Genomic DNA, 72089 nt, shown 5'->3' on the forward strand with positions numbered 1-72089 from the left:
TCGGTTCGGTTAGTGCAGCACTGTGACTTCGAACGTGCGCAAGTCACTGGATGTCACATGAACAACAAATCCTTCAGGTACATTTCACCCCTCCAAATCGGACCATGTAGAGTGTTAGTAATGTGGTAGCAAAGTAGAGACGCGAAGGAACGAGCACAGCTTAACCAGTGCAAGCCAGACCTCGTTTACTGGCGGAGAGGGGCCGTCGAGCATTGCAGAAGGTGGTTATAAGAACTCATTTGAAATCAGCTGAAGAAATCACACGTGCGTTCCAAAGCGCTATCAGCACTCCAACTAGCACAATCACTGTGCTTGAGGAGTTAAAAGGAATTGGGTACAATGATTAAGCAGTTCCTCATAATCCACATGTTTCTGTCGTCTGTTCGAAAATGGCTCTAACAAGGGAACCTCCCCATCGCACCCCCCCCCCCCTCAGATTTAGTTATAAGTTGGCACAGTGGATAGGCCTTGAAAAACTGAACACAGATCAATCGAGAAAACAGGAAGAAGTTGTGTGGAACTATGAAAAAAATTAGCAAAATACACTCCTGGAAATGGAAAAAAGAACACATTGACACCGGTGTGTCAGACCCACCATACTTGCTCCGGACACTGCGAGAGGGCTGTACAAGCAATGATCACACGCACGGCACAGCGGACACACCAGGAACCGCGGTGTTGGCCGTCGAATGGCGCTAGCTGCGCAGCATTTGTGCACCGCCGCCGTCAGTGTCAGCCAGTTTGCCGTGGCATACGGAGCTCCATCGCAGTCTTTAACACTGGTAGCATGCCGCGACAGCGTGGACGTGAACCGTATGTGCAGTTGACGGACTTTGAGCGAGGGCGTATAGTGGGCATGCGGGAGGCCGGGTGGACGTACCGCCGAATTGCTCAACACGTGGGGCGTGAGGTCTCCACAGTACATCGATGTTGTCGCCAGTGGTCGGCGGAAGGTGCACGTGCCCGTCGACCTGGGACCGGACCGCAGCGACGCACGGATGCACGCCAAGACCGTAGGATCCTACGCAGTGCCGTAGGGGACCGCACCGCCACTTCCCAGCAAATTAGAGACACTGTTGCTCCTGGGGTATCGGCGAGGACCATTCGCAACCGTCTCCATGAAGCTGGGCTACGGTCCCGCACACCGTTAGGCCGTCTTCCGCTCACGCCCCAACATCGTGCAGCCCGCCTCCAGTGGTGTCGCGACAGGCGTGAATGGAGGGACGAATGGAGACGTGTCGTCTTCAGCGATGAGAGTCGCTTCTGCCTTGGTGCCAATGATGGTCGTATGCGTATTTGGCGCCGTGCAGGTGAGCGCCACAATCAGGACTGCATACGACCGAGGCACACAGGGCCAACACCCGGCATCATGGTGTGGGGAGCGATCTCCTACACTGGCCGTACACCACTGGTGATCGTCGAGGGGACACTGAATAGTGCACGGTACATCCAAACCGTCATCGAACCCATCGTTCTACCATTCCTAGACCGGCAAGGGAACTTGCTGTTCCAACAGGACAATGCACCTACGCATGTATCCCGTGCCACCCAACGTGCTCTAGAAGGTGTAAGTCAACTACCCTGGCCAGCAAGATCTCCGGATCTGTCCCCCATTGAGCATGTTTGGGACTGGATGAAGCGTCGTCTCACGCGGTCTGCACGTTCAGCACGAACGCTGGTCCAACTGAGGCGCCAGGTGGAAATGGCATGGCAAGCCGTTCCACAGGACTACATCCAGCATCTCTACGATCGTCTCCATGGGAGAATAGCAGCCTGCATTGCTGCGAAAGGTGGATATACACTGTACTAGTGCCGACATTGTGCATGCTCTGTTGCCTGTTTCTATGTGCCAGTGGTTCTGTCAGTGTGATCATGTGATGTATCTGACCCCAGGAATGTGTCAATAAAGTTTCCCCTTCCTGGGACAATGAATTCACGGTGTTCTTATTTCAATTTCCAGGAGTGTATACAAACTGAGTAGTCTATGCGGAAGATAAGGGACATAAGGAGCATATCAGCTGAGGAGCGCCGTGGTCCCGTGGTTAGAGAGAGTAGCTACGGAACGAGAGGTCCTAGGTTCAAGTCTTCCCTCGAGTGAAGAGTTTAGTTTTTTATTTTCAGTTTATGTGACAAACTCTTATGTTTTCATCACTTTTTTGGGAGTGATTATCACATCCACAAGAAAACATAAATCGGACAAGGTAGAACAATCTTTTTACCCATTCGCTAAGTGTACAAGTTAGGTGGGTCGACAACATATTCCTGTCATGTGATGCACATGCCGTCACCAGTGTCGTATAGAATATATCAGACGTGTTTTCCTGTGGAGGAATTGGTTTATCTACGACCTTGCGATCAAATGTTTTCGGTTCCCATTGGAGAGGCACGTCCTTTCGTCTACTAATCGCACGGTTTTGCGGTGCGGTCGCAAAACACAGACACTAAACTTATTACAGTGAACAGAGACATCAATGAACGAACGGACAGATCATAACTTTGCGAAAATAAAGAAAGTAAAACTTTCAGTGGAGGGAAGACTTGAACCAAGGACCTCTCGTTCCGTAGTTACTCACGCTAACCACGGGACCACGGCGCTCCGGAGCTAACAATCACCTAGATATTGCTTATCTTCGCATGGACTACTCAGTTTGTATATTTTACTAATTTTTCTCATAGTTCCACACAACTTCTTCCTGTTTTCTCGATTGATCTGTGTTCAGTTTTTCAAGGCGTATCCACTGTGCCAACTTATAACTAAATCTGAGAGGGGTGCGATGGGGAGATTCCCTTGTAAGCACTATGGGACTTTTGAATGATTATGGGGGAGACGAGGTACTGGCAGAATTGAAGCTGTGAGGACGGGTCGTGAGTAGTGCTTGGGTAGCTCAGATGGTAGGGCACTTGCCCGCGAAAGGCAAAGGTCCCGAGCTCTAATCTCGGTCCAGCACACAGTTTTAATCTTTCAGGAAGTTTCACCATTTGACTTAAAATCTCAGGTCATCAGTCCCCTAGACTTAGAACTACTTAAACCTAACTAACCTAAGGACATCACACACACCCATGCCCGAGGCAGGATTCGAACCTGCGACCGTAGCAGCAGCGCGGTTCCGGACTGAAGCGCCTAGAGCCGCTCGGCCACAGCGGCCGGCTATGTAGTTGGTGCTAAGCGACGCTTGAAGTGATGTAAGGTGCGACGGCACTTGACAATTGATGACTGAAACGAGTGATCTGAAATGATGAGAATCTCGCGGTACCCTGTATAAATCAGATGGAAGGCCTTGTGTCTCGAGAACATTATCTGCCATCATATGTAGTGACGACAGCGAAGTTCGGAGGTGGTAGTGTTACAGTATGGGGGTTGGTTTTCGTGGTTAAACGATAATACTGGAAGGCTACGAACACATTTCACAACATTGTCTACTACATAGATTAGAGGAACAGTTGGCAGACGATGATTGTATCAACATGACAGTGCACCCTGTCACTAAGCAACGTTTGTGGAGAATAACATTCCTGAAATGGCCTGGCGGTTCAGGAGTCGCGACCTGAACTCGGTGGGACAACTTTCGGATTTGCTAGAAACCGACTTCGCTCTAGAACACAGGTCGAACATCATCACATTCTCTATTTTCGGGTGTGGAGGAATAATGGACTGCCAGTGCTCCACAGACATTCACACACGTCACAAGCAGAGTTCAAGGCGTCATAAAGGTGAAGTCTGGCCCCACCCCCACATTAATGTCCACTGATATCCGTCCGGATACTTTTGTTCGGGTAGCTTACGTTCATCCTGTGATTGCAGCCCACTCTTTCTCCTTCTTTGCTTTCATAATACCGGATGATTATAATTGAACTTTCGCTATTTAAAACGTTATATCACGGAAAGTAATTACCGTACGAACACCACACCCGCTAGTATTAATGTCAAGGACATAGGGGAAGAGAAATAATACTGAATCAGTTTAGTTGAAACACTATTAATGTGCTGCTACAGTACATGACAGCAATGCATACCAGTACCCCTGCCCCTACTAAAGGGGCTCAATATGGCGTCCATCAGTGTTCATAAGAGTATGAAAGCGCAGGATTTCATTCTGCACAGCAGAACGAAGCATGTCCGTAGGTATACTGTCTGCCTCTCTTGATATGCTGCGCTTCAGATCAGCACATGCGTATATGTTCCCAAGGTAAACGCTGTCCTTCAGGTAGTCCCCCAACCAGAAATCACAAGGAGTGAAATCAGATGATCGTGCCGGCGCAGCATTTGGAAACCATCGGCTTGTAATTAGATGACTTCCAAATGTGCTTCGGAGAAGCAGGCGAACTTCACGAGCGATGTGCGGTGGGGTCCCATCTTGCGTGAAAACTGTTGAGTTCAATGCGTCTCTCTCCTAAAGGGCGGCTATCACACGCTAGCTCAGCGTATCGCAGTAACGCTGACCAGTAACACTGTACGTCTTTGATTCTTGAGCGCCAAACTTTTCAAAACAGAATGGGCCAATGATGAACTTAGCCGTGAAGCCACACCATACGGTGACACGTTCGCCATACAAAGGAACTTCACGCACAGTTACTGGAGGTGAAGATCCCGAACTCGGCAATTCTGTGCGGTCACCTCACCCGTCAGAGAAAAGTGAGCTTCTTTCGTCCATAGGATGGTCAACTTCAAGCCTTGCGAGAAAGTGGAGAGCGAAGTCAACCCGTCGTTGTGCACCCTCTGCAGCAAGCTGCTGTACAATATGGATCTAACACGGATACCATCTGAGTATGGTCCAAACCACCTTCCGTACTGTGGACCAATGAATGTTCAACTGTCGTGACACATTACGCAAACTGCCTGATGATCGGGAATTGCGCACAGCCTTATCCTCCATAGCAACAGCGATTTCATCAACGACCTGTGATGCAACCGGTTGTTGACTTCTTCTCGGAGCGTCACCGAGTTCTGCAGCTGATTCGAACTACTTCATCATGCTCCGCACAGCAGGGGAAGAGACAGGACCCTTCCGTAATTCTTTCAGCCGGCATTACTGTTGTTTTGATAATAGAGCTTCACCAATAATGCCCTGATCCTTTTTTGCAAGCTGATGTTGACACGACAACAAGTGCACTGCGACTGGTCAGTTGTGTGAGACTATGAACCACGATGACTGATCAAGGCACCTGGTGGCCATAGTTGGATCTGGACGGTGGCACTGTGACGCATGGAAATCATACACCCCATACTCTGGACGTTAATGCTAGCAAGTTTGGTACTCGTACTGTAAATAGCCTGCGTCTTATAACTTGTTTGGAAATTTTAAGTGTTACGAACCGGTATAATCGTAGAAATAATGTTATGCCTCCAGCGAACACAATTTTCTTCTTTAATGTCAACTACATTTTTCCGTGAAATTTCAGCATAGTCAGTGGGTTCAATTTATTTCGTGTAAAATAACAAGAACAAATTATAGGACAGTATACACAGCATCTGTATTATGGCATTTATATTCAGAATATTATTAACAAGGTATGCCGCTTAACATCACACACTGGTGTCTGTGTAGCTGTCTGTCGTATGTAGTGCAGCCAATATTTTGCTACAGTTCACAGACTTCTATAGACTTATTTACATCACTGTGTGATCCTCTGTTACGAAATAACTTGGAAGTTGATCAACTGTAGGAAAACATCAGCTGCTTTGCAGATGACAGACACCTGCACAAACATCAATATATGATGTTAAGGTACTTTTGTTAATATTTTGAACATGAGTACTAAAGTACCATAACTCTCTAAATTGTGATACAATTTTGTCCTTATTAGTCTAAGAAAAGTGAACTAAACCCACCGCAGGTGATAATTCACCGAGACATACAATGTTGATAAAGAAGGAAATTTTGTTTTCTCAAAGTAGTATGCTATTTTCATGTCTATAAATCTACCTATTTTACTTCCTACGTAGCCAAGATCATTCACTGGTTACGAAAATAAGAAAGGAGGGTAGCATATTAAAAATTCTGACGAAATTTTTAAGAGCTACCGAAGTACATAAGAGGACTTACATACTCATAAATTAGAAGACTTGGAAAGAACCACTAATTAGTAGTGTGTAAGGAAAGTTACAAGAAAACAGAAGGATATGGAATAAACATCTGCAGGAAATGGGTTTCAGAAAGACTGTTAACAAAATGAAAAAAATCAGGCCAAACACGCCCAAGCAAAAGCTGGGTTAAAGGGCTCAATATATCTTAACACGGTAAATAAAGAAGAAGAAATCAGTGATGTATATATCGGCTGCTGTAAGAGATACAGAATCTAAGCAGCTACTATCTCAATTTTTTGTGACACGAGGAATCCACCTACGCATTGTCGGATCATTAAGTGCCGGCGATTCGTGCAGATGGTCCACTGTGACACGGGATTTTAAAATATATGGTGGACAGGTATCACATTATTTAGTTACTCAGGCTGAGGCATTGTTGTAAATAAAGTCAACAGAGCAAGCGATCCGTACCAAAAAAAAAATCATGTTTGTAAACTTCAGCACTGCGTGAGTCGCCGTTCAGCAACTCAACTGCAACCAACAGCGATTAACAAACTGGTTATCAACCACGCACGCAGAGGCGGTAACATACGCACTGTGTGTTACACAAGTGAACGCCTGGCTACTTTCACTTTGCTAAGAAGTTACGGCCGCCAGACGGACGTAAATCTCTCTCCTGGACAGCAACGGCCTCGTGTAATAACAGACAGATCCTCGTTAAACTGTGCACAATTAAGAGCGATTGTAGACGTCCGTGCGTCGGTTCGACCGCAGTGCAGTTCGTCACACCTGTCGTGAGTTCGTGCTGACCTATCACAACCATTCTGCGCTTTTCGATACGATACCACATTACGGGAAGTGTTCGCCGAAAAAACCGAGAATCAAATTTTCTAAAACTTACGCTCCAGGACTTACCAGATAAAATATTACCCACTCCATTTCCAGAGAACACGGGTCACCATGGAGGGCTGTGAACGGTGTAGGACTGGTACCACGCTGGCGTATGACCCTCCATCGTCGACGTTAATCATAGTGAGGTAGTCTGTGTGTAACAGCCGGTTATGTGGAGCCAATATAGCAAGGTGTGTCGACGTGTCAGAATGTGACGAAGGAACTGCTGTGTGTGGACATGCCCACTACAACACCATGAATGAAGCTACCCTATTTGTTGGTGTATCACCGCGGACCGTCCATCTTGTCTAAACGGGCTAGTACTCCGTCGTGGCCACGCAACACGGCGTAACAGCAATATCTGAAACCCAAGAGTGACTGCTGCTGTCACTAAATACAGGTCCATCTCAACCAGTTGGCGAGCGAACACTGCGGAGGGAACTACGTGTAACGAGAGTTTGCGGTCGAGTATCTCGCAAAAGGGCATTGCCCACAGCAGCACATAAAGCTGCACGTCTGTAATGGACCAGACAACACAGAAACTGGACAGTAGCTCTCTGCATGCGGGTGTCTTTGTCAGTTTAGAGACGTTCAGAGACGATGATTGTATCAGGATGAGAATGCATCCTGACATAAAGCAGCATCTGTGAGGTTATACCTTGTGAACAATAGCATTCCTCAGATGGGCTGGTTTGTTCAGAGTCCCGACATGAACCCTACCGAATATCTCTGGCATGAGTTAGAACATCGGCTTCTTTCCAAACCCCAATGGCCAACATCACTAACCTCTCTGGTTTCAGATCTTGAGAGCGAATGGTCTATCATTCCTCCATAGGTATCCAGGCACCTCACGTAATGTGTGCTGAGTAGTATTAAAGCCGTCGTAATCGCGAAGGGAAGCGTACACATTATACTGATGTCCACTCACAGGTATCCGAACGCTCTTTATCAGATGTGTATGCAGTAGCCAATGGGAATCACTGAATTACTGATATCTTTCGGCGGAAGGCACGAATTGATCATTTGCAATTTCGGTGTGGAGAGCAGAAGATTAATTATTATTGATCTGGCTATTATAGATTTTTAGGTTGATTATTGGTTTTCTTATGTATTTGTTTTCTTCTCTGTTTCTTGAAAAATGACAGGATTGCTAGGGTCGTTGATATTGATTTGCGATGTTGTGGTTACGTCGGGATCTGATAGCATACTTTATATTGTTGTGAGTGAAACGAACAGCAATATTCGTAATTATTGGCTAGAATGCGATCCTCCCTTCCCACCCACCCCTCTCCTCTCCCCGCCCCCACTCTTCCTCCTATCCCACCGATCATCCAAGAAACCTTGGTGACAGATTGACCGGTAATATAACCCTACGTCTAAGCTAATCTGCAAGGTGGTAAAGTGGTTCTGAGTAGGCGAAGCCATCGAAAGGGCACAGCAGAAAATGGTTATGATAACAGAGTGATCTGCAGTGTAACCCTAGTACTAGGTTGGGTTGAAATGTGATTTCTTTGTTATACGTTGACGAAGGCAACGAAAGTGAACACAAAAAAATTATTTTGGTAAAAGGTTGATCTGTGGCGTACCTGAGGTCCGGGTTAGCCTCTGATGTGACAAATTCGTTGTGAGTTGGCGAATGACCCGAGGACTAGATTGGATTGGAATGTGGTTATTTTGTTGTGAGTTCACGAAGGCAACGAATGTGAACACCAAAACATTATTGCCGTAACAGGTTGATCTGTGGCGTACCTGATGTCCGCGTTAGACTCTAATGTGACAAATTCGTCGTGAGCTTGCGAAGCCAACGAACCGGAACACCAAAATATGATTGAAGTTACAGGTTGGTCTTCAGCTTAGTTCTACATATAGGCTACGTTGCAATGTAATAAACTGGTTACGAATTAGTATAGTCAACGAATGTGAACACCAGAAAATCTTGTGATAACAGACTGATCTGTAGCGCAGCCCAAGGTCTACGTTCGTTGTTGCAATCATCTACATCTGTGTCTTACATTCGAATTTTAGGAAGTTTTTGAGGATGTGGTTAACTTGAGATCTAATAACATAAAATACCAGCTAGTTTCATTTTCAAAACATAGAAAATTCCAAACGAGCAATGTGGTTAGTTATCTGCATCAGACGCATGATTCTTCGTGTTCATTTCCCATCATTCTTCTCGCGAACCGTTACCAACAGCAGCATGCAACTGAATATTCGCGGACAGCGTCAGTCCACTTTTACCGAGAAATGGATTCAGCTTCAGTTTTGTAGGCGTTATGTCTTTTGTTAATAGACCATAATTCTTGAAGCCAAATGATCATAACTACTTCTTGGAGTTCACTCGCACTTCATTGTTTGCCGTTCGAAGACTTCACAACAATCTAAAACTAACTGAAAGTCCATTTTCGGGTTGTTGGAGGCGATTTCTTCCCGCATCGTCGGAGCAGCAAATGCGGAGCATGCTTACAGTTTTGCAGTTGTGTTCAGCTCGACGTAGACGAAGTAGTGCAGTTCGGTCTTCACGTAAGTGATTGCTGGCAGCATCTCTACGGCCACCAGAAACAGACCGCATTATCCCGGTCACCATTGAATTCAGCATTGTCTGGTAGCAAACCATCTCACAATCTGTGAATACTGCTCAGGTTGCATAGTATTGCACGACTCCTTACCTTCTGATGATGCTACATAACATAGAAATCTCTCTACCAATTTAATTCAAAGTACTAAGACAGCATTTCGCTAAGAATAGTTGAGGCAGACTGTGCAATCAACCTCACAAGGGCAGGCCAGCTTCGACAATTATGCTAGAGCTCCGTCTCTAATAACCTCCATATCGATGGCGCGTTTATCTCTAATTCCCCTTTCCATTTTTAATTATTAGCATTTTGCTTCGTCCCTAGCATGCAGAATGTTTTGCTCTGATCCTATGATTCTTTTCCTGTGTTGAAATCTCCTAAAAATAATTGTTTATACAGGGGTTGGACAACACAGTAAGAGCACCTCGATACAAACATGTACTTTCCGGAACATCGTTTCTGATTAATTTTCAGCACCCTCACGTTGTACCTAATTTTGCCTCCTTCTGTAACATCCTGCGCAGTGTTCCTGTTACACAGACATTTGTCGTACTGGTGTTATGCTGACTTACCAATACGGACCTTGCAGACGGCAAGCAGTCGATGCTGGGTTAGGTGCCGCTTTATTTGCTATCATGCCAAAGTTCTCGCGATAAATACAGCAGTAAAAAGATATAAGCTTATCGATAGAGAGAAAATGTATCATACAGAACTGTTATTTCTAATACGAAGACCACCATCTCGCAAGTGAAATCTGAGTTTGGTATGCCTCCTGTCAAAACACTGCCAACGAAAATAGCACCAGAGGAACTGGTTAAATGAAACTTTCATGGTATCGATACAATTTATAAACAAACGCAGAACAGTTGCCCCAGTGGTATACATCGTACAAAGCCTGCACTATCAATTAAAAAATGCAAGCAAATCCGATGAATTTACGTGTGAATTGCTCCCCGACTACTGAAGATCCTTACTTATGGAGAACATCATGGCGATACGTACAGTCTAGGTTGTCTGTTATATTTCTCACTAGTCGTTTGTATATACTGATAAAACCAGACGAATGTAGAAGTGCATTAGTTTGCGTTATAAAGTCGATGATCATAATAGTCCGGATACTCACGTCGTGGCTTCCACCAGATCCTACATTCCAAAGGAAGGTAGTTGATAAGCTGTTGTCTTACATGACACCGAAAATTACCACGCATCTATTCACATGAATGGAGGTGAGCAACACTGGTTTGATAATCATGAGGATGAAATATAGACTACCCTTGCGAAACTGAACCGAAGAAGAGCGAAGCATCCTATTCGCACGTTTCGTGGAACAGACTCCACGAGACACGGGAGACGTTTCAACAGCCACCCTCAGTGCACAAAGATTGGTAAGAGCTGGGCTCACATCTCACTCAAAGACGTACCAGATGCACTCTGTAGTCTTGGAGAATCGGACGCACATGATCGGACAACAGTATCCTATATCATTTGGCAGTCAGAAACGAAGGTAGAATATCACGATTCGTCCCATGTAAATACAATTGGCTCGAAAATACCTCATCACCCTCTTGAAATGTGCCCCGCAGGGCGTGTTCTTAAAGTAATGCATGTATTGTAAAATATTTTTCATTCAGCGTATATAGTTACAAATAATTAGATATCTCCAGGGTGTACCAACCGCGCATTGACACTTTTCTCCAGCCATTTTCCCAGGCACGTTATGAATGCTGCAAGGCCTCGACGGGAACTTCGTTCAGGCATGTAGTCAAGGCAATCCATGTTGCCTAAATGAAGTCACAACGGTGTTCTTTGAGGGCGGGCTTAATCCTTGGACACGAAAATAAGTCTACCGAAGCCACGTCGGGATTGTAGAGGGACTGGGCAACGTCACCAAGTCTTCCGTCGCCAGAAACTCACAGCCCAGAACAGTGTGGCTGGGATTTTTGTCGTGATGGAGCACAGCGTCGCCTGTCTTTTCTGGAAGTACAAACTCTTTGTGGACGACAAAGGCAATGAGCACTATTTTCACTTTTGACTTGCTCATTCTTGCCTTCTGCAGTCTGTAAAATGGCAGGGTGTAACACTGGGCACTTAGGCGCTTTCTCTTCACGACATGGATGACTTACGTTACCCCGGATACCAGCACTGTGTGCTGGTCCAGGAGACTTAAAGTCAGTTTTTTGTGTGTTTTTGATAACAACTTGTGTACGTGGATGATAGGTTGTGACAGGTTTATTTCTTCTTCTTTTTTTTTTTAACAGGTGTTGGGGAGAGAGAAGGTTGACTACAGAGAAAAATGTAGGAAGCTATTAAAGAGAAAACAGCTGTTCGTATCTTCGGAACGAACAACCACACAAGAAAGGCAAACATTAATGTCCCTCTGGGATCCAAACGTTTTTTTAAATATTTCTTCTATTTTGCTTCTGGTCACAGTTCTTTAGGGTGTCCAAGACAAATAGGACACCTTGCATGTGTACGTATACATGGAAAAAATACGAACTACAAATCCAGAAGTACTAGGTTCGATCCTGGGTCTGTAATAGAATTTTCAGTGCCTTGCCTCGTCTTTCAGCTCTGACGATGACTTGTTAATGTGAAAAATTCCAAATTGCAGTGCATTTCGAAGTTGACGTTATAGCATAGGCCCGCCTATAATGGACCGGGCAAGTCACTTCAGAGTTGGAAGAAATGCAAGGACTATGCGTAATGAAGCACTGCGGTCTTCAAAGCAACCTTCTGGCCGAGGCCACGTTTACCCGATGTCCATCCACACTCAGGAGGATCTCAGTTGCCACTGGTGACCCTGCACCGTACCGAGTGGTTGTTCACGCTGTTTTGTCCAACCCCTAGTGCCGGTCCAGCGAGCTGTGGGCACGCCATCTTCTGCTGGGGCAGTGTGTGTGCAGCAGTTACTCATTTGCTTTTTGTTTTTCGGTCCACGTATGCGAGGAACTAAAGGCAGCGCGCAGTGGGCGGCGAGCGAGCATTACACGCCGCGGGGCTTCTCAAGGGACGACATGCAGAGGTACCTGCGCCACCACCAGTCCGTCATCCAGGACCTGCGGCTGCGCTCCGACTCAAGTAAAGCCCTCTGACTCTCTCTCTGTCGGCTCGTACTAACACCGCGGTAGCACTAACACAGCCCACTGGCTCCGGCGGCGCTCCGGCCGTACTACCCACTCCACTAGTCCACTTCTCTCTCCTGCTCATCGCTTCGGCGCGCGTCTTCCAGCACTAACACCAGTAGCAAAACTGTAGATCTTCTCTTCGTCGAGCTTTCTGAGTTGTGTTTTTCGATTTTTTTCGCATAGTAGAGTTGTTGGTTAACGCTTTTGAAATGTGTCAGTTCTATATATCGTCTTCGTTGATTCTGTCTGCGTCTTAGATAGCGCTGTCTTCGTAGTCTGTGTAGATTGTCACTGAGCCAGTTCTAAGCTTGCAATGCAATTTTGTCTTCGTATTGTCTTTTCAGAAAGCTGTGATGGCAGAACATCCTTAATTATTTATTGTTTGCTACACATTTTCGAAAACAGTGTTTATTCAGAAAAAAGTTTGTGAGTCTTTTTCTAGGTTATAGAGACCGCAACTGTACTCTATTTTGGGCTGCTGATTACAGTATTGGTACTACGTTCTGTAACAAAAGCTCAACGAATTAGCGAAAACATTATGACCACCTACTTAATAGAATTTCTGCGACGTTATTCGTAATAGCAATTATTTTGAAAATCCTGGATTCTTATCTCCACAACAGCTATTCACCGTCCACACGAAGTGAGGTGTGACACTGATAAAGTACTACTTACATTTTTTTCCTTCATTTAGGGGGTTGGTTGTTCTGAAATGTAATTAGGATGAAAAACACTGCGTACTGGAAAATGCTTATTTGTCTGTCACCTGTCAAACAGACTGTTGGTAGTCGAAGGAAGAAAGGAAGTTTCGGGTTTATCGGGTCGTCGACGAGAAGTCATCAGATATGGAGCACAAGCTCTGATCGGCGATGGTTGGGAAAGGATATCGGGCGTCTCATTTCCAAAGGAAACACCCCGGTATCTGTCTTAAGTGATTTAGGGAAACCTCCAAACACTTAAATAAAAATGCCATCCTCCAGGATGTGAATTCAGTGTCTTACAACTGTGCCATCTTCTTCAGTATCGGTCTAAGCTTATCCACTAATCACCGTGTGTAGCACCTCTATTAACTAGCTATTCTACATCTACATCCATACTCGGCAGGCCACCTGACGGTGTGCCTCAGAAGGGTCGGTAATAATACAACAAGCGACCAATTCCAACCTACAACAACGCCGAACGGGTGCCGATGGGGCATCAACACACTGAGTGCGAACCAAAAGCCTCTGTCTGCTGCACACATACATTGTCGACTGCGGACTGCACCAGAACAGTAATCTGAAAGTGGCAATATACATGAGCACAGTGTTGCGGAAGTTTGCTCAATTTTATAATACCCTAGTAACCCTAAAACAGTGGCTTGTTCCATGTGGAACAGGTTGGTTCAGGTTCTTGACAGACCTCAGATCCCAAAGGCATGCTCCAACCAGCTCATCCCACAAGCCCAGAGTACAACTAGGAGAAACTTCACTCATCCACTACCTCATATGAGGAAAGGGACGGAGAGTGAGTTGAGGTCCAATTCTGACATTACTACACTAGTGAAGCCTTTTTGGATTGGGAAATCTCCTTGTGAAATAGATATAGTGATAATCACATTCACTTCCAGGGTACATATATGAAAAGGTATGCTGATTTTTTGTTTTACCACACGTATGGCAGCGCAGTTGTTCATTCTAAAGTATATCCTACGCGTTGGTGGCTTAGTAAGAACTGAGACAATTTCTTTGTTACTAGTCTCAGAGGAAGCGTGTTGCTACGCATTTACAACTTATAAGTGCCACGAAATTGTGTTGTGTGTTGCCGCGTTTTGTTTGATCGATCGTGCACCACGTTTTCACACGCTGTAGGTATCTGTTTTATTTGAGACGTGATCTTTGTTTATACAGACGACCCGTAACTTTAAGAAAGGGTTCGTTCCTCTTTTTTTTGGAGAAGCGACGACCACGTTCAGATAAAAATATTTTCAGGTAGAAACATTTGCTACAGTGTCATCGTCAATCGAAAGCAGCCGCTGGCCTCGTATACTTAGTTACCTTCTCATTCAGCTTGTGGTTGAAATACTAGTTATCCTGAGAACATTCGAAGTGAAATAAAAGGCGTCCGAGTATGGACCCATTACTGAGTGAGCGTTCGCAGAGACCGCAGATGCAGACTTCTAAGAGAGGGCACTGGAGCCTGTTGGAGCCTGGGGTTCCGATGCATGGTCTGCTGTGTTTCAGTTTGCGAGGACCAGCCAGTAAGACGGGGCGTCGGTGCATCGCGCTAATCGCAAAGTAGGGGCTGTCTGGCGGTCCCTGGGGCCGCGGATGGCGCGTTTCGTTTCACAAGAGCCGCTCTTGTGAAGAACCGCGGCTATCGACCTTCCTCCGTCCCTCTCCAATGTCTGGAGAGTCCAAGACGCAGGACTTCAGAGAGCTTTGCAATCTCAACTAAATTTACCGAATGATTCAGCTATAATCCTCAAGTTCGTTTTTTCTCCCTGCCTCTTTTAACTCTGATACAAACCAGGAACCATCATTGTAGCCTTCAAACCGCTTCCCTGTGTGATCGACTGTTAATAATTTTACTGTCACGTACCTTCTTCCTCTTTTCTGGACGATTGATACCTCAGTAAACCGCGCAAATATGCGAGAGATTGTTTTCAAACAGACATGCTGCCATAATCTAAGTAAATTGTTCGAAAACCGGTGATGGACAGCATGTACCAGAGTCATACATAATATTATTTATTTAATTTTATTCGTCCAACCATCATCTCACAATGATGTAGAAATTGTCATGGCAGTACAATGAAAATAATTAGCTGAATATATGGGTAGGCCCTGCAAAGAATATTCAAGTTTGTTCCATGAAGTTAGGACAGGTGTTCGGCCGTCGCTTTGATGAAGAAACCAACCCGGCATTTGCTTGTAGTGATTTCGGGAAACCACGGAAAACCCAAATCAGGATGGCTGAACAGAACGAACTCCATGCTTCCGAATATTAGGTCAATGTCTTAACAGCTGCACCGCCTCATGCGGTTGGCCCTAATACACAATATTACTTGATATATAAATGGTTTTATTCAGATGACTTATAATATAAAACATAATTTTGCTCTTAATGGCTGGCCGAAGTGGCCGTGCGGTTAAAGGCGCTGCAGTCTGGAACCGCAAGACCGCTACGGTCGCAGGTTCGAATCCTGCCTCGGGCATGGATGTTTGTGATGTCCTTAGGTTAGTTAGGTTTAACTAGTTCTAAGTTCTAGGGGACTAATGACCTCAGCAGTTGAGTCCCATAGTGCTCAGAGCCATTTGAACCATTTTTTTGCTCTTAATGTCCGCACATACCACGGACATCCGATGATGACGTCTGGGCCTTGAAGATGCCGGTATGTCGTTTGCACAAACTTTATGCTATTCGGGAAACAACATTGAGCTATGCTCCAAGTTATAACCCTGGATTCGTTGTGGGGAGGCGGTGGGGTGAGTGGATTGCTGTAGCCTGTTGTAAGATTGTGAACCGCTGAGGGCTACGGCGGGGACGAAGCCTCTCCGTCGCTTCTAGGTCACCAGTTCAATACAATACAATACAATACAATGTTCCAAGTTTGTCTTCCTGTTCCTTCTTCTGTCTATTTGAAAGACTGAATCACCATCTATCCCTGTGAGTCAGATGCTTGGTGCTTATCTCAGGAGAGTGCGACACATTTGCATTTTAGATTTGACATACGATTCTTTTGTAAAAACAATGAACCGTGGTGTATTCAAATGCGACAGGATGTTGTAATTGTACCCTTTCATTATCACCCACTAATCTAAGTATTCCCAGTAACATTTAGTTGTGTAGTATGCATTGCTTACGAAGAACATTTTGTCTTTTTGAGCAGATGTATTTAAGGAAACGCTTTCATTTCTTTGCGAAAATCATTATAAAATTTTATTCCCTGATAGAAGGTGCTGTTTTGAGTTTTTTGTTTGTTTTTATTTGATTGTACGCGAATTTTATAAGCAGGAAACGATGTTGTGGACTCGTTTTACAAAAGCTGTTCAAATAGATGAACATAAAGTCTTCTCGAATCCTCCAGAAATATGAGGAAGTGCGCCAGTTGCTGAAGTATGTTGGCTACCAGCGTTTCCGTTTGGTACATTAAAGACTAGATACTCTCAAGGAGGAAGTAAACTCAGCGTTCTAGTCGACTAATGGGCCCCCTCTCCCGGTCCAGCGCAGCTCCGTACTACGAACATAAGTGTACCTGGTTAAAACGAAAACTACGCTTCATCACTTGCTAGAATCATGACACGTTTCGGAGCTTTGTCTTCATCTTCAGGGACAGTCTTGTTTTTCAATTCGTCACATCCGTTCTTGTCAGCTCGATGTCATTAAAAGGAATGAAGATCTGAGACGAAGCACAAGGTCGTTTGGGGAAGGGGGATGAAGGAACATGTCCTATCCAAAGGAACCATGCCCGCATTTGCCTTAAGCGAAAAACCTAAATCTGAGTCATCAGGCGGGGATTTGAACCACCGCTTCTCCGAAGGAGAGAGCGGTTTCTTAAGCATTTTGCCACCCTGGTCAGTAACGTCGTTTATGTTGCTTATCTATATAAACGATTTGGGATACAATCTGAGTAGCCGTCTTAGGTTGTTTGCAGATGACGCTGTCGTTTATCGACTAACAAAGTCATCAGAAAATCAAAACAAATTTCAAAACGATTTAAAAAAGATATCTGAATGGTCCGAAAATTGGCAATGGACATTAAATAACGAAAAGTGTGAGGTCATGCAAGTGAGTGCTAAAAGGGATCCGTTAAACGTCGGTTACAGGATAAATCACTCTAATCTAAAAGCCGTAAAATCAACTAAATACCTAGGTATTACAATTACGAACAACTTAAATTGGAAGGAACACACAGAAAATGTTGTGGGGAAGGCTAAACAAAGACTGCGTTTTATTGGCAGGACACATAGAAATGTAACAAAGCTACTAAGGAAACTGTCCTCTTTTAGAATACTGCTGCGCGGTGTGGGATCCTTGCCAGATAGGATTGACGCAGTACATCGGAAAAGTTCAAAGAAGGGTATCACGTTTTATATTATCGCGAAATAGGGGAGATAGTGCCACCAACATGATACGTGCATTGGAGTGGCAATTATTAAAACAAAGCCGTTTTTCATTGCGACGGGACCTCATTAAATTTCAATCACCAGTTTCCTCCTCCGATTGCGAAAACATTCTGTTGGCACCCAACTACATAGGGAGAAAAGATCATCACGGTAAAATAAGAGAAATCAGGGCTCGCACAGAAAAATTTAAGTGCTCGTTTTTCCCGCGCTCCGTTCGAGAGTGGAACGGTAGAGAGACATCTTGAAGGTGGTTCATTGGACCCTCTGCCAGGCACTTTATTGTGAACAGCAGAACAATCACGTAAATGTAGATGTATGTTTCAACAGTTTAACGTAGCTTACCATCTATATCTGAATGGCAGTAGACCTTCTCGAAAACCTATTATAAGTTCGAAAAATAGGAAGGCCAGATTGCAGTGTGCTAAGAAGTACGCGTTATGCACCACTGAAGACTGAGCAAAAACTATATGGAGTGATGAAAGCAAGTTTAATCTCTCCTCCGCAGCCCTTTCGACCCGAGAAACAAGAGGAATGAGAGAAAGTACCAAGTTCTCACCATGAAGCACAGACGAGAAAGTACCATGGTCTAGGGCAGTTTCTCATCAAGTGATGTAAATCCTCTCGTCGGAATTCATGCGATTATAGACACTCTGAAGTGAGCCGAACTATTAACAGACAATATGAGACCTCGCTGGAGACGAAATCTGCCTCGTAATGAGCAGTTCCAGCGTGGTAACAATTTGACGCACACTTCTGGCGCTGTCACGACAGTCCTGAAGCCGCAAAAAGTGAAGGCATTCGAATGGACAGGCAAAAAGCCCAGAGTTAAACCGCATAGAAGAATTTTTTGGCACGATGTGTTGAAGTGTTAACCGACAAAGCTGCACCAACAAGGAGACTTTTTACAGAGAATTGTGTGGTCAATGGAAGAAGGCCGGCCGGTGTGGCCGTGCGGTTCTAGGCGCTTCAGTCTGGAACCGCGTGACCGCTACGGTCGCAGGTTCGAATCCTGCCTCGGGCATGGATGTATGTGATGTCCTTAGGTTAGTTAGGTTTAAGTAGTTCTAAGTTCTAGGGGACTGATGAGCACAGATGTTAAGTCCCATAGTGCTCAGAGCCATTTGAACCATTTGAACCAATGGAAGAGAGTCCTCAGGTGAGACTGACCAAACTCGCAAGTTCTGTGCCATCCAGAGGGCTATGCAACCAAGTATTAAGCCAAGAACATCATGGTTCAAGACTCGATTATCGCGTTTCTTCTGTTTACTTTTAACAAAGTACCTTTGACCTTACGTAATTTGTTCATTTGTGTTTTATTATTGGTGCCGACACTGGAATTGTATAATACGTGTACGATAAAAATACACATTATACGGGTTGATTCACGAAGATACGCAGATATTTTAATATGTTGTTCTACAAGTAAAACTAAAGAAAAAAGTTCATATAAACATATGTCCGCTAATGTTTAGTTACGGAGTTATGGCTAATAAAAAATTTTCCTGATATTTAGCAACTTCGCTAATAGGAACCCATCGCAAAACTGTACAAGGTTAAAGTAAAGCACGTTCCATTTATTTTATTTCAATTGATCTGGTGAATCTAATAAAACATGTCCAAGACGTGTATCTGCAGTAGTTTTCCAGAACATCCAGAGAAGCAAAGAAGTAGTTTCGTGAAGTTTTTAATTTATTAACTACTTGCCCAAATTTGCTTTTTAAATTCCAGACAATTGCGCAAAGTTTTCAATATAAGTTGTAGAGCATTTAATTTTGAAAAAATGATGGTACTAACGTTAACTGAAGCTCTATGAATGTGTCAGATAATCTGCTTTTATTAATACCATAACACACGTGAATTCGTGTTAAACAGGAAGAAACATAAACTACAGTATGTCTTTCATCCATCTCCATATACAAAAATCCATTGGTGTTAAATTGGGAGATCTGGGTGGCCACAGACGTGCAGTACAATTTTACTTGTATAATAATCGTTAGTTGTCTGGATGTTCTAGGAAACTACTGCAGATACATTTCTGGGACATATTCACCAGATCAATAACAACAAAATAAATAGAAATCGTGCTTCACTTTAACCTCGTACAGTTTTGCGATGGCTTCGTATTAAGGAAGTTGCTAAATTTCATGAAAAAATTTTACTATCCTTAATTCCGTAGCTAAACATTTGCGGACCTATGTTTATGTGAACTTTTTTCTTTAGTTTTACTTGTAGAATAACATACTAAAATTTTGCATATCTTCGTGAATCACCCTGTACAGATATGAAAATTAACTTCTTTCCTTTAAATTTTCTGCTAAAGAATTTTTATTCAAAATTTATCATCCCTGCAAAACACTTTTGAGCGATACTGTATGTCTATAGTCCTGGTACAAGTTAAAATCCCCACGGAACAGTACCGTAGTACGACGCCAGACTAGCGAAAAATTAAACGGTGCAACACACTGATGAATATCGTGCGGTAAATCGTTTGCGGCGGCAACAGATGTGTTGCAACATGTTGCAGCTACAATCCCAAGGCGTTAGAGAAGGCCACAGCTTAGCGCGTGTTTCATCACTGCAGGTCACTCGTTTGCTGTCATCCTCTGTCCATTGATCTTTTCACCATGTGAAGCGGTCTTACACCCAAACCTCCAGATGTCAGACTCACGCAGATCGGTAACAAATGTTGTATATAGATGTAGTATCAACCAAAATGCCGATTTAGTTCGTGCTATGTGCTGTCATCCAGTAGAACATACGTCAACGGTAATTAAAAGTAACCCAGAACTACGGAGCACAGGAGACGCGTATCCGTGAGTGACAGCTTCGTACATCCCACGTGGGTGCATTGTCAGAGGGTGAGGTCGTCATGGTAAAGGTCTCGAGTGCAAACCCCACTGCAGACAATTTGTTTTAACTGTTTACGCGTCGAACTGTTACGTGGGCCAACATTTTCCTGACATGTAATAGGATTTTTCGGAGTTCTTAGCAGCGTTCTTTTGGCCGTCTGCTTTTGCTTCGTTACTTGAAAGTAGCAAACATATAGACTACATAGGTGTGGTGTTCTGTCGGACTCGTGATGAAGCAGCCGGTGCATTTGTGGTTACACAGAATAAACACAACCAGTCGGAAAAGTAGAATAAAGGAACAGTTACATCACACATCCGTAAGTGTTAATAGTCCCATATTAACATTTTCATGCATAATACAGTAAAAAATTCATCATTGGGACATGAACCCAGGACCCTCGGTACGACAATCTTATGCTGGACCAACTTCTCCACGGAAGCCATATATAAGGTGCATTCAAATGAAACCTGTTCACTAGTGTAAAGTAACGGTAACGATTTTATTAACTTAAAAATGTAATTATACACAGTACACATACTCAAAAATAGTCGCCCAAACTGCTGGCACATTTATCCCGTTCCGACACTAGCCTGTCGATTCCATCCTTGAAGAAGCTAGTAGGCTGCTGTCGGAACCGGGCCTTTACCCAGTCACACACTTCGTCGTCCATTGCAAATCGATGTCCCCGAATAGCTTGTTTTAGAGGTCCAAACACATGAAAGACACACGGTGAAAGGTCGGTGCTGTAAGGTGGATGTTCCAACGTTTCCCACCGAAACTCCTACAATGTCTTCCTCACCGCATTGGCCGTGTGTGGACGGGCAGTATCACGCAGGAGCATAACCCCGTTGGACAACATGCTTCGCCGTTTCGAATTGATGGCTTCTCTATGGTTCTCTAAAGTGGCTTGATAACGCTGGGCATTGATGGTGGTTCTCCGTTCCAGGAAATCTACAAGCAGTGCCCCATTGTGGTCGAAAAAGAAGGACATCATGACTTTAACAGAACTGGTGTGCACGGCCTTTGACTTCTTTGGAAGTGCTGAAGTCGCATGTTTCCACTGCTTGCTCTGACGCTTGCTTTCCGGTTCAAAATGGTCACACCATGTTTCGTCACCTGTGGCAGTACGCGACAGAAAGCCGAATTCCTCCCAATTATAACGTTGCAGATGACTGAAAGACAGCGCCATCCGAGTATTGCGCAGTTCGGCGGTCAGTTGGTGGGGAACCCACTGCGCACAGACTTTTCGAAAGTTCAAGTGTTGATGCATTATGGTGTGGGTGGTGCCCACGCTAATAGCATGTAACCGATAACTCTCGTCCACGTTGATTCTGCGGTTGTCCAAGACTAAAGCATTCAATTCCGCAACCATTTCCCGAGTGATGACACGATGATCCTCTCCAGGAAGAGCATAGTCTTCCAGTGACTTGCGAGTCCGGATCTCGTGACATCTGCTCGTCAATTCCACATTAAGGGAGTGTCCGGATACTTTTGATCAAATAGTGTGCGATTATTTGAAAAAAAACTATTCTCTGTGGTTAATACAGGGTGTCCAGGAAGATTCGTCAATATTCAGGGATATAACAGAAACGATCAGTCGAAGCGAGAAAGTCCAGTAAATATGGGCTCAAAAATGCATGTCAGCAGAGCAACGACCATTTCTTAACCTTCGCTACTGTGAAACAAATCTCTTCTACTGCAGGCTCTTCGCTTTCCATACTCCCGGAAATGGCAGTATAGACCAAAAAAAGAAGAAAAAAGTAAACATTGGCTCTAAAGTGCTACCGAGCGAGGTGGCGCAGTGGTTAGACACTGGACTCGCATTCGGGAGGACGACGGTTCAATCCCGCGTCCGACCATCCTGATTTAGGTTTTCCGTGATTTCCCTAAATCACTCCAGGCAAATGCCGGGATGGTTCCTCTGAAAGGGCACGGCCGACTTCCTTCCCCATCCTCCCCTAATCCGATGACCTCGCTGTCTGGTCTCCTTCCCCAAAACAACCCAACTCTAAAGTGCATACCTCAAGAGCGAAGAGAACTTGTTCATCTTCGTCAGTGTGAAACACATTTCCTATACTGAACAAGTGCTCATAGCTCTTAAGGTATGCACACTGAAGCGCCAAAGGAACTGGTATAGACATTCGTATTCCAATACAGAGATATGGAAAGAGGCAGAATACGGCGCTGCGGTCGACAACGCCTATGTAAATTTCTGGCGCAGTTGTTAGATCGGTTACTGCCGCTACAATGGCATGTTAGCAAGATTTAAGTGTGTTTGAACGTGGTGTTGTAGTCGGCGCACGAGCAATGGGACACAGCGTCTATGAGGTAGCGATGAAGTGGGGATTTTCCCGTACGACCATTTCACGAGTCTATCGTGAACATCAGGAATCCGGTAAAACACCGAATCTCAGATATCCCTGCGGCCGGAAAAAGATCCTCCAAGAACGGGACCAACGACTACTGAAGAGAATCGTTCAACGTGACAGAAGTGCAACCCTTCCGCAAATTGCTGCAGATTTCAATGCTGGGTCATCAACAAGTGTCAGCGTGCGAACCGTTCAATCAAACATGATCGATATGGGTTTTCGGAGCCCAAGGACCACTAGTATACTCTCTATGACTGCACGACACAAAGCTTTACGCCTCGCCTGGGCCCGTCAACACCGATATTGGGCTGTTGATGACTGGAAACATGTTCCCTGGTCGGACGAGTCTCGTTTCAATTTGTATCGAGCAGATCGACATGTACGGGGAAGGAGACACCCTCAGAATCCATGGACTCTGAATGTCAGCAAGAGACTGTTCAAGCCGATGGAGGTACTGTAAAGGTGTGGGGCGTGTGCAGTTGGAGTGATATGGGACACCTGATCCGTCTAGATAGAGTCTGACAGGTGACACGTACATAAGTATCCTGTCTAATTACCTGCATCATTCATGTCCATTGTGCATTCCGACGGACTTGGGCAATTCCAGCAGGACACTGCGACACCCCATACATCCAGAATTGCTACAGAGCGGCTCCAGGAATACCCTTCTGAGTTTAACCCCTTTCGCTGGCCATGAACTCCCTAGACATGAACATTATTGAGCATATCTGGAATGTCTTGCAACATGCTCATCAGAAGAAATCACCACCCCCTCTTAGTGATATATGGACAGCTCTGCAGGATTCATGGCTTCATCTCCTACCAGCACTACTTCAGACATTAGTTGAGTCCTGCCACGTGGTGTTGCAGCACTTCTGCGCGCCCGCGGGGCCCTACACGATATTAGGCAGGCGTACCAATTTCTTTGGATCTTCAGTGTATTTTAAAGGCGATGTTTTGTGGTCAATTTTTGCTTGTTTTATTCCGTACTACCTTCTCCCAAAATACGGAAAGCAAAAAGAGCTTGTTTCACTGCATCGAAAATGAATTAGTGCTCATAGATCTTGAGGTATGCACTTTAGTGCTCCCGTGCTGGACTTCTTTGCTTCGAAAGATCATTCCTGTCATATCCTGAATACCGACAATTGCTCTTGAGACACCCTTCACGTCACACACATTATATCAGACTCTTAATGGGATATAGAGAGGTATGTGGACAACGTCAATCGCGTAAACAAACTCTGATCCCTTTTAATGTTCCATAACTTTGTTCGTAAGGTGATAAAACGACCTGTACAGCATCCCTGGACAAGATAGCCTGAAAATCTGCTACAAACGTGAAGCTGAAACAAAGTAGGAAGGCAGTGTAGGATATCTTTGCTAGCAAGAGTAGTTTCTTCACCTGAGCCATGTCAAGTTACAGTCTGATGTCTGTTTAGCTTAAGATATTGCACCATAAATCAGATGCCATCGCAGCTTCTTCGTCTTCCTGCGACCGCTTACCCGCGCGGTTAGAGAGATAACTCGTGGCGTATACACTTGCTGCGGAACACCCCACGCGCAGACACTTCACTTCGGTAGCGACTCGGTGGGCCCAGGTGCGCCGAAGGCAGGCGCTGCCCTTGCAGCCTGACATTTCGCCGCCTCTCTTTCTGCGCCTCCCTCACCTCCCCCCAACTACACTGTCCTCTCCTTCTACCCCTCCTCTCTCTCCGTCAATTTGTATCTCTTTCTCTCTCACTGACACACACTCACCCCCACACCCACACACGGAATAACTTCGTCACTCACTTTTCTCGCCCCCCATCTGTTTCTCTCTTCCCCCTCTCTCTCACTCTCTCTCTCTCTCTCTCTCTCTCTCTCTCCGCCGCAAAGCCGTCCTTTTACACAACGCGCAGCCTTGAGGTTCTCCTCGCGCCACACAGCCTATGCTATGCCGCAACTTCGTGAAGGCTCCGGAACACGCGGCGACGTTCGAGAGGAACTGCGACGTACCTCAAGCGAGACACTGCAGGTGCCTTTTCATCCGTCTTGTCTCAGTAGAACAAATGAGAAACATACAGTTCTTCGTAGTTTAGCATGCTTTTTAAATAAAGACCAACCTTCCAGAACTGTACATGATAAGCACCAAAGTCTGGATATTATACAGCATTAGTATTTTCTCGCCAACTGTTTTTCGGTTTACAAGGGAACAAACTAGAGCAATCGTTAACACTAAACATCGAAAAACAACTGGCGTGTGTTTGAAGATGAAATAGAAAAGGATTATCACCAGAATAGTATATGCGGCAAAACAACTTAACAGCCTTTGTAAGAATTTTAAGAAATTTAAAACTCACAAGAAAATAAAATAAATACAAGACAAGGGTACTAAAGAAAGAGGCACAGGACTTTTATAAATCAATTATGCAAAGGTAACCTTTAATTTAGAAAAAGGGAAATAACTTACAGAAATGTTGGTACAGCACTGAATGGAGTATATCTTCAAGTTTTATATACAAACGTTCAACGTGCCTACGTTTTGTTACACGATGAAAGTGCCATCTGTAATGAGTTTCCGGCCAAATCCTGTGAAGCAACGCCTGATGTATGGTGGCAAGCGCTTGTATAATCCTTTGTCATAGCACGTCGACGTCTCCCGGAAGCGGAGGAACTAACACTCTGTCTTCAGTGTAACCACAAAGGCAGGAGTTCATTGAGGTTAAATCAGGTGCTCCTGGAGGCCAGGCTGTTGTTCCACGACGTCCAATCCAAGTCGGCACGCTGCTTCGGAGATATGCGACAACTTCCCAATGATAATGTGGGGGGCGCGCCATCTTGCTGGAAAATAAAGTTGTGTCCCTATCCTCTCGTAAGGAAAGGCCCATAAATCTTGTTACAACCGACAGTGCCAAAAAAGCATTTACCTCAGGCGAGTTTCGTACGCGTTTGATTACGTGGCGTGGTTTCTGAACACATAACATCCGCCGGAGTGGCCGAGCGGTTCTAGGCGCTACAGTCTGGAACCGCACGACCGCTACGGTCGCAGGTTCGAATCCTGCCTCGGGCATGGATGTGTGTGATATCCTTAGGTTAGTTAGGTTTAAGTAGTTCTAAGTTCTAGGGGACTGATGACCTCAGAAGTTAAGTCCCATAGTACTCAGAGCCATTTCAACAACCTCACATCCGAGCATTATGCTGTGTCACTTTACCGCAGGCATGGAAGGTCGATTCGTCACAGAACACAGTTTTATTAAGAAAATGATCTTCAGTCTGCTTTTTGTTAAACATTTCTACACAAATCTCAGTTCGTTTTTTCTTTGTTTTTTTAAACCTTACAATAGTCACAGGGTTTGAATGACAGGCATTCCCATAATGTCTTGCACTCTGTAACACTAAGCTTATTCAGTTCTAAGCAGGCACGTCTGCTTTATATAACCGGACTACGGATGTAACACTGCCGAACTTTTTGAATTTCTGAGTCAGATTCTGCTGTCAGACCCTGAGCAGGCGTCCTATATGATACCGAACCAGTTTCGGTGAAACGATTGTACCAATTAATAGCAGTTTGTTTCTGAGGCGGCAGGTTGCGATATTTAGTCCTGGATTGTATCTGAACTCTAGCAGCGGATTTGGATTCATGATGCTATAAACAAGACAGCGCACGCGCTACACGCGTTATACGACTCCGTGACGACTGCTGGAATAACTCATTTGTGCACGGCACCTAACGTGAACGTCGGCAACTAACAGTGTTAGGCGGTAATACAGCTGTCAGCACTGTATCAAATATTTCTGTAAGTCATTTACCCATTTCACAATTAAAGGTTACTTTTGCATAAATAATTTGTAAACACCCTACGTTACATGTGGAGGATGATGCACAAACAGAGCAGAAAACAGAATTGACAGTTGTAACAGGAAATACGTAAGTAAATCGCATATCAGAGGTATGAAGTATTTCTTGTGCTGTAGAGAAGATGTACACATAATGAATGAATAGAATATTTGGAGTACGTAGACAATCACAATAAAATAAAGTAATACTGGAAAAATAGAAAAATAGAGCAGGTCAGACAGTGTGGTAAGAACTGAAGAAATTTTAGGCTTGAGTGAAGTTTAGGAGAGAGGAGGTTTTGAGACGTGTGTGGTCATTTAATAGTAAATCCCAGAATCCATTATTCACCCCACAGTGGTCCGTACGCCATTTCGAAACAGCCTGGCAGAATAGAACTCTATACCAGACCAGGATTGGAACCCCGATACAGTTCTGTAGCCACTGGAATAACATTACATACCCCTCAACCAGTGAAGTTTCATTTAATCCCTCCACCTTATTGTGACAGCAATGTATTTTGGAAGGCGATCTTAGCTGTCATAAAAGACGGAGAAGTTTTGCAGAGTCCTTTATCCAACAATGTCAAATGGCTGATGATGATGATGATGATGATAACAACCACACTTTGCTGCACGGGAAGTGAACCTAGAACGGATACAGCGAGTAGCCGCCTGCTTGTACGTGTTATCAGTCTGCGACAGGCTGGCTTCACCGCTGGTGAAAGCTACCCGAGAGCTGTTTCGCGAGTGGCGAGACCGGAGAACAGACAGCCGCGCGCGTGATAACGCGGTCGGATCGTAAACCAGTGTGCTCCTTTGTGGGCCGCGTCGCACGCCAGCCGGAGAGCGGGCGTTGGCGCACTGAGCGAATAGGTGTGACCTCACGCGCCCTGGTGCTGCAGATTAGACCCGTGGCCCGCGGTATACCGCATTCGGTTCTCGAGCAGGCTGCCAGGTAAGCGCCCAACGCCGGACACACTGGTGTTCCCCATCTTACAAGTTCTTCAATACCTCCTGGCTGTTTATAAATGTGTGCTAATCAGCTCTCGAAAGTGAGATATTTCCGTTCCACGAGCAATTGCTCCAGCGACTGAGCTATCCAACCATAGTTCACTTCCCGGTAGAAGAGAGATACTGGCGCAAACGAAGCGGCGAGTTGGGTAGTGTATTTTGCTTGAATGGTTCAAAATGGTTCAAATGACTCTAACAAGGGAACCTCCCCATCGCTCCCCCCTCAGATTTAGTTACAAGTTGGCACAGTGGATAGGCCTTGAAAAACTGAACACAGATCAATCGAGAAAACAGGAAGAAGTTGTGTGGAACTATGAAAAACATAAGCAAAATATACAAACTGAGTAGTCCATGAGCAACATACGCAACCTCAAGGATAGTATGAGCTAAGGAGCGCCGTGGTCCCGTGGTTAGCGTGAGCAGCTGCGGAAGGAGAGGTCATTGGTTCAGGTCACCCCTGGAGTGAAAAATTTAATTTTTTATTTTCAGACAATTATTATCGGTCGGTCCGTCCGTCCGATGCGAGGTAACTGCGCCGTAGTATGGGGACGCCACACCTGAACAAACATCGAAACACACGACGTCAGTCGACTACAGCGCACGGAAGAGAGAGTATTCCTGCTAACGAGGCTCCCTGGCTGGCAGTTGACTGTTCGCTACTTTGGACGAGAGTGCATTAAATACGTGAGATGTATTCCGTGGGCAATATGAATCCAACAAATATAGCTCGCGACTTCAATAACAATCGCACGGTTGTGCGGTGCGGTCGTCAAACACAGACACTAAACTTATTACAGTGAACAGAGACGTCAATGAACGAACGGACAGATCATAACTTTGCGAAAATAAAGAAAGTAAACTTTTCACACTTGAACCTAGGACCTCTCGTTCCGCAGCTGCTCACGCTAACCACGGGACCACGGCGCTTCTTAGCTCACACTGTCCTTGATGTTGCCTATGTTGCTCATGGACTAGGTTTGTATATTTTGCTTATTTTTTCATAGTTCCACACAACTTCTTCCTGTTTTCTCGATTGATCTGTGTTCAGTTTTTCAAGGCCTATCCACTGTGTCAACTTTTAACTAAATCTGAGGGGGGTGCGATGGGGAGGTTCCCTTGTAAGCACTATGGGACTTAACATCTGAGGCCATCGGTCCCCTAGACTTAGAACTACTTAAACCTAACTAACCTAAGGACATCACACATATCCATGCCCGAGGCAGGATTCTAACCTGCGACCGGCTGAATGGTTTGACGCAAGAGCACCCAGCACCCAGCTACGAGTCCTCGTTTCTACACACAGTTTTAATCTTCCACTAAATTCCAAATGCACGCTTCAGTTCAATAAGCAATGTCCCACTTTTTCTTTCTCAGAACCTATTCATTGTTAAGAGTCAGAATTTGGTGACAATATACATCAACATGTCTTGTCCATGTCCTGTTTTTCTACATAGCCTCCATCACGTTCTGTAGCCGTACGCCAACGTTGTGGAAGAGCATGCGTTCCCTGCTGGTAAAAGTTCTTGTTCTGTAGGCGTGGCCATGTTTCCACTGCATGACTGACACTCTCGTCATCTTCAAAGTGTGCTCCCCGTAGAGAATCTTTGGGCGGCCCAAAGAGGTGGAAGTCCGAGATTGCCAGGTCTGTAGGGTGGATGAGGCAAAGATGTTCAACCCAATTTGGCGATTTGTTCCTGGGTTCTCAGGCTTGTGTGTGGGAGTGCATTATCGTGTTGGAACAAGATTTCTGCTGGATTCTTGTCCGATCGAATGGTTCTTGTGTTAATTCAGTGTTTTTCCTTTACGCCTCTGAATTGATGGTTGACCCTCTTGGCATCACAACCACGAGAATGGAGCCATCACCATTCCGGACGACAACCATGACTTTTCCAGCATAGGGGCTTGTCTTCAACTTCTTCTTTTGTAGTACTGAGGATGATACCACTCTACGGACTGCCTCTTTGTTTCCGGCGCAAAGCGGTGCACCCAGCTTTCGTCCCCCATAATGATCCGTGACAGAAAGGCCTCTCCTTCGGTTTCAAAACGCTCCCACAATTCAGAGGAAATGGCCTCTCTTTGAATCTTGTAGACCGCTATGAGCATTCGTGGAACCCATCGCGAGCATCGCTTTGAATATCCGAGAGTCTCGATCATTGCAGACACACTTCCAATGCTGACAGTCAACAGTAGAGCCAATTGTCGAGTTGTGATGCGCCGGTCGGCACGAATAATGGCATCCGTACGATTCAGCATGTCTGGAGCGGTGGCTGTGACAGGATGTCCCGAGCGTGGCTGATCGTGGAGCTCTGTTTCTGCATATCTTGACACTGTAACTTTCTTCACCTATCGCCCAACTGCAGTACTCTCAACTGCAGAATCGGCATACACTGCACACAAACCTTTATGGTATTCACCCCGGTTTCTTTTTCTGCACACAAGAATTCAGTAACAGGACGGTTTTTGTAACTTGAGTCGTATGTAGACGCCATTTTTGACGTTGTACTACAGCTCTGCCACCTGCCAGAGCCGTTCGAAACTTCACCGGCGAACAGAACAAACATCAAATCTGAAGAACAAGCAAGGACGTTTGTCTATGTTTATTAATGGCTTTAAAAAAAATGTGGGGCATTCCTTACTGAACGACCCTCGTAGAATGAAAAGTCATTCTTAAACACTTACCTTCATTTCCTGCTCTATGCTGTTTCTTTCGCGAGGAAGGGGCAGAGATTAGTGTTCCACATCTACATAAGGACGCTCGAGTAAAACAAATGGACCATGTCCATATTCTGCATGTGAAGGGAACCTTCACCAAAATGCCTGCACTAAGAGCCGTCGGTGCATTTCGTGTGGTGTTTCAGCAGGTATTAGCATTTTCGTTTTTGCATTGTTTAGCTGGAGTCATCCATACGACGACCAGTGCCGACTCCGTTGCAAACAAAATATTTTTTAAAAGCGGAATTTTAAATGCTCATTCGATACAGCTGTCCCATATTAGCCTACTCGGATATTTGTTTTAGGAATGTGCGTTAAGAGGCACAGTAAAACGCGAAGAATAGCCAGTACTGCAGCAGCGATATCGCAGCAGCGCTGCTCAGTCGCTGTTGGTTCAAATGGTTCAAATGGCTCTGAGCACTATGGGACTCAACTGCTGAGGTTATTAGTCCCCTAGAACTTAGAACTAGTTAAACCTAACTAACCTAAGGACATCACAAACATCCATGCCCGAGGCAGGATTCGAACCTGCGACCGTAGCGGTCTTAGTCGCTGTTGGGTTGCTGCTATTATTCGTGTTTTACTATTCCTGGCAATACACATCGCTAACCCAGATACAGCATTAGACTAGTGTGGGAGCACTCTCTCTATTAGGCACGTAAAATTCCGATTTAAAATGTTTTTGTTTGTAGTGATAAACAATCGGACGTTTGCTGACAGTGGGCGTTAAGAAGGACATGACGAGCAGTAGGTTTTTGGACTGATTGCTGCTGCGCAAAGCAAAAACTAAACTGCGAGTATCTACCGAAATACAAAAGGAAATGCGCCAGACGACTCGCAGAAGAGACATCTGTTCTGTAGAGTTATTTATCAGCATTTCTGGGATTTAAAAGATGACATCATGGAAACTGTCAGGCACGCACAGAAATTACACATATCAGTGGATAGAATGATCACACAATGTAAGCTTTCACGGCCGGTATTGTCTTCACTTAAAAGTTCCGGGCTGATGGGCCGTGGTCGAAGTATAAAACTCTCCCCTGGCGTTTCGTCTCCGACTGCGGGAGACATCCTCTGAGGTACAACGGCGAACTGGTCTTTCCCCCTATTTGTGTGTAATACGTCACATTTATTTACGATCAGGTTCAACAGACACTCTCAACAACAAGTGTCGAACCTACTGCATTTCCCTACAATTCTCTACCGTTGCAGCTTTCCTCCACAGAATAACATCGTCTGCAAATAGTCTCAGATACTTGTTCACTTTCTTCACAAGATCGTATATACATACGCTGAAGAATAATGAAACTTTTCCCTTCTTCCGAAATTAGTTTCGGATCTGCCGGCTTCGCTCCGTTGACCTATTGAGTTCAACCTGCCAGGGAGCCCTGAACTCCGTCAGGAAACTGGACTGGTCTCCAGTCTCGTACTCTTTTTTTTTCTAAACGGCACGCGGCACCTGTACTGAATGCATTCCGGAAGTGAAAAAACACTGCATGAACCTGGGCACCGTACAACAGCTCCACTTGTCGTTTCTGACGAAAGCGTGACGACGTTCTATGGTTGTAACAGGTGTTGCACACATAAGGTACACGTCGCGAATCTTCTTGTCAGTCCCCTTGCGTCCTCTATAGTTATGTCCCTTATGCAGAAGATATCACATAGTTGTGGTTCCATTAATAGCACTCTCACTGACTGAAGCGTCAATTGCTACACATGGGATTGCTATTGGCAATGGACACTCAAATAATATTTTAAGGCTGTAATGAAGCTATCGTTGTGGAATGCGTTCCACTCGTAATCACGAGTGCTTTAAAATAATATACGCCACTGAAGCAGAATATATCACACTTATGTTATTCACGTCTTACAGTATCACCATGACGATGATAGTGAAACCGCCCCAACCTCTTGGATCGTTCTAGATTATCTCTTCTCAAAAGTAGCCAATCATAGGCGATAAAATGCAACGCTTCCTTTTAATGGCGTGCTCTGGAAGCCCAGTGGGAGGCGAGAAGTGTACTTCTCAGTTCTTTCACATGATCGTCCAAGCACACAGTGCGTGATCACGAGGCAGTATTTGTCACCAAGTTGAGTTGATCCCATTTTGCACATGATTACAGTTTCAATATGCTACGTTATTTGGCTAGAATAAATGTGTATTAATAAACAAACTTCATGTCAGAAAATGACCAATTAACACATAAGTATTACAACCGACATCTGAGGCCCTCTGGATCTCATGGCTAAAAAGAAAGAACAGTTTCACAAGATGTTTGAGGAATCCATATTGATTCCTGTAGGTGTGATATAGGAATCACTTCATCGGTCACGCTAAGGCCTTCAATCACCGCCAACATCATTATCCACGATTGTGGCCATCGTAGCTACCACCTTCATCATTGCTATCTCAAGTCACCGAATCAGTTGTTCATTTCTTTTTGTTTCTTCATTCTTACTTGAGTAGACAAATAAATAAGTTAAAGAGCACACCTGCGTCGCTGGTGGCAGAAACGCCTCAGTTGCGTACCTGCGGTCAGAACTGAGCTGTCTACGCTCCCGCATTATACAGGTCGGCTAGCGCCCTGGGGCGATCTGTGTTGACCGCGTTTCCATTCCACGGCCGCAGCTGGCGTCCTGTTAACATGTTCTGTGCCACCCACAGCCCCTCAGCAATCCATCTTCTCCTCTGAAAGGGCATGTGCTACTAACTGACGTCTGGCGCACTCAGCCAGGAGACCCTGGTGCCTGTACAATTCCGCAACTGCTAAAACTGCTTCACTCACTGCTAGCATTTGCCATCGTTTCGACATACCCTCTCACGTATATGTGCGCCCGTAAGGTTCTGATACCGGCCCGAATCTGAATGCTTCAGTGAACGAGGGCTGAACATGTATGTAAATAAAAACGTCTTACCTCAAGGCACCACACGGGGACCACTGGTATTCATACTCTGTACAACGAACTTAGAAAACAAAGTGTGTGACATCCTGAGCGTCTTCATAGAAAATGGTTTTGCGATAACTAACTGGGTGAAGGTAGAACGAGCTAGAAGAAGTAACTAGTAGATAATTTCAGTTTCTTTACCTCTTGAGTAATGTTTTCTTGGCATTCCACGACTTGACCCGTAGTAGTACAGAGAGAAGTAACAGGATAGAAGGTTCAACTTCTCATCTTTCCCAAAGCGGACGTGAATCTCTCAAACACGGAAAATGGTTTATCGCACAACAGCTCTGGGTCGAACGGACCTCTAGAGCACGGATACTCACACTTTATCTGCGATGAGAACTTTAGAATCCTGATACTTTGATGTAATAACTTGTTTATTTTGAACGTTAACAAAATTTAAAAAATGAGAAAAACCTGTTTCCGTCAGTGATTACTTAAGTTTTAAATCTAACCCCGAAATCATAACGAACTTTTTAAAAAGATGATTAGAACCGTCAAAATTTGGTAGAAAGGAAAAGGAACACGCTTATTCAGTACCTGTGGAACACGAATGCTCCGCGGATCATAGTTTGGGAGACCCTGCTCTAGAGAGCAACATTTCGGACACATCCAGCTTTATGTTTCCAGTAGGAAACCAATACAAATGAATTAGAGCGAATGCCACGATACTTCCCTTGAAAAAGTCACGCCCTGTTTCCTCCTCATTCTTTCTAGTAACAACCTCGTCGTCGGCTAGACGTTAAATCATCGTCTTCCTTTCCTTCTTCCTTCGGTTCCTGTTGAAAGATCACAATGCATGACGGAGGAAACCAGTAGTACTATGTAATAATTGGTCATAGTGTGTTAGTGCGCAACTGTTCCTCGACAGCAAACTACGACAGCCTATGACAGGCCCTATTCTATCTAATGAAAAGTATGAACCTATGTAATGCGGAATTGGAGGCGGACTGGCAAGTATAAAAGAAGGGGGCATTATTGTCTTCAGCGAAGAGGCAGTAGCAGCAGATGGGTTAGTCACGAGAGCTCAGTGACTTCGAATGTAACTAGTGATTGGGTGTCACCTGAGTAACGACTCCATCAGAGACAGTTCAACACGTCTAAAGCTGCCCTGGCCGCCTGCTGATGACGTGATTGTGAATTGGAAACGCGAAGGAGCAAACACAGTTAAACCAAAACCGGGCAAAATGGCTCTGAGCACTATGGGACTTAACATCTGAGGTCACCTGTCCCCTAGATTTAAAGCTACTTAAACCTAACTAACCTAAGGACTTCACACACACACACACACACACATGCCCAAGGCAGGATTCGAACCTGCGACCGCAGAAGCAGCGCGGTTTCAGACTGAAGCGCCTATAACCGCTCGGCCACAGCGCCCGGCTCAAGACCGGGCAGACTTTATGTACTAGGGGACAGGGGACGTCGAGCACTGTGGTGCGTGGCTGTAAAAAATCACACGAATTCAGTGGAACGAAGTACTCGTAAATTACAAAATGCTACCAACAGTCGTCCAGCTTGCACAATGTCTATGCATAGGGAGTTAAAAAGAATCGTGTGCCATTTTCTAACAACTCTTGGTTAACCCCACATTTCTGTAATCATTTCTAAGCCACGCATGATATGCCGTAAAGAGTGAAGCCGCTGGGCAGTAGATGATTTAAAACGAGTGATTTCGAGTGATGAACCACGTTACACACAGTGGCTGTCAGAAGGGTTCAGGTTTGAAAAATGCCTGGAGTGCGTTACCTGCTGTCATTTGTTGCACCTAGAGTGAAGTACAGAGGATGTAGTTGACGGCGTTTCTCGTGGTAGGAGTATGATCCCCTTGTTGTATTTAAGAAAACCTTAATTGCCGAAGGAAATGAACACCAAAAATGGTCCAAATGGCTCTGAGTACTATGGGACTTAACATCTGAGGTCATCAGTCCCCTAGAACTTAGAACTACTTAAACCTAACTAACTCAAGGACATCACACACATCCATGCCCGAGGCAGGATTCGAACCTTCGACCGTAGCGGTCGCGCGGTTCCAGACTGAAGTGCCTAGAACCACTCGGCCACACCGGCCGGTGATATGAACACAATGTACGTCATTGTGTACTGGGTACAACAGAGGACCAGTTAGAAAGCTCTGATTGTTTGTAAGATTGATAATGCACCCTGTCATAAAGCAGCATCATCGAGGGAGTGGCATGCATACGATGACATCCCTGAAAGGGACTGGTCTACCCAGAGTACCGGCCTGAACCCAGTGGAACACCTTTGAGGTAAGGTAGAAAGTCGACTACACTCCAGCATCGAACATTACCAACTTCTCTGGTTACCGTTCTTGAGGAAGAATGGGCTGCCGTTCCTCTGCAGAAATTCAGGCATCTCACTGAAAGTGTCCCTACCAAGCTGCCACAAAGGCCAAGAAGAGTGGATACACCTTATATTAATGTCCAGATACTTTTGACTTGACTGCCTACATATCATCAAGATCTATCGACTTAGTGCCACCTCGTCACCACTTGTGCTGCCATCATTGAGCTACAAACAACAGTGTTTGTCATCTGTCAGTGTGGTGCTCCCTTGGCGTTCACGGCAATGATTCTTTTGTCCCGTCGTTGCCACTTTAGAGTCTTGTACCATGGGAAGCAAGGAGAGGATGTTGTTTGGTGACAAGTATCCTCCTTCTACAACACAACTGCACACATCTATTGACAGCGTTCTTTATTTGCCAAAACAGAAACCTACTTATCTTTAACATACTCTGTATGTTGTGGTACAAGCTCTTCCATAATAGTCCACGTTAGCCTCACTGCTGATGAAGTGCAAGTGCTGCTTTAAACACTACACTCTCGTAGCCAGTGACGTCAACTGACAGACGCCAACTAGAACAGTGCGTGAGCTGGTAAACGAGCCGACTCTGACTGTGACTGACTCTGTCTGCAACTGGGCTGACTGTCTGTGACTGACTGGGCCCTCCAGTCCGCTGTGGCGATCTAAACACTGCCGGTCGAGAGGACGTTGGCGGCACGTTGCCTGCAAGTCTGTCTTTGGCCTCTCTCCAGAGAGGCGCGCTATTACCGACCTTCTTGCAACCTCTTATCGATCTTCTTGCAACCTCTTTGCCGACCGGTGTGCTGGTGACAGCTTAGGCCAGCACAGATTCAGCCATTGCACTTTCCAAAAGATGACGATAAGCTGCTCATGCACGATCTGTGTTGCAGTCTCCACTTGCAAAGTTCCAGTAACGTAAGAAACACCCAATAGCCATTATGTACTCAAGTCACTCTTCATCTGTAGGAATGTTATTTTTCTGTACTGAAAATTAGCTCACAAAAGAATCAAATTTTTACCAACACATCCTAAGGCATGTCAACTTTGACGGCATTCAGTCAAGAGGTTCATCGTGTAACACTTTACATTTTCGTCAGCGTATGGTGTCATGATGGCTGTAATGCAGAAACCAGCAATCAGTTCAAATAATTTAAATGTTTAAATGTGACTAAGGCTGTGAACTCTACGGTTCTAGTTGAATTTTTTCGCACATAATAGCAATGTGACATCTACCTTGTTTATTAGTTGATTTAGTTTACAAAAGGCGACCACCCGCCTGCAGATTTTCAAATTACACAACTCCAGAGGATGTACTTATCTTGTGGTCGCCGATTGTCGTAGGTTACAGGTCCACTGTGCCAGTACACAGGGTGATTTTTTTTAATGGGGACAAACGCCAAGAAACGATCCTTCAGAGGATAAGGAACAAAAAATGTCAGATCCCAAGGGAGGTACATTTTCCTGATTGTGAGATAAAAGGTCTTTAACAGTGTAGATTTCAGTGACTGAAAGCATACATACAGGGTGATAATTACTGAACTATATGAAAAAAACGGAAATTATTTACAAACTGCGGCGTGCACACACTTGATTCAATATGTAAACGTCTCTATAGCTACTGGGATTTAGGTTATTATATACGATATGTCTCCCATCAAATGGTTCAAATGGCTCTGGGCACCATGGGACTTAACTTCTGAGGTCATCAGTCCTCTAGAACTTAGAACAATTAAACCTAACTGCCTAAGCACATCACACACATCCATGCCCGAGGCAGGATTCGAACCTGCGTCCGAAGCGGTCGCGCGCTTCCAGACTGTAGCGCCTAGAACCGCTCGGCCACCCCAGCCGGCTGCCTCCAATCATTGGCGATGATGTTCCGCAGACGAATAGTGAAATTCTGCATGACCCGTAGAAGTATCAGAACATCGATGCTGTCGATGCCCTCCTGAGTGGCTGTTTTCAGCTCAGCAATGATTTTGGGGTTATCGCTGTACACCTTGTCTGTTAATACATTTACTCCAGTGTGGGATGTCCGCCCCTGATAGCTGAGTGGTCAGCGTGACAGAATGTCAATACTAAGGGCCCGGGTTCGATTCCCGGCTGGGTCGGAGATTTTCTCCGCTCAGGGACTGGGTGTTGTGTTGTCGCAATCATCTTCATTTCATCCTTATCGACGCGCAAGTCGTCGAAGTGGCGTCCAATCGAAAGACTTGCACCGGGCGAACGGTCTACTCGACGGGAGGCCCTAGCCACACGGCGTTTCATTTCATTTCCACTGTGGGATAAGTCGGTCAATGCCTTCATGTAGAAATGTTTGCGGTTGCCTAAGGAGCCATGATTGTACCCAGGCGTGCATCTCTTCGCTCGAAGGAAATCGAAGGCCACGAGTATCTTTCTGCGAGGCTCCAAGAATGTGGGGGATGTGTAAGGGCTTGCTAGCGAAACTTCTGCGGCGTACCCGAAGCAACAGGAACGCCAACTCCGGGAAAGTGATGATCTTTTTCTTTGACTGCAAAGAGATTTAAGTACTTACACCGTTGTCAAAGACATTGTTTCGACTAACTGATACACACTTTGCCAAAACAAAAGAATGTTGATTTACATATTTTCATGTTAAGCCTTCAAGTCGTTAGAATTACATATAACATAGACAGTTAAGCTTGAAATAATGAATTTTTGGGGGATATAGTTTTATACGAATTTGTCTACTTTGCAAAAGAAATTACCGACACCCACTGGTATCGAAGGTTTCATAATGTGTATCAGGCTTGATTACACGAAACGGACGGTGCTTTCAGTTAATCTCATACAGATGCCCTGGGCTGTGACATCGGAATCAACTTTTATTATGTAGAATTTTTGATTATAGCTTACAAAACAGATTTTGTCCGAAGCAATCGATTTGGAATAGACCGTGGAATTTATGGGAAGAAGGTCGTCTGCAGTAGAATTGTACGACAAGTGCAGTACACGTATAATGGACATCGAACCCAGTACGGCCGGCAGGTGGTACGGCAGCTGCAGCGCGCACGCGCCCCGCTGCGGCGCGGCGAGCTGTTTTATAGTGAGGCGGCCGGGCTGATAAGGCAGTCTTGTCGCGCGACCGAGACAATGGCCCGCGGCGAACGGCGAGTCGTAATTGAATTGTTCGCCGCAGGCGCTGCCAGCGATCTTTAAGAGTCCAATTATAAATGACGCGTAAAAAGGCCACGCCACTAAAGATAAAGGTCGCCAATAATTGAAAAGTCTCTGCCGATACGGCAGCCAGGCTCTGGCTGTTTTAATTGGCCGATTGAAATTCTCTAATTATAAACGTTGAACTCTGGCGATAACCGTATGACGGATTCATAGTATTCAATATCGAATACAAGACGACAGAGAAACACGACCAGTCTTATCCCCATTAATGCACATTATCACATTAGCGATGATATATGCTATATGTATCTCTTCTTCTCGTTATGCTATCTTTTCTTTTTTTACTGTACTTTTTCTGTTTTTCCTCCGTGTGGTGACGACTTTTCTCATTTTAAGCGACACTTCGCCCTGAACAACATCGGCCGCCTTCAAATGTGTGGGAACTCTTATCGGACTTAACTGCTAAGTTCATCAGTTCCTGAGCTTACACACAACTTAACCTAAATTATCCTAACGACAAACACACACACACATGCCCGAGGGAGGACTCGAACCTCCGCCCCGACCAGCCGCACAGTCTATGACCGCAGCGCCAAAGACCGCTCGGCTAATCCCGCGCGGCTCGGCCGTCTTGAACGGACTGGTTTGGGGTTGTCAGAGAGGGAAAGTACGAAGGAGAACAATACTTCAATTGCCTGTCGACGACCATAACATCATCGTCGGAATACTAGCTCGGAGGGAAGAAACCTTTCGCCAGCATCTGTAATTTTTTCTGTATTACTCTGCTACTATGGTATTTAGTTTCAGACAATTTTTAGATATACCTGTGCCGCGCTGTACAGTTGTACGACAATAAAGGAGAAAACTACAGCTACAGTCAATATCATATAATTTAACCCTTTCCACTGCAGAACGCACTATCGTATGGGTTAGGTCTGAAATTTGTCCTGGCTTAATTACATCAGTTTCCTTCGTAGCTCCGGACTGCGACGGTTGTGTATGTCACCGGATTCCGTTTGGCAGCTGTTTCATTCCAAATTTTTGACCACCAAAACAATATGTTTTTCTACATTTCGCCACATTATTGGAGACTGAGAATATTTCATTTAACATTTGTTAGGTGTCTAAACACATGCACGGAGTGCCTGCTGGCGTTTATACCCTTCTGAAAATTCAGTAGGACAACAATGCTAGTCACTTCTTGAAGAAATTATCACAATGTGCATTTTCTCATCGTATTTATGTGATTCTAGCAGTCATAATGTATGGAAACTGGTGCATATTAGGTAATGGTCCGATAAATTTTCTCTCAGGGTGGAAAGTGCTAAACATTTTGTCGCATCAGTCGACTCGAGTTAAATGAACACCTAGGAGTTTTAGTTCTTAGAGCTGTTTTTTTATTTACCAGTAACCAATACTTCGTATTGATGGACGATAATGCTCGACCTTATAGGGTGGATGACGTTTTCTTGGAAATTACACATATGGCATGGCGTGCTTGCCCCTCCTGACTTGAATTCCATAGAAAATGTCTAGGATGCACTAGGGAGACTGCTTCCATCACGTCAGAAAGCACCAACCGCTCTCCAAGACTGCGAGCAGTTATGCACAAAGAATGGGCGCTATTGCCTCAACATGAGACTGATGATATGATTGACAGCATGCCCCATCGTTTGTCAGGCCTGTATTGCTGCCAGAGCTGGTCACACCCCACACTGAGCACATTAACCAGTAGTCGAAATGTGTGTGTGCAAATACAACCTTGCAAAATTTCCGTTTGTTGCTTTAGTTCTTAACGCCCGTGTATTTTACAGCCAGTTCGGATTATTTCATTCAGTGTGGAAATTTTTCTGCGGTTGCCCGCAGTTTAAAATGACGTGCATTTTTATTCGGTTTAGACTTTCGAGCTACAGAGTAGTGCCCCTGTGAAGGGGCCGGCCGCTGGTGGCCGAGCGGTTCTGGCGCTACAGTCTGGAACCGCGCGACCGCTACGGTCGCAGGTTCGAATCCTGCCTCGGGCATGGATGTGTGTGTTGTCCTTAGGTTAGTTAGGTTTAAGTAGTTCTAAGTTCTAGGGGACTTATGACCTCAGCAGTTGAGTCCCATAGTGCTCAGAGCCATTTGAACCATTTTTGAACCTTGTGAAGGCGACCGCACGTAGGGTTGGCTGCGTTTCCGCGGAACTCCTCAGACACGCCAGCGCGTGCTGTTCCGATGGCGAGGAGCGACAGACATTTTTTTCTCCTCTCGTGCACTTCTTTGTCCGCCACCGCCGCTGACGCCGTGGTGATGCATTTCGCTCGCGCGGTTCCTTTTGTGTGCCGAAGCGCGGCAGAAGAGCCGCGGTAGCCCGAAGCGGCGTCGGGTTTCTGTGGCCGCAGATAATGGAATAATACCTGTGTTTGCAAACACCAGGAGAAGAGACTCCGCAGCAGATTGCGCGAGGCAAACGCTTTTAATAGCCTTCGGGAAGATATTGTTACCGGCTGCTAGCGCAAAGGCCAGTATTAGATTGTTATGAAGCTTGTTTACGTTAGATTCGGTCGTAACACACATTGAAACCTGCCGGTCTCTGTCGCGTGCAAGAATAGGTAAGCAAGGTTTTCAGGCATCTCAACGTTTATGACGTCATATCTCCAGAACTGCGTGTCGTTCGACCTTATTGTTTTGCAGGTACGTTCAGTGACATACGCAGATGCTTCTTGTTAAGTACGCTTTTAATCCTCACGACCTCCCATTGATGCCCGAGGTAAAATCTAACAACCGTTTTCAAATGTTTCACTGATTTCAATGTACGTTTACACGAGCCATAAAAATTGCAGTTTGCCGACTACGACACATGCCGACACTGTCTTCTGGTAGCATAGTGCCTACAAGAATTACAGTCACATGTACGGCAATGTTTGCAGCAGAGCATGTTGGGAAAGGAAATGCTCCCCCTATGATCACAAAATGGACGAAAGCGAGTGTGTGAAAGTGACTGCTGCTCTCTTGCATTTTCATTCCACAAGGAAAAACAGTTAGCAAGACAAAGAGAAATCGGGCTTCGAAAACGGAACCCTGTAGGATCAGTCTGTTGCCTGTATGTCTGACTGACTGACTGACTGTTCAAAACCTTCTTTTTTCTCGGGAGCTTGCGTCATATATTAAAGTCATTTATGTCACATATTTTGATACTCATCAAAACCTATAGCGTACTTCCCGTTGACCTAGAAACATGAAATTTGGCAGGAAGGAAATTTCACAGTACGAGTAAGGGAAAAAAGTCCGAAAATTGTGGAGTTACTAAGGTACCAAACGGAAAAGGATTTGTTTCTCATTTGCTATCCATCTGTCTGTCTCTCTGTCCGTCTGCTGAGACTCCTTATTCTCAGGAACGGGTAGAGGAATCAAATTGAAATTCGTATCACTTATTAAGGTTCACGATCCCTTTGTGGGATTTAAGCATGTACGTCAATGCCGTCAAAAGATACGGCCATTTATGTCACATATATTGATATATTGCCAGTATCGACATCGATAACAGACAAAATCTTCGAAATTCTCGAGTTCCGTGATGGATAAACTGTATGTATGGATAATTAAGTTTGTACGGAACACTCGGTGCGCGAATCCTACTCGCACCTACGCGGATTTTTGTTGAAGTCAGCGAACAACAGCATAAACTTTAACTGGTGAAGTGATACTAAATACAAGCCTTTTTCCAGAATGCTGTGACAAGATTTTGAACCCTCGTTTAAATGTAGTACATTCGACAGCTGGTAATACCAATAACAATATGTGTGACTGTCTAGCAGTTAGACCCATATTCGCGATCAGCCTTCACTTTTAGGCTGGTGGCAATCCATACAGAATTGTGATGCAGCGTCTAATACTTTAAAGTGAACTTTTGTTCGATACGTCTCTTGGTACCATGCGTTTGCAACGCTTTGGTTCAAATGGTTCAAATGGCTCTCTGCACTGTGGTACTTAACTTCTGAGGTCATCAGTCCCCTAGAACTTATAACTACTTAAACCTAACTAACCTAAGGACATCACACACATTCATGCCCGTGGCAGGATTCGAATCTGCGACCGTAACGGTCGCGCGGTTCCAGACTGTGGTGCCTAGAACCGCTCCGCCACCGCAGCCGGCGCAACGCTTTGGTGGAAGGACTCGAGGATCTCATTAAAGTCGTTTGGAATAACAATCATATGTTTTGTTAATGTTTTATTGACGCTCGGCAGAACAGTGAGAGAACTATTAACTTCACAAATGCGATGGGCTACATCTACGACCGGAGTTGTGCGACCTGAAATGTAATGTATACAAGTATGGAAATAAAATTAAAATAAAATAAAATAAAATAAAAACAGTAAAGGTTGGCAAATTGTTGGTCATGAAACACACATGATGAAGAATGTAGCATAAAATTAAGGCTCCCTGCTGCAGTCTGCAGATATACGAAACCTCAAATTGCATGACGGGCTGGGGGTGTCCCTCAGTAAGAACGTTGAGCCACCTGGACCTACAATTTAACGTGGAATCCGAATCCTGTGTCACTCTTCGCACATCTCACATCATTTATGAGCTGAAGGCTTGAGTAAAGGCACATTGATAACTCACGGTGTCTGACCGGGATTCAAACATACGGTTTCCAGCCTCACATTTTACCACTACACCACAGAGCTTGATTGCAGATGGTTTTTTTTTTCATTTTTTTATTTATTGGCTTTGAGGATGTATCCATAAAGCCATATTAATAAAGGAACGTTGTTTAAAATGATACGAACGTGAGGAAAACACAACAGCCAGTCCCCAAGCGGAGAATAGCACCGATCCGTCCGAGAATCGAACCCGGACCACGCAGCTTCTGAAGCGGATGCCTGCAGATGTTGATAAAGTATAAGTCTGTAATTTTTCTGTCGAATGGTAAGCCAACAGCAAGTGATCAGTCGGTTTATTCGCGGAGGATACGCCTAAGACTGTGCGGCTGGTCCCGGCGGAGGTTCGAGTCCTCCCTCGGGCATGTGTGTAAGCTTGGGGACTGCTGACCTTAGCAGTTAATTCCCATAAGATTTCACACAGATTTGAACATTTTGAACATTTTTGATACGCCTAATTACACACGAAATCAGCTAATAGTCTTTTGCTGGCACTTGTCCACAGACACTATGAATTTCTGGAAGTTGTTTTCCTGTGTGGGTTGCAGTTTTATTTTGAAATAACCATTTTATCTCATAATTAAGCGATTAGTTTATTTCGCACTCTTGCGCATTATGAAGATACATGACAGTAAAACATCGATATACAATGATATGTTCTACGCATCCACGACAGTAGTTACGGGCACAACCATCACAGACGTGAAATCCGTATGTAAAATTGAAGAAAAGTCCTCAAGGCAACATTTCCTCTTAAAGTGAAGGACCGATGACTTCAAAATTTTTCTCTTATAGGTAACATAGGTTTTTTATGAAGAGATTTCTCTCTAACTGCCCATGTTCAATCACTGTAAACCTAACTATTTCAGTTATGAATCAATAAAAATATAATGCGAGGAACGTTACAGATTTTCGTCGTATAATTATTCAGGATGGTGGAATATAGTTATAACAGTAATTTTATACGAGTTCGCCACTGAAAGAAGAACTTAGAATGCATTTATTAGCACTTGGCAGACATAATAAGAAATTAACAAGGATCCCAGAAACTGAACTTCGAAGCCGAACTACAAAGTCACCTAAGACAAAAAAATAAATGCATGTGCATGGATCACAAATATTATAAAAACCCTAGAAAATTATGAAAGAACGTGCTTGAACTAATGGATCTGCACTTAGATATGAGGCAGTAATACGGTGACGAAGTTTCGCGAGTCATGGCTCGATACTTCAGTCGCAAAAGGTCAAACTTCCGGTTATACTCTCGGGCCGGCTCGTAGTTTTAATCTGCCAAGGAGTTTTAACTATGAATTTGATTTTTCTACAGAAGATTCTGCGGAACTATACCGGCTACTAACAATACCAGCTTGAGAGTTGAAGACAAACACGCCGTACCAAACCAGTTGGCACAACAGTGTCCTGCAGATCGTTGATAATGTGTTCGTTAACTTCTGGACAGTAGAGCTGACTCTACGGCTCCCATCATCCCCCAGTTAATCTCGCAGTACCAAGTACAGGAAAGGTTGAGTGCAGATGTTCAGATGTGTGTCAAATCTTACGGGAATTAACTGCTAAGGTCATCAGTTCCTAAGCTTACACACTACTTAACCTAAATTATCCTATAAGGACAAACGCACACACCCATGCCCGATGGAAGACTCGAACCTCCGCCGGGACCAGCCGCACAGTCCATGCCTGCAGCGCGTTACACCGCTCGGCTAATCCCTCGCGGCCAAAGCTTGAGTATACTGGAATCTGTGAATGTGACCTGCTATCAATTAGAAACGTGTACTGAGTGCGTTCTAGTGCTTGTACAGGAACCAACTGACACATGAAAGTATGTGATAAATCACAACCTTATATTTATAAATAGATCATTTAAATATGCTACCCGGGAAAATTACAGATTTCCTAACGAAATTTTTGTTTTTCTTCTGCCTTTCACCATTTCTTAACGGAGTCGGCATCGTTGTATCGGTCCTGGCAGTGTGGATGGCCGGATTCCTGACGGCACTCGACCCCCACGAACACCCGAGACGGAACCTATGTGCCCCCTCTGCCTGCGTCTGAGTAAATCTCATGGTGAAGTGTAAGGACGTGGTCTAAATATTTTTTTAGAGTGTATCTGAGGTGAGACGCTGGTACCAGTTCGATATTTACCTAGTTGGACGTGAAAAACCGCCAAAAACCACATCCAAGCGGATTCGATCCAGGGCAGGCTCGGCTCCTCGAATCTCTGAAACGGCTCGTTAGCGAGCTCGGCTATGCCGGAGCTTCTCCTAACGAAATACGTGTAATAAAACAACTTTCCCTATATTATAGGTCACTGTTAATGCCTGTTATAAAAAGTGTCAACGTGTTCCGTTGAAATCAAAATAATCATTCGGTTGCAAAGGACGGATCTTCCTTTATGTGCGTGATAAATGTACCCGAAGTAGCAACTGAGGAAGAATGGGTGCAGATATTGACAGTAAAGCAGTTTTCTTTGGAGTGCTGTCCTACATGACGGCGAAAGGCGAACACTTAGAGGGAGAGAGGAGAAAAACTTACAGGTTTTTGAGATGTGGTTTTGAAGAAGAATGGATCGTATGAAACAAGCAGGTAAAATAATAAATGGTGTTGAGTAACACAGGGTGGAAATAAAAATACACGCAGCATGTAAGAGAGGAAAATTTAATTGGCTAGAACATTGGATGTGTAAGAGAGTGCATATTAAAGGTTACGCTACAAGGAATGGCGACATTAAAGAGGATCTACCCCAGCGTTCGTCGCACATGGTAGCGGGGTTCGCTCTTTTGGTTCTCTGTCACCAAGTGACGTGATCTTGTGCGTGGTCAGAATGGAAGCCTGCTGTCTTGAGGTCTGTACGAACGATTCCTCGATATCCCGATACGCCGTTTCAATGAAGACCGGCGTTTTGCTGTTGTAGCGTGGTCTGTTCCAAATATGTGACCACACCCCTGTGGACGGCTTTCCCTCATCTTCTCAACCATAGGTGCCGGTCGGTACCACCTGCGTATTTCGTTATTGACCACATGATCCTGAACTTCCAGGCCAGAAATTCATCGAAAGATTTTGGTTTCCATCACAGAAAGTCACTGCTCTGCTTCCTTTGCTGCAGGTCAACTCTCTGTACCGTGCAGGACAAATGAGCACATTGCAGAGCGATATATTTGCGACTTGAGTCCGTCCGGGGTCGCCTCATCACAAAGCACACGAGCCATTGCCCGCCATTCAAGCTGTGTATTGCTAACGCCAATTGTGATGTCAGGAACGAATGAGCTGTCGGCAGCGATTTTTGATGCAAGGTAATTGAGGAGTTTTGTCTTTATCGGAAGTGTCTATTGTGCCTGTGTTTGTGTTATTTGCGTAAGTTGACAGGTATTCAGTTTTGTTTCTATTGAGATGTAGGCCAGACAGTTCAGGGCGGTTCTTTCAGACTTGGACTTATCGTTGAAGGTCGTTCTTGTCTTCAGTAACTAGTAGGACACAGTCATCATACATCAGAGCCCATGGTGCTGAATTCTGAAGTAGTTGAAGGCGTCCATTGTTTTGATGAATGCAAGGGGAAGTAAGGAAGTCATCTGATACCGCCGATAGCACGAAATACTCGACTTTTGGGAAGGACCCAGCTAATCGACATCAAAATAAACAAATTTTCTACATCTACATTTATACTCTGCAAACCACCCAATGGTGTATGGCGGAGGGCACTTTACGTGCCACTGTCATTACCTCCCTTTCCTGTTCCAGTCGCGTATGGTTCGCGGGAAGAACGACTGTCTGAAATCCTCCGTGCGCGCTCTAATATCTCTAATTTTACATTCGTGATCTCCTCGGGAGGTGTAAGTAGGGGGAAGCAATAAATTCGATACCTCATCCAGAAATACACCCTCTCGAAACCTGGCGAGCAAGCTACACCGCGGTGCAGAGCGCCTCTCCTGCAGAGTCTGCCACTTGAGTTTGCTAAACATCTCCGTAGCGCTATCACGCTTACCAAGTAACCCTGTGACGAAACGCGCCGCTCTTCTTTGGATCTTCTCTATCTCCTCCGTCAACCCGACCTGGTATGGATCCCACATTGATGAGCAATACTCAAGTATAGGTCGAACGAGTGTTTTGTAAGCCACCTCTTTTGATGATGGACTACATTTTCTAAGGACTCTCCCAATGAATCTCAACCTGGTACCCGCCTTACCAACAATTAATTTTATATGATCATTCCACTTCAAATCGTTCTGTACGCATACTCCCAGATATTTTACAGAAGTAACTGCTACCAGTGTTTATTCCGCTATCATGTAATCATACAATAAAGGATCTTCTTTCTATGTATTCGCAACACATTACATTTGTCTATGTTAAGGGTCAGTTGCCACTCCCTGCACCAAGTGCCTATCCGCTGCAGATCTTCCTGCATTTCGCTGCAATTTTCTAATGCTGCAACTTCTCTGTAACCTATAGCATCATCCGCGAAAAGCCGCATGGAACTTCCGACACTATCTACTAGGTCATTTTTATATATATTGTGAAAAGCAATGGTCCCATAACACTCCCCTGTGGCACGCCAGAGGTTACTGTATCGAGCGCCTTCCGGAAGTCAAGGAAAATGGCATCTACCTGGGAGCCTGTGTCTAATATTTTCTGGATCTGATGAACAAAGAAAGCGAGTTGGGTCTCATACGATCGCTGTTTCCGGAATCCATGTTGATTCCTACAGAGTAGATTCTGGGTTTCCAGAAATGATGATACGCGAGCAAAAAACATGTTCTAAAATTCTACAACAGATCGACGTCAGAGATATAGGTCATCTGCGTCATGTTACGCAGTTAAGAAAAGGATGGTGGAAAAGGGGCCTCATGGAGAGAACACACAATGGTCGTCATCACCATCATCATCATCATCATCGTTATTGACTAGCGCCATCATCATTCATTTGCTCGGCGCCGGCAGCACGGTAGAGCTGTTGGGGTGTGACGCAGTTGGCAGCGGCTGCGGCGGCGGCTGGGAACAGGTTCCCGACCGCTACAAAGTCTGCGGCGCGCTGTGTGGCCTGAGACCGCCGGCTGTCAGCGCCGCGGCCCCGCCACGCACCCGTTACGCAATGCCGGGCCCCCACGCACACACCACACGCACGCTCTGGCGCTCTGCACTTGCCGCCATCGTGGTCAGCCTTAACCGTCTCGTCCTCTGACATCTCTACAACTCCTCCACTGTCATCCCCCTGTCACAAGGTCGCATACCACATGGCTGGAAGCTAAGCTTGCTTTGGGAGCCGAAAACGTGCAGAACTGATTCGAAGAGAGCCGCATCTGTATTCGTAAACTGCTAAAGTGGTCACCAAGTACGTTGTACCCAGCACGTTGTCCTCGGTGGTGAGTGTTCATCGGAGGTGAGGGTATTTCATCTGGAGTACCCAGGGAAGTGTGGTAGGTCCGCTGTTGTTTTCTATCTACATAAATGATCTTTTGGATAGGGTGGATAGCAATGTGCGGCTGTTTGCTGATGACGCTGTGGTGTACGGGAAGGTGTCGTCGTTGAGTGACTGTAGTAGGATAGAAGATGACTTGGACAGGACAGGACATTGCAGAGCGATATGAAGTAGGACAAGCATGTAATGGCAGTTGTGGGGAAGGTGGATAGTCGTCTTCGGTTCATTGGTAGAATTTTGGGAAGATGTGGTTCATCCGTAAAGGAGACCGCTTATAAAACACTAATACGACCTATTCTTGCGTACTGCTCGAGCGTTTGGGATCCTTATCAGGTCGGATTGAGGGAGGACATAGAAACAATTCAGAGGCGGGCTGCTAGATTTGTTACTGGTAGGTGTGATCATCACGCGAGTGTTCCGGAAATGCTTCAGGAAATCGGGTGGGAGTCTCTGGAGGAAAGGAGGCGTTCTTTTCGTGAATCGCTACTGAGGAAATTTAGAGAACCAGCATTTGAGGCTCACTCCAGTACAGTTTTACTGCCGCCAACTTATATTTCGCGGAAAGACCACAAAGATAAGGTAAGAGAGATTAGGGCTCGTACAGAGGCATATAGGCAGTCATTTTTCCCTCGTTCTGTTTGGGAGTGGAACAGGGAGAGAAGATGCTAGTTATGGTACGAGGTACCCTCCGTCACGCACCGTATGGTGGATTGCGGAGTATGTATGTAGATGTAGATGTAGGTGTAGATGAAGTCCCTGCTGCATGTTGCGTTTCTAAACGCTAACACGGGCAATAGGAATTTGATTTTCAGTATATCAAACAATTATCCACTGATGTTCATAAGTTTAAAATTCCGTCACAGTCTACTCATAAAGACATATAACCTTACTGTAAAGGTCTAAGACAACAAGTCAAGTACTGAACTTGGAAACTGTGTATTCTTGACACAGCGTAACTCACGGCGCGCAAATCACCCAGACTATAACCATCCAGTACTTGACAATCAGGACACGTAGCGACTTTACACCCAAGTTCAAGTCTTAGCGAAACTTTTCCCTCGGGGACACGCCCTTTCCCCCCCCCCCCCTCACAAAATGATGGAAGAAAAAAAAAATCATATCGCTTACCACATGTTCGCTGTTATTGTTGTAAAACTTAAGTACTGTGCAAGACGTTTTAATTTATTACTTCTTTACTACTAACTCTAATCGCAACATATTTTGCAACAGTATCCACATATAGCACTGAATGTTCCTGCAAAACTACTCGTATATCGTAGTACGAGTTATCATCCAGTTGCCGGCAGCGGTGGCCGAGAGGTTCTAGGCGCTTCAGTCCGGAACCGCTCGACTGATCCGGTCGCAGGTTCGAATCCTGCTTCGGGCATGGATGTGTGCGATGTCCTTAGGTGAGCTAGGTTTAAGTAGTTCTAAATTCTAGGGGACTGATGACCTCAGATGTTACGTCCCATGGTGCTCAGAGCCATTTGAGCCATCATCCAATTTTTGGTAATGGGAGCATTTAGAAAGTTTAAAGATAGCTGTAAACATCTTCGAAACTTCTTTTCTCTCACAGCCCTTCAGATCTAATACATTACTTCATTTGTAAATCAATCTGACGTTTGAAGCTGTTTTATACACGGGAGTGTGATTCTGTAAAGAATCGCGTGTGGGAGCTTACTAGTATCCTAAGACTGACCTGGAACCATACCTCCGATTTTGAATCCATGGTCTAGCACTTTCCCACTAAGCCAACAAGCCACTATGAGAGAGGTCCCGGCTTTTTTGAAGCTGTAATGGCAGGTCGTGAATCGTGTCTGAGTAGTGCAGTAGGTAAGAGCATTGCTCGCGAAAAGCAAAATTCCGGATTTCGGATTCGAGTCCCGACCCATCACAGAGTGTTAGTCTGCACGAAGTTTCAAATAGTTCGTTGTTTCTTCATTTTTTCCAATAGGAAATGCTATATAATTTCTGACATGAAATGGCTACAGAGATAAAACTCAGCAGAGCTGCCTAATTGCAAGATATAGCAAAAACTGCAGAAAAGTACAAAGACTTTACAGTTACAAATCTACACTCCTTTTTCTTGTGCCCCAACCATGGTCACCCCCCCCCCTCCGCCCCCCCCCCTGCCTAGAGTGGTGATATCTTACCCTCCAGACTTCACTCAAACTTCCTTGTCACTGATATATCCTACTTCTGCTTCTGTCGGAGCACAAGAAATGCGAAAACTGTTCCTGTGCATTTAAAAAAAAAAACAGCTGTCTCATTCTACCATCATCAGCACCTTCAAAGATTTTCACAAAAATTTGGCATGCAAACATTTACTCACTTCTTTATCTTGAAGATAGTGGCTGTGGCAAATAGCTGGAGCAGTACAAATACTGGAAGATAGAAGACAGTGGTTGTGTTATAGAGAGAGCGAAGTAGAGAAGGGCAGTGTGAGGGAAAGACAGGGACGCAGTGCCAGTCAGAGATAGCTAACAGTGATAGAACAGTGCTAGGAAAAGAATGACAAAGACATCGGAAGGGGGGGGGGGGGCAGGGGAAAGAGAAAGTGGATAAGAACCAGTGATAATGAGACACAGAGTATTTTACAATGGCAAACAGGAAGGGGGCCATAATAACAGCGAGAGGAGACAGCAGCAGTGGGAAGGAATGAATGAGATAGTAGCATTAAAACAGAGCAAGAGGGAGACAGTAACAGTGAGAAGAGACAGTAGTAGCACGACCGAGCGAAGAGGACTGTGGCTGTGAGACAGGACACAGTGACAGTTAGACACAAAGAGATAATGATATTGAGTTGTGCTGAATGAGTGAGAAAGGGCAACTGGGAGTGGGTGGGCGATAGAGTAGGGGATGTGAGCGAGATACTTTTAAAAGGGGTGCTTGTGGGATTTTGAGGTGAGTTGCATGTTAAGAAAAGCGCTAATATGTTTGCATGCCAAAATATTTGGGAATATTTTTGGAGGTGCTGAGGGAAGCAGGATGAGGCAACTGGTACCCAGTTTTAAGACAGAATATTTTAAAATAAACAGGAAGATACTCGCACTTTTAATGCTCTGATAGGAGCCTACTTCCGGTGGTCATGTATTCTTTTCATACTACTGGATAACTGCAATAAGTAAAATTTCGTTACCTGCTACCGCTCCTGACACTGACGGCCAGTTGTCCGGAGGGTCAGAAACGGCGTAGCCCTTCTCTGGAGCCGGGACCCGCAGCGCGCGCGGCGCAGCTGGCCGCTGCGGCTGTGGCTGCCTCGGCAGGCGGGAAGTGACGCGGCCTACCAAGGTCACCTTCCGCCCGCCCGCTCTGCTCAAGGCCCCGCTTCGATCTCTGGCCGCCGCTTCTGTCTCCACCCACGCGAGGCTGCGACACAGCGGACACGGACAGTTGTCACCACGTACCGCGTATCGCATATCTGCTTTAGAGAGAATGAGGAGCGCCAGCCGGTGAAATCGGAACAGATGGCTCAGTGGCGGTTATTGTGGCTTTCAGTCCGAAGACTGTCTCGATGCAGCTCTCCACGCTAGTATATACTGTACAGGCCTACTAATCTCTGCATAACCGCTGCAACCTGAGGTTGCTTGCTGTACATAAGCCTTGGTCACCTCCACAATTTCTACTCTCCACACTTCCCTCTTTCACCCAATCGATCCTTTCTTTTTTCTAAATTAATGCCATTGATTTCTTTTCCCTAATCAGATTCAATATGTTTTAGCATTTTCCTGTAGCAACTCATAAGAAAAGCCTCAGTTCTCTTTTTGACTGTGTTTCTGATCGTCCGTGTTTCACGTCTGTGAAAGCCCACTTCAGTCAAAAACTATCCGTAAATCCCAGGTCTTTCACCGTGTGATTTTCGCAACTTTGGGGAGCAGGAGAAAGACATGGTTGGACGTCGGTTTCAGTCGGACGAGCAAGTGCAAGAGTGTATGCGGTTTTGGATGCGTCAGCGGCCGGACATGTTCAACGGAGCGGGAATAGATCGTCTCGTCTCCCAGTGAGATAAATGTCTTCACGCATGTGGTGGTTACTTTTGAATGGAACCATTCGATGGTCCCGTTGTGGCGAGTGTCCGGTTATCATTTGACTGCATCTCATATTGCGAATACTTGCATTTCCTTGCAGACAGTAATTAGAAATGAAGAGATATTTTTATTAAAAGATTATGTTTCACATTTGTGTAAAAACGTTTCCTTTAGTTAATATATGTGGAACTTAATCCGCCTGGATAGCCGAGACTGCTAAGGTCCCCGCTTCCGCAACACTGGGAGGCGAATCTGCCCAGTATCGAATCTGCCTAGCGGCTTTAAGGACGAGCGCTGGTAAGTCGAGTAGCCTAGATGTGGTTTTTAGGCGGTTTATGACTTACGTCTAAGTAAACACCAGGCTCGTACACAGGTCTCACTTTAGTTACACATTATACCAACACGATAACGCTTAGACACTATCGTCACACCTTAACATGAGACCTGCACAGATAGATGAGGCGCACTGATCCCCTCTTGGGGACAGGGGTGGCATCATGACGAGCGTCCGGCCACCAGATGCCATTAACACTGCGAAAACCGATATATTATAACATCGAGCCCCCCGGGAAGTGGGAAAAGGTGGCAGGAAAAGAAAGAAAAAAATTAATTAATTAAAAAAATAAAAAATTACTTAAATAAAAAATTTTCTTCTTTTCTCTTAATCTCTTTTGACGACGGTGCGATTGGTACACTCAGCTGTTGTTTTGTAATGACGACAGTGTGCACACGACAGGAATGTCAGCTTTTCCCTAGATGCCAGGAAGCACGCAGCGACGTGGTACAGTGATTGAGATGACTAGTTTGAGGTAATCTACAGACTACTGGAGTCTATTCAGTTTATTGAAAAAGTGACTGCAGACATGAATGTCTCACTCGCTGGTCCTGTCAAGATCGCAACAACACGAAGAGAGCTCCATAAACTGGGAATTTCAGAGCGAGTTGGAATCCAGAACGCCGGCCGCTGTGGTCGAGCGGTTCTAGGCGCTTCAGTCCGGAACCGCGCTGCTGCTACGGTCGCAGGTTCGAATCCTGCCTCGGGCATGGATGTGTCTGATGTCCTTAGTTAGGTTTAAGTAGTTCTAAGTCTAGAGAAATTATGATCTCAGATGTTAAGTCCCATAGCGCTCACAGCCATTTGAACCATTTGAATCCAGAACCACACCTCAGGTATGCAAATGTCCGTAACTGTAAAACGTGATGCCGAAACCATAAAGCCCAGACTATGGAGCAACAGTCATTTGGCTGACTTCTGACCGAGTTTACGTTCCGTGGAAGAATATGGCAGGGATTCGGTGATGATATGGGAACCTATATAGTGGTATTCCATGAGCCACATAGGTACTCTGCAACATCGGACTGCTGCCAAGAATTATCTGACCCTCTTGGCTGATCTAGTCCGTTAAACGGTACAATATTTGTTCCCCAATAGTGATGCTGCGTTCCGAGACACAGCACCCATCGTCCACGACTGGTTTTGTGAGCAACAGAATGTTCAGTCGCACCTATCCTGTCGACCACTGTCACCAGACGGCAAATGTTTTTAAGACTTTGTGGTCTACTTTGGAGAGAAGGGTGCGTGATCGCTACCCTCCTCCATCTCCGTTATCTGAACTAGCCACTATTTTTCACTTAGAATGCTATAAGATTCCCATTATAAAGATGCTGGACCTGTATTTATCCATACTGAGACGACTGGAAGCTGTTCTGAATGCCTACAGTTTTCCTACACCGTATCGTGTTTTTGGTGTTTCCATATCTTTGTCCAATCACTTTACCGTCTGGTGCCAGTCCTACACCACCTGCCCTCTTAAGCGTGTGCTAAGCACTTTGGCCAGCCAGCTAACTGCACCCACCCTTGCGCTGCGAGCAGCAGCGACCGGGTCCCGTGTGCTACAGGCCGCACTGCCGCCCCGTCCGCCGCTGGCATTCCGGCCCGGCACTCAGTGGAGACGATAAGGCAGGCCGCGAGATAGACACGCCGTGCCCGCTCCGCCTCCGGCTGCAGTTGGGTACTCTTCCACACGTCGGTCACATTAGAAAAAAAAAAAAAAGAGGACAGGTATCGGCTTCGTGGATCTCAGAAAAACACGAAGCGCAAGGGCGGAACGGCAAGGGTGCGGACGGAGAGACTGGGACTATTTGCAATCTAGGTTACTTATTCTAGATAGTGTTGCCGTCGGACAATCGTGAGGGATTGAGGAAAGACGGGGGCAAACATCCACTTCCTTGCGTAGTAGGGGCGACACACTCATCTGTATTTGTTGGTCTTATTTTATTTGCAGTCGGTTAACTCTTCCCATCTAAGTGTTCCTGTGGCTCAGTCTGGTCAAATGGGAAAGGAAGGAAAGAGAAATCGCACGTTTTCAATACGAATGGGAACTGGATATACGTCGTAATCTCCTGTCTCTGTGTATATCCTCCCCCTCTCTCTTTGTCTATCTCCATCACCGTGTGTACGTAATCTCCTCCCCCCTCTCTCTGTCCACCTGTTCCTACCCCACTCTCTCTTCGTCACCTCCCCCCCCCTTTCTGTCCATTTTCTCCTCCCTATTCTCTAACTCTTTCTCGTCCTCTTTCTCTCTCCCCCTCTCTCCCCCCATCACTTCCTCCCCCTTTTCTGTCAATATTCTGTCCCCCCCCCTCTCTGTCCATCACCTCCTCACACTCTCTATATCCATGGCCTCCTTTCCACTTTCTATGTCTATTTCGTCCCATCCCTCCGTCCATCTCAGATTTCCCGTCTCTCTGACCTTGAATCTTGTTTACTGTCATTGCAAATTCCAAGTCCATAGTAGTAAAAATGGTTCAATTGGCTCTGAGCACTATGCGACTTAACTTCTGAGGTCATCAGTCCCCTAGAACTTAGAACTACTTAAACCTAACTTAACCTAACGACATCACACACATCCATGCCCGAGGCAGGATTCGAACCTGCAACCGTAGCGGTCACGCGGTTCCAGACTGTAGCGCCTAGAACCGCTTGGCCACTCCGGCCGGCCCGTAGTAGTATTCTAGTCACAAGCCTTAAATACAACTTTCCTGTTAGCTAACAACGTTTCACTATTACATATTTTATACACGTTTAGATTATATATATGTAATTCACTTCATGTACCGGAGGGGATAGCGGAAAGGAAGACATAGGTAGAGAGAGGATGAGGAGGCAATGGACAGAGGGGGGGAGGGGGGGGAGAGAATATTAACAGAGGAGGACGTGACGGTCGGAGAGAGGGGGAGAGAGGAACAGGACGAGACAGAGAAAGGGGAGGAGAAGATGTACAGTAAGGGGGGGGGGGAGAGGTGATGAACAGATAGCGGGGTAGGAGCACTTGGACAGACAGAGGGGGGAGGAGGTTACAGGCAGACGGGGAAGATGGTGGAGATAGACAAAGAGAGAGTCAGTCGAGTACTTTCGCGATTTTTGGTAATAACCTTTCCCCTATATATACAGTTTACAAAATATATATTATATCTAGCGCTCCAGTGGTATGTAAAAATACGCGAGCATTCGAATGCAAAGTCGTCTCAAATTTCAAAGCAATCGTGAAGAACTTTAGGAGGTTTAAGATTTTGAACGAACGAAAATCTGCACTTTTATGTTATAGATTTCAGTGTTACATTACACGATCATCAGCCGCCTTTATGACAATCATCGTTATACAGGGTGATCATAAAGTCTTTCCCTGATAAAAAAAAGGTATTTCTAAGGAACTATGTCAGACACAGCTATGCAGTTTGTTGCAAACGGTAGCTTATCGGCCGCGCGGAGCGGCCGTGCGGTTAGAGGCGCCATGTCATTGATTGCGCAGCCCCTCCCGTCGGGGGTTCGAATCCTCCCTCGGGCATGGGCGTGTGTGTTGTTCTTAGCAAGTTAGTTTAATCAGTGTGTGAGTCTAGGGACCAATGACCTCGGCAGTTGGGTCCCTTATGAATTCACACACCTTTGAACATTTGGTAGCTTTCCCGAAAAGCTCTTTCTTCTTTTTTTAACTAAACTTCTTCATGTGCTCCTTTTGTCTTCATTAGAATTTCTAGGCGATACTCAGTTTCTTTCCATGTTTTCGTCAACACATCTTCCGTCACTGCCTCTACAGTATCTCGCATTCGCGTCGTAAGAGTTTGCACATGACGAGGTCATGTCTGGTAATCGTGGTGGCCATGATGTACCGTCTCAACCGATCCTTTGTTCGGAAAGGTTTCATTCAGGAACTGAGGCACGAATAACCCCCGTATGACGGTGCACCATCTTGCTGAAACACTTCCCATGGTTGAAATTCCTGTACTGAGTTGCAACGTTAAGTTCCAAAATGTCCACGTCAGCTGCTGCCGTAATGATAACCTCAGTGAAAAAGAACGGTTAAATATTTGTGGTGCGCATTAAGCCACGCAACACATTCACTTTCGAGCTGTCCATTATCTACTGTATTACGATATGCGGACATTAGGCCTGTTTACTTTCCCGGAGATGCGAAAACTCGCTTCATCGGAAAAACCAACTCTGTTAAGGTAGTCACTATCGGCGTCGATTCGTTCCAGCATGTTTGTAGCAAACTCTTGGACGTCTGCGCCTATCATTTGACTCCAAAGCTCGCAGGAGGTGCATTTTGCACGCATGGAAATGCAGCCGTTTGCGTAAAATCTTCACCACAGTTCTCTGTGGTATGTCTGTCTTTCTGGAAACAGGACACGTCCATTTCCGCCGACTTGGTTAAAATGCTGTGCACACGATGTCAACAGTCTTGGCACTCAGCTCCAGGTACGGCTTCTTGCCAATATTACCAGTCTCTTTAAATTTTTCACACCGTCCTCACCGCATCTGGCATCTCTTGTTCGCAGGCGTTTAGGAATTGTCTGGCGAACCGGGCGTGTTTCACGAAAACACAAAATACATTGCTGACAGCAGCACTCCTAAATTAGTACCCATAGCGAGAGAGAAATGTAAATGTCGTGTGACTAGGGCATCCCCTCGCGTAGACCGTTCGCCGGGTGCAAGGCTTTCGATTTGACGCCACTTCGGATACTCGCGCGTCGATGGGGATGAAATGATGATGATTAGGACAACACAACACTCAGTTCCTGAGCGGAGAAAATGTCCGCGACCCACCTGGGAATCGAACCCGGGCTCTGAGGATTGACTTTCTGTCGCGCTGACAACTCAGCTACCGGGGGCGGACAGCAAGAGAGAGAGAGAGAGAGAGAGAGAGAGAAATATATAGAGCACATGTAGAAGCGAGTCCATAAAAACTTCGTGACTTAACCTACAAGTTACAAAAAACCGCATAGCTGTGTCTAGCATAATTCTTTACTAGCAATGTTTTTTATTTTTTTTTTATTTTTTAATCAGGGAAAGACTTTACATTCACCTTGTACGTCTTATAGGCGGTATAAACCATGCCTGCTATGCTGAATCTTCCAATCTGCTTATGATGTAAACTGGACTGTTGTCGTGTTCGGCAGTTACTGTAGATCGTCCATGTCAGACTGGCGGTATATACGGCACATGCCACGCTGACGAAGACGACCTGCAGTAACAGCCGAAACGTTACAGTATTTTACCAATACGACGAAGTCGCACATGCTGGAGGATTTTATTGAAACTGACTTCAGCAGCGAAACTCAATGCACGTACAGATCGTAAGCGGTAATCTCTGTAAAGGGAATAACGTCAGCCGAAACATTTGATAAGGAGCAGAAACTCGCAAAGAATGAAGACGGCGAGCGGCTGTGATCACCCACCTTCTGCTTGGAACGCACCAGCGTTACAGACGCAATTTTGAAGGCTACGTAAAGCTGCAGCACCTGTCGGAACTGCGTGAAAGTATAGGGGTTGAAGCGGCAATATTCCAAGATGTCCCGCAACAAAATCCGCATTTTTTTAAACTGCAAACCGTCAGGTATCAAGTAATCGAGAGCGAGGAGGCGCATAGACTGCATGTTTTCTGAAGTATTGATTTATGTGTGTTAAACTGAAGATTAATGCCTATTTTTGAACAGCTGTAAGTAACTGGAACTTTAATATGGGAAAGTAAAGTGTATCTGAAGACTCACGGTAGCAGAAGTAGTGCATTTCGTCGTTACACTTAAGTGCAGACAATGATAAGTTAAATATCAGGATGGGACTAGAACCTGAATAATTGTCTTGTAAATTACAACCTAGTGAAGTGGTCTTCTATACGAGCCGCAAAGGAGAACTGTGAAGAGGATTAGAGAGTGTGAACACCCTCCTCCGAAGCGTAGGTCGCTAACGTACGCTTTTGCGGTGGCACTCGATTTCCAGGTATTCGGTTCGAATCTTGGTGATGGAAGGAACTTAACCGCACATGCTTGGCAAGAACAGGAGATATGATGGATAAAGTTTCTGGTCATAATGCTCAGTGCAAAAGACGTGCATTGAACTGTAAACCTCTCGGCAGTGTCTCATGAAGTGAGTGCATGTGACACTATTAATGGTGATTCATTTGTAGGATGCGGACGTAAATCTGTGCCACTACACTGAAGGCGCTCGCCTATATCTGCATCTTACTTCGCAGATCTCTGTGAATCTTGTCTCTACGATCCCTACTGCAGCGGCACGTAGGCGACTGAAAAACATATCTATATTTTTCACTTACTAATCGTTCTTGAAACTTCGCACGTCAAGTAGGCTTTCCACGGGAAAGTTTGCATCTACCATCAAGAGTTTGTCTTCAAATTTCCAGCATCTCCGTGACACTCTCTCATGAGTCGAACAAACCTGTGACCATCCGTGCCGCCCTTCTCTGTGTATGTTCAATACCCTCTGCTAGTGCTGTTTGATACGGGCCCCACTCAACATGAGCAGTACTGTAGCGCAGGTCGCGCCAGTGTTCTGTAAGCAATCTCCTTTGTGGTCAGCATTTTCTTAATATTCACTCAAAAAAGCGAAGTCTGCCACCCACTCTACTTACAGCTAAGCCTGTGTTATCGTTTCATTTCATTATCTTTGCAAACTGTTAGATCCAAGTATTTGTACGAGTTGGCTAATTCTGTGAAACGTTGATATACTATACCTTTCTGAGTTTCGTAAACTGAATAGTTTTACGTTCCAGATCATTTAAAGCAAGTTTCCAAACTTAGTATTACTTTAAAGTCTTACAAAGGTCAAACTCAGTATCCGTTGGTCGGTTGGTTTAAAGAGGGGGCGAAGGGTCCAAACTGCTATCAATATCTGTGTAACCTTTCTCAGATAGTACTTTATTATAGACTAGCGAACCCGGCAGTGCTTCGCAGTTGTTAAATATGTATGGGAATTGGATATACGTTCTAACATTCCAAACTCCTCCCCCCTCTGGCCACACTTGCCTCCCTGTATCCATCTCCTCCTCCTCCCCTCAGTCTGTGGATCACCTCCTTCTCTCTATCCATCACCTCCTTCCCCTCTCTATCCATCACCTCCTTCCCCTCTCTCTATCCGTCTCCTCCCCCCTCTGGCCACACTTGCCTCCCTGTATTCATCTCCTCCTCCCCCCTCAGTCTGTGGATCACCTCCTTCCCCTCTCTCTATCCATCACCTCCTTCCCCACTCTCTATACATTACCTCCTTCCCCTCTCTCTTTCCATCTCCTCCTTCCCCTCTATCCATCACCTCCTTCCCCTCTCTCTATCCATCTCCTCCCCACTCTGGCCACCCTTGCCTCCCTGTATCCATCTCCTCCTCCCCCCCCTCAGTCTGTGGATCACCTCCTTCCCCTCTCTCTATCCATCACCTCCTTTCCCTCTCTCTATCCATTACCTCCTTCCCCTCTCTCTATCCATCACCTCCTTCCCCTCTCTCTATCCATCACCTCCTTCCCCTCTCTCTATCCATCACCTCCTTCCCCTCTCTCTATCCATCTCCTCCCCCCCTCAGGCCACCCTTGCCTCCCTGTATCCATCTCCTCCTCCTCCCCTCAGTCTGTAGATCACCTCCTTCCCCTCTCTCTATCCATCACCTCCCTCCCCTCTCTCTATCCATTACCTCCTTCCCCTCTCTCTATCCATCACCTCCTTACCCTCTCTCTATCCATCACCTCCTTCCCCTCTCTCTATCCATCTCCTCCTCCCCCTCAGGCCACCCTTGCCTCCCTGTATCCATCTCCTCCTCCTCCCCTCAGTCTGTAGATCACCTCCTTCCCCTCTCTCTATCCATCACCTCCCTCCCCTCTCTCTATCAACTCCTTCCCCTCTCTCTGTCCATCTCCTCCTACCCTCCCCCCATTCATCAGTGTCCGTCTCCTCCTTGCCCCTGACCCTCCCCGTCATCTACTCTTCCCCTCTGCCCCTCTCTCTGATCTTGAGCCTAATTTATTGTTACTGCAAACGAAACCTTGATTCTGAATTGAAGTTGCCTAAAATGAATGTGCAAATTGGTTGGGATCATTAGTAGAAGTGGTACAAGAGAATACCCTCCAGCTGGTGGACCTGTAAGGACAGCAGGTGCAGTGGCAGCATTTCGCATAGTTTTGATTTACGAACGGACATGATTCCAAATTTTCGTTTGATTCAAACTCCATAGCAGTATTCTGATCGTCAGTCAGCAACCGACAAATATAGCTTTCCTGTTTCCTGTAAATCCAACTGCGAGGAAGGAAACAAATAAGCACATTATTGATAAAGAGAAAGAATAGATATTAGCGGAGAAACAATTTTTTCTAGTGGTTTAAATGCTCCACTGTAGTAATTAAAAAGTGATTGCGAGAACGAAGATGAAACCACATATTTTCGTAGCACAGCACAGCATAACACAACACTTTCTTTCTTTCCCGCAATGAGTTCTAACAGATAACCTATACATTACTGCTGAAAAACAATTCAGGCAACATTCGGCGGAATTTTTGTTTGAGCAAGCCTGAGGTTAGTATCAATGTTGTCTGCGATGTTATTAACGTCCAACACGAACAGTAAGGATTCCGACGCGCATCTCTGGAGCTCGGCTGAAGGAACTTCTACTCGTATGTCTGTCGATGTCAACGCCCTATTAAAAATAAACACGCGTAACGCATGCAAGAAGCTTTTAACATACTGTACCCTGGCATAAGACCGATAACGACATCCTACGACAGGAATTCCCAGCGTACGTGCTGGCGGTTACGCGAGGCAAGGCGAGCGTGTGACGCATGTCGGGTGCATACAACGAGCGCGCGGTGTTACTGACCTAGGTCGCCAGATGGGAGGAAACGCAGCCCCCCCCCCTCTTCTAACCTCCCCTCCCAATCCCCGTCCCCCACACCGTCCTCACAGACAAGGAATAAGGCCTCCTATAGCAGTGGCTCTGAATGAACCCTTTCGCCAAGCAGTGTACTGTCTGCTCAAAAATGGTTCAAATGGCTCTGAGCACTATGGGACTCAACTGCTGTGGTCATCAGTCCCCTAGAACTTAGAACTACTTAAACCTAAGTAACCTAAGGACAGTGCACACATCCATGCCCGAGGCAGGGTTCGAACCTGCGACCATAGCGATCGCGCGGTTCCAGACTGTAGCGCCTAGAACCGTTCGGCCACTCAGGCCGGCGTACTGTCTGTACCCCTCAGAAGACCCCGTGTACTGTTATTTAGAACCCAAGTCAGTTGTAAAAGTTACCATTACACTGGGGTATGTGTTCTTTTCTGAAACCACAGTTACAAGTTATCGATCTAACGGCATTCATGCGCAAAAAGGCTTCATTTTCAGACTTTCATGTAATTATTGACTGAATTTAAAATTTTGAAATTCCATCATAATGTGCTCATTAAGAGGCATAATCAGACGTTAAACGTTTAACACAGTGAGACAAACGTTATAGCTGTGTATACGCCTTGAGGCACCGGAAGTCGCAGCGCGACGGTTACCCAGATTAAATTAATCCGGTATTTGAAAAAGAGACTTAGGGACTTCCAGCCAAACTTTTTATCTTATTTCAAATTTCTATGAAACTTTAATGGAAGAAAGTGTTTTGCTTACTACGTTTTCGCTGTTCATGCATTAAAATTTCAGCAACAGGCGTGGCGTCGTAGTTTATTACTTATTTATTCCTAACTGTACTCGAAATATGTTTTGGAGGCAGTATCCACATATACCACTGAGTGCACTAGCAAAATTATATCTCGGTATGACACAGAGTTCAGGAAATATGACGTCATAAACATCGAGATGTGTAGAAACCTAGCTTTTCTTTCAACGGTGTGCAAATTACTCACACTACTCTCATTCAGTGTTTGTATCTTTTTATGCAAGGAGGTTCGGTTTTTCAAGGTATCAAGGAAGGGGAAGGGCAGGAGGAGGGGTGGGTCGCGGAGGTTTACAGCGTAATGAATTTTTAAAGAAATGCATTTTTTGCGATTTTGATGACATATAGTTCCCATACTATCACAATTGAGAATTTTTGTGTAAGACTAGCACAAATATCGAGAATGTGATATAAGTATCTCTCTGACGAGTTTCCTCAAACAGGCTTATTCTTCAGGTATTATATGAATGTGTGGCGTCTGTTCTTCTGGAAATGTCCTAAAGAACAGACACCACTAATTCATGTAACTGATTCGCCTCGATGGGCAGTCAATCCACCACTTTCATTAAGAATGCAGTATCACGTTCGACCTCCTGCGGAATCTCAAAACAGCGGACGTGGGCGACGACTGCAGATACAAACATAAAAAAAAAGTTTTGCATCACCCTAGTTCCCATAACTCGTGAAGATAGACGTTGACTGTGGATATTGTATCACACACACAGTCCTTTTGACTGTTCAGACATGTCACTAAACCCGCCTAAAGATGCAAGAGCATGGCCTATTAGATGGAGGGATCCGACAACCGATCAGTTCCAGTCATTCCACCAGGAAGGAGGTACACGGCTCGTGTTGTCTGTAGTTCAACCATGCCTACATGGTCAATACCGCTGTTCGATAGCGCCCGCATTGTTACTTTCCGGCAGGAAGGGCTCTCAACAAGGGAAGTGTCCAGGCATCTCGGAGTGAATCAAAGCGATGTTATTCGGACATGGAGGAGATAGAGAGATACAGGAACTGTCGATAACATTCCTCGCTCAGGCCGCCCAAAGGCTACTACTGCAGTGGATGACCGCTACCGACGGATGATGGCTCGGAGGAACCCTGACAGCAACGCCACCATGTTGAATAATGCTTTTCGTGCAGCCACAGGACGTCGTTCTACGACTCAAACTGTGCGCAACTCAGGATTGGCATCACGTTCTCTTCACCGATAAGTGTCGCATATGCCTTAAACCAGACAATCGTCGGAGACGTGTTTGGAGGCAACCTGGTCAGGCTGAACGCCTTAGACGCACTGTCCAGCTAGTGCAGCAAGGCGGAGGTTCCCTGCTGTTTTGTGGTGGCATTGTGGGCCCGACGTACGCCGCTGGTGGTCTTGGAAGGCATAGTAACGGCTGTACGATACGTGAATGCCATCCTCCGACCGATAGTGTAATTATACTGGCAGCATATTGGCGACGCATTCGTTTTCGTGGACGACAATTCGCGCCCCCTTCGTGCACATCTTGTGAATGACTTCCTTCAGGATAACGACATCGCTCGACTAGAGTGGCCAGGATGTTCTCCAAACATGAACCCTATCGAACATGCCCGGGATAGATTGAAAAGGGCTGTTTATGGACGACCTGACCTACCAACCACTCTGAGGGATCTACGACGAATCGCCGGTGAGGAATGGGACAATCTGGACCAACAGTGCCTTGATGAACTTGTGGATAGTATGCCACGACGAATACAGGCATGCGTCAGTGCAAGAGGACGTGGTACTGGGTATTAGAGTATCGGTGAGTACAGCAATCTTGACCACCACATCTGAAGGTATCGCGATGTGTGGTTTTCATGAGTAATAAAAAGGGCGGAAATGATGTTTATGTTGATCTGTATTCCAGTTTTCTGTGCAGGTTCCGTAACTCTCGGAACAGAGGTGATGCAAAACTTTTTTGATGTGTGTAGGAGGCGAGAGGCCTGCCCAGATAATTCGTGCAATTGCGGTAACACTGGGTCTGGGTGGCGTTTCGGTTAACGCAGCTGCCTAATACGCAGAAGATCCCGGGGTCTGATTCCTGGTCTGACACACATTTTCATTCGTGGCCGCTGATTCTGCACAAAATGCCGAGGGAGCAGATGTCATTAGTTCCTTCCCTATCTTTGCATTTCTCTCCCCTCCCCTTTCAATTTACATAATTATTTTTCGGGCTTTTGATGTGTTGAAGCCTTATATGAAATAATGTTTTTGGATGCCTTACCCAAATATGGAGAACATTTGAAATATCTGTGCGAGATCTTTCCTTGTCCAAGAGAGGGAGATTGAAAGAAGGCGTGTTTTCTTGTTGACCCTGCCTTTTGAAAAATTATACTGGATTGTAGCTGTGAATCAGAAATAACTACGAATCATGGGTGTGATTGAAAAAAGTTGTTACAAGTTCTTAGGTAACAGGAAGTCCTTCATTACATTTTTGTTGTAGCGAAAAGCCTGGACAAGTTTATGATCTTTGACTTTTTGTTGAATCTCAGGTATTCACTTTTTGAACAGTGACCTTGATTTCTTTCTCGGAAAATTTTGGGTGATGTCAGTGAGGCACTAGACAAGTGCTTTCATCAGGGTATTCGACTGATGGAGGGACGCTATCATGGCTGCCAGAACTCCAATGCAGTGGGAGACAACTGTTAGTTACTTCACCGAGACATGCAACAGGGAACTTAATTAATAACAGACAAAGCTAAGGAAGAGGGTTCAAGGAAAAAAGAGAGAGGAAATGTAACCTAATGGACACATAATTCCTATATAATATACAGGTGTTTTGTGATGATACTGCGGTGAAACCTTCATACTGAATAATTAAATTTTCACTCCGATGATACGTGTATTTGCTGATTTTTTAGGTTATAACAAAAGCTCACTGTGACAGAACTGTACGTGCCAGAAAAAATGAGACGTTCCAGAGCCTAAAAACCTAGTCACTAAAGTATTACCTAAAAAATATTTTTTTTGCTATCGTGTGTTAATAAATTTCACGTGGACGAGCTGCCATCAGGTTATTATGTCTTAAACGAATGATGAAAAATCAGCACGTAGATTCATGACGACACTGAAACTTTTGTAGATTTTTCGAAAAGTTGAAGCATCATTCCCTTCAATTTTGCACCATACGATGGTTGCGATTTTTACTCTTGTAAATTACTTTCCCCAGGAAATTTTTTCTTAGTGTCCTGATTGTGGTGGTTCGCCTAGTTGAATTATAAAACGAACATACTGAGTGGTTCTAATTAAAGTGTAGCTACTCAGTGAAGTCCCGTGTGGGCTGTAATTATCTTACGGAAGTGAGACTTTGTAGATACGCCAATGTTTTAATACGGATTTAGGCTGGAAAAAATTTAGTTCCATTGTTGGCCACCAGGTGCAAATATCACGTTGTATAGCATCTCATCGGCGCCTCTGGTGCTCGTATTGGACAAACTGTGTAACCGTTGGTTAATAATAAAATGAATATTATGCCTTTCTCACTTGTCTGACCTATTTTGCCAATGTCCCATTCCTAATGCATTACATGTGGAAACATTTCTATGCGACTTTCTTGCATTCACTCAGCCAGACTTGCACCTGGTTGTCCAAAACTCGATCCGATTTTTTCCAGCGTAAATCGGCTTCAAATTACCGCATTAGAATATATACTGAGTTTCGCTGCATATGATAATTGCAGCCCACCACACTGGACCATTGTGAATAGTTGCTCATAACCACCCGCCGTCCGTTGTGGCCGAGCGGTTCTTGACACTTCAGGTTCGAATCCTGCCTCGGGCATGGATATGTGTGATGTCCTTGGGTTAGTTAGGTTTAAGTAGTTCTAAGTTCTAGGGAACTGATGACCTCAGATGTTAAGTCCCATAGTGCTCAGAGCCATTTGAACCATTTATAACAAAATCACCCAGTATGTATAGACAGAACTGTAGCGCCGGGACTGGAGGTTGTCAAACATTTTAAAATCAAATCATCCACCACAGACTGCTCTGGTAGCTCAGCCGGCGGTACAATTGTATGTGAAAGGCAAAGATGCCAGAGTCAACTCCCATATGGCAGACAGTTTTAATCTGCCAAGAACGTTCACATGTGCACACGCCCCACTGCCGAGTGAAGGATTCGTTATGAGTCAGTGCTTCCACCACGCACCCTCTGCCGAACTCTTGAACGTGTACTGCCGAGTAATGACGTGGAGGTCGATGTAATATGCGGGTCGTCTGCTTCGTGACTAGGACACGGTGCGGCGACGGGATCTGCATTCACTTGCTCGAGGTGATGCCAGAGCGAGAAGCGACTGGAAGCGGTGTAAGGCGGACCGGGAACAATTTTCCAAAACTTTACGAGCAGCAGGATCCCCCGGCGGATAGCCGCGCGGCCGGCGCTATCCTTGGCGATGCAGACGGGAGGCGGCGAGCCGAGCCGCCGCCGCCGGCAGGCGTCGTTGGTATTCATCGTCCCTCGACCCGGACGCCGCGTCCGTGCGCGGAATCTCCCCACCCGTGTCCTGAGCGGACTGCATGCGCTGGCCTAGACGAGCCGGCGCTTTAGCGAGCCGCGGTCGCCGCAAAATGTAAAGCGGCGACGCGCAAACCAGCCGCCGTCCCAATGCAGAGGGGACCGCGACTTCTTCCTGCGAAACACTATTGTACTCGGACTGGGAGTCACTGTATTATTAAAGGTGGGGGGTGTGGGTTGACACAGGGTAGTCATCAGTATAGTCTAATGCAGCCCGTCACTAATTCCTCTCCTGTGCCAACCTCTTCTCACAAGAGTGCACCCAACGTCCTCAATTACTTGCTGGATGTATTCCAATCTCTGTCGTCCTCTACAGTTTTTCCTTCTAGTACCACAGAAGCTATTCCCTCGTGTCCTATTATCCTGCTCTTCCTCCTGACATTGTTTTACACACATTCCTTTCTTCCAAAAATGCGGAGAACCTCCTCATTCCTCTTCTTAACAGTCCACCACAATTTCCACATACTTCTGTAGGCCCATATCTCTAATATTTCGTTTCTCTTCTGTTCCGCTTTTCCCACTGTTGGTGATTCACTATCATACAGAGCTGTGCTCCAGACGTCAAACCTAAAAAAAATTTTCCCGAAATTAAGACTGATTTTTCATACTAGCAAACTTATTTTGGCCAAGAATGCCGTCTTTGCCTGTACTAATATGTTTTTTGTCTTCCTCGCATCGTCCGTCATACGTCATTTTGTTTCCAAGGTAGCAGAATTTCTCAACTTCGTCCACTTTGTTACATTTCTTGATATTCTCATTTCTGCTACTTTGTATTACTTTCATCTTCCTTCTGTTTACTCGAAATCCATATACTGCGCACACACACACACACACACACACACACACACACACACACACACACAGTGATACTACGTGAACTTTGTCATTAAAATCGCATAAAATGCATTTCTTTAAAAATTCATTACGCTGTAGTAGAATACCACCTGTAGACCTCCGCAACCCCCGCCCCCCCTCCGCCCTCGCCCTATACCTTAAAGAATCGAACCTCCTTGCATAAAAATATTCAAACACTGATTGAGGAAAGTGTAATTAGCACTCCGTTTTAAGAAAAGCTAGTTTTCCGCGCATCTCGATGTTTGTGACGTCATATCTCTTGAACTATGTGTCATATAGTGATATAATTTTGCTAGTGCATTCAGTGGTATATGTGGATGCTGCCTCCAAAATATATTTCGAGTACGGTTATATACATACTGCACATATACTGCATATATATATATGTGTGTGTGTGTGTATGTGAGCGACCGATTTGTTTGTAAGTCTTATAAATCTACAGTTTTATTCCGATCCTGATGAATTTTGCCCGCTTTACCGTCAACACAAGAGGAAGATCACTGTCTACGTAAGATTTCGTAATCAAATATTGAAGCGTTTGTGTGTGTAATGTATAAAGGGGAAAGGTTGTTACCAAAAGTATCTAACATTCCTTTGCTGGTTTACTTCAGATTTCTACACGATCCCCTAACAAACGTTTGGGCGGACGTAGGCAATAGATCGGAGAAACCTTGTTACCAAACATCTCGAAAAGTATTGGAGCGATTTACTCCAAAGTTCTTGGCCGATTTACTTCAAATTTCTACATTCAGATGAAACAGTGAAGAAAATTATTGGAAAATGGAATGCCTAACAAATGAAATATATCGTAGTAAATTGACTGTAATTTGTATCGCGAGGATAAATTACAGCGGAAAAAATTCATCTTGCAGACAGTACCACAAGACGTCATCAGATCGCGGGACGAGCGAAAGCTCCAGGAATTGACACGAACAAGACTGCAAACTGTTCGGCTTAAACTGTTCGAATAATTCGACTCGCACTCAAATAGAGCTTTACTTGAAACAGTGAAAAACGAGCTGAGACAATTCTTCAAAAAAATGGTTCAAATGGCTCTGAGCACTATGGGACTCAACTGCTGAGGTCATTAGTCCCCTAGAACTTAGAACTAGTTAAACCTAACTAACCTAAGGACATCACAAACATCCATGCCCGAGGCAGGATTCGAACCTGCGACCGTAGCGGTCTTGCGGTTCCAGACTGCAGCGCCTTTAACCGCACGGCCACTTCGGCCGGCCAATTCTTCAAAACCACAACGAGATACTTATCGTAAAATTTAAAGCCCCTGCAGATTTCCATGCGGCTTGTATTCGCTGTGAATATCAAAGAGGCACAGAGCGAGTCACTTTTGTGTGGCAGATATTAAACATCTCAGCCAACGCCATGCACAGCAGCTAGTATTCTATACTTGTTGGACTGTTCATTCGGTTCAAGACATCCTGTAACTCTTCTTCACTTTCACTGAGTACAACAGTGGCATCGGCGAATCTTATCATTGATATTGTTTCACCCCAAATTTTAATGCCACTGTTGAACCTATCTTTTATTTCCCATTCGGGTGAACGGCTGTTCAGACCCATGTCCGACCATCCGGATTTAGGTTTTCCGTCACTTCTGTAAATCGCTCTAGGTAAATGCCGGGATAGTTCTTTTGTAAGAGCACGGCCGATTTTCTTCCCCATCCTTGACACCATACGGGATTGCGCCCCGTCTCTAATGATTTCGATGTTAACGAGACCTTAAATCCAATCTTCTTTTGTTTTCATCATTGCCTCTTCGATATGCAAATCGAACAATAGGGGTGAAAGACTACATCCCTCTTTGTAATTCGAGCACTTCGTTGTTGGTCTTCCATTCTTTACTGTTTCCTCTTGGTTCTTGGAGATATTATTGTATATTATCTGTCTTTCTCTTTACCTAACACCTATTTTCCTTAGAATTTCGAACATCTCGGATCATTTAGAATGGCGAACGGTTTTCATAGGTCGACAAATCCTATGAACGTATCTTGATTTTGTTTAGTCTTCCTTTCATGAACAATTGTAACATCGGGACTACCTTTCTTAATTATTTACATGCTGCACAGAGTATCTGAACTTTTCTTTTGTCGAAATGATGTGGAACGTGTTAGTTTCTAGGATATGTTAAAATGAACGTACTCTCGGTTAGGAAAAAAATGTTTCATCGCTTTCGGAAATTCAAACATTAAGGAAATGAAATATAGAAAGAAATGCTTCATGAAAATATTTCCTTACGAAAGCAATTTTGACACTATAACTGTGGAAATTTGTATTTGGCTTCTCGGTTGGAAATAAAAAAATACATGTTTCAGTGTTTTTTTTTCTGATTTCAACCTCTAAAGAGGTGAAATAGGAGATGAAAATTTTTATGAAAATATTTCGTTGTATTAAAAAATTTTAAAGTTAAATCTACGGAAAATGGTATTTGTCTTCTAATGAAACGTGTGTTAGGGGATGAAAGTTTTAATGGAATTTCCGCCACAAGGACGAAAAAGTCAGTATTAACAAAAACCTCCGACTCCAGGTACCAGAATCGCTTTCTGGTCGGAAGTACAGTCGGAAAAGACCATGCTTATACGGTCTTAATTTCCGTGAGAAGTTTAGAAGATGTTGCAATTTGTGAACAACATAAAAATTCGGTTAATGGAAAACAAATAGAATTTGTGGAGGCCATGCAGTCGACGCGAGCAACGCAGCGAGCTCAACTTAGTCATGAAAACAACTGGAGAAACTTGTGGGCACTCCTCCTGGCCGAGTTGTGGTCATTATGCGAAAATATTTTGTTGCCACCCACATACACGTTGAGAAATGATCATTGTAATAAAATGAGACTTCTTTTTTGCCCTGCGCGCTATTCGGGAATGGAACTGTCGACAAATTGAAAAATTGTTCAAATGGCTCTGAGGCCATCAGTCCCCTAGAACATAGAACTACTTAAACCTTACTAACCTAAGGACATCACACACATCCCTGCCCGAGGCAGGATTCGAACCTGCGACCGTAGCGGTCCCGCGGTTCCAGACTGAAGCGCCTAGAACCAATCGGCCACACCGGCCGGCGTATAAATAGAGTGAAAGTGATTCGAGGAACCGTCTGTCAGGAACTTAAGTGGCAGTTGCAGAGTAGCCACGTAGATTAGGTTATCAGGTTTAGAGGCGGTATTTCAAGATATTAGCGAGACGTCTCCTGCGGTGACGCATATTTTTCACTAGTGTGCTTGTAAAGCCTATAGGACGAGATAATTGTATATGGAGCACAGCATACAATTAGTAGAAAGAATGAGAAATTTAAGTAAAATTTCCGAGTATCCCGCACGCGTGTCTGGGCGAGAAAAGGAACTTTGCGCCTGTCAGCTGGTGGCTGGTAAGAACGGCCGCTCGTCGTAGCAGGAAGACTTATCAGCTGCCCCCACTCCAGGGCGCCATTACCCCCACCGCCTCGGCGCCGGACCTTCATGCAAATTGGTTGCCCGGCGGGCGGCGACCCACGCGCGTCACACGCCACACATATCGATATATCGATTTGTTTGTCACCCCGCTGCGCCGGACGCTGGTCGACTTGGATCGGAGCGTTTCCCGCCTCCGCTATCCGCCGGGCGGAAACAATTGATTCCTCTCCGTTTCAATGCTGCTCTTCGGTCTTCGTTTCTTCCGCCTGCGCTGTTTGTGCCGCAGGGTCAGCTGCGAGAGGTTA

Source organism: Schistocerca nitens, chromosome 12 (assembly GCF_023898315.1).
Source record: "Schistocerca nitens isolate TAMUIC-IGC-003100 chromosome 12, iqSchNite1.1, whole genome shotgun sequence".
Lineage (NCBI taxonomy): Eukaryota > Metazoa > Arthropoda > Insecta > Orthoptera > Acrididae > Schistocerca > Schistocerca nitens.